General features: G+C 40.8%; 2 protein-coding genes across 3 annotated transcripts; both read left to right on the top strand.

The window, feature by feature from the left end:
- The first annotated feature begins 16285 nt into the window (after nucleotides 1-16285).
- IFNGR1 (interferon gamma receptor 1) lies at nucleotides 16286-40327 on the top strand. Of its 2 annotated transcripts, XM_012182970.4 has the most exons (8): nucleotides 16286-16478; nucleotides 28426-28540; nucleotides 29198-29361; nucleotides 30708-30880; nucleotides 32823-33009; nucleotides 36511-36582; nucleotides 37207-37334; nucleotides 39249-40327. In XM_012182970.4, the coding sequence occupies exons 1-8, from the start codon at nucleotides 16292-16294 to the stop codon at nucleotides 39795-39797; spliced, it is 1575 nt and encodes a 524-aa protein (XP_012038360.2). In that variant the 5' UTR covers nucleotides 16286-16291; the 3' UTR covers nucleotides 39798-40327. The 2 variants fall into 2 exon arrangements, with proteins under 2 accessions (XP_012038360.2, XP_004011420.3); XM_004011371.5 differs by lacking the exon at nucleotides 36511-36582.
- Nucleotides 40328-48649: 8322 nt separating this feature from the next.
- On the top strand, nucleotides 48650-67658 carry IL22RA2 (interleukin 22 receptor subunit alpha 2). Its single transcript, XM_004011522.5, has 5 exons — nucleotides 48650-48753; nucleotides 52873-53008; nucleotides 55948-56126; nucleotides 63921-64087; nucleotides 65330-67658. Exons 1-5 carry the CDS (start codon nucleotides 48693-48695, stop codon nucleotides 65477-65479), a joined length of 693 nt encoding a protein of 230 aa, XP_004011571.1. The 5' UTR covers nucleotides 48650-48692; the 3' UTR covers nucleotides 65480-67658.
- Nucleotides 67659-72089: the final 4431 nt, after the last annotated feature.

Genomic DNA, 72089 nt, shown 5'->3' with positions numbered 1-72089 from the left:
AGAGCTAGCAGCATAGTCTATAAATAACCAAATCAACTTGTGAAATGCTAAGCACCAATTGCCTAAGTAAGAGAGATTTATTTTAAGGAACTGGCTCGTATTATGGAGGCTGGCAAATCTGCAATCTGCAAGGTGGGACTGGAAGGCTGGAGACCCAGGTGCTGAGGTTGCAGTTCAAGTCTGAAGGCTGTCTGCTGGCAGAATTCCTTCTTAGAGGAGGAGGTCTGTCACTGATCTATTCAGATGTTCATCTTATCAAGTGAGGCCCTACTAATGTAGGGCCCTGTGGCCTATCATGGGTCCCCCTGCCAGCCTTCTCTCTCAGGATTTTCTCTCAGAGCCCTGCTCTCCACCTCGGTCCTTCATATCAGGGTCTATGTCCCTGAGCCCCAATTTCAGGCAGAGTCCAAGGTCATTGGAAGGAAAGCTATGACCAGCCTAGAGAGCATATTAAAAAGCAGAGACATTACTTTACCAACAAAGGTCCATATAGTCCAAGACATGGTTTTTCCAGTAGTCATGTATGGATGTAGAGAGTTGGACCATAAAGAAGGTTGAGTGCCAAAGAACTGATGATTTCAAACTGTAATACTGGAGAAGACTCCTGAGAGTCCCTTGGACAGCAAGGAGATCCAACCAGCCAATCCTAAAGGAAATCAGTCCTGAATATTCATTGGAAGGACTGATGCTGAAGCTAAAGCTCCAATACTTTGGCCACCTGATGTGAAGGGCCAGCTCAATAGAAAAGACCCTGATACTGGGAAAGAATGAAGGCAGGAGGAGAAAGGGATGACAGAGGATGAGATGGTTGGATAATATCACCAACTCAATGGACATGAGTTTGAGCAAGCTTCAGGAGATGGTAAAGAACAGGGAAGCCTGACATGCTGCAGTCCATGGGGTCACAGAGAGTTGGACATGACTGAGAAACTAAACAAAACAAAGTCATCTCAAGAGAGTCCCAGTTCCATTTAAATCAGAGGATGAGGCCTGTTGTTGTTATTGTTTACTTGCTCAGCCATGTTTGACTCTTTCGAGACCCAACTGACTGTATTGGAGTTGGTTGCTATTTCCTTCTCCAGAGGGTCTTCCTGACCCAGGGGTCAAACCAGGTCTCCTGTTTGGCAGGCTGATTCTTTACCACTGAGCCACCTGCAAAGTCTGGATGTGGCCTAGTAGCTGTTTCAGGCTCATGAACATTTCATGACAGTCAACAAGTCTTCAACAATCTGTGATAAACCTCAACTTGTTTGTTCCTGCAATCTGAGGAGTTGTAGCAGGGTTTTACCTGTTGATAGAAATAATAAACAATCTATAATAGGAATAGAAAAGAGTTTTATTTTAATCAGACTGAGGACTATATAGCCTGGGAGACACCGATTCAGGAAGCACTGGGAGAGTCTTCTAAAGGCAAAACCTGCAAAATTATGTAAGTTGTTTGTCACAAATTACCACTGGAGCTGGCAAGAAATAAGGGTGCTTGTTAGGCAAGGATTAGCTGGGATTCGAACTGGTTTCCTAGTTCCCTTGAGATCATAAGGCTGCAGCTGGCAACTGCTAGCACATACTGTTTTGAGGATGACTGGTGATGCCCTTGAATCTGATACAGTTCAAAAAACTCAAGTTCTCAGGAATGTAGGAACATGACTGAAACCACAGCCACAATGGCCACCCAGCTCCACTCAAGCTAAATCAAGTATAAGTCAGAAGGACTTCCACATACGTTAAATATTTGACAATTTCTTCCAACACACCTAACGCCACTAGCCAGGTTTAGCTTCAGTCCCACTAAATAACCAAAGTTAATATCAGAAATGTCAAAATGGACCAGACTTGTATTACAGAGTGTGCTGGCCTTTGGGGCTGGAGGAAAGATGATGAAACTGACCAGATAATGCTGAGAAAAGAGAAATACTGGCTATGATTTCTCAAGCACTTTCTGTGTGCCAGCCATTGCGCTAACACTCTTAACCCCATCCACTGAAGTCTTAGATCTGCCCTACTGAGGTGAGTATGACTCTTCTTCAGCATGTCAGAGACAAGAAAGGAGAGGCATGCAGAGTATAATAACGTACTCAAGTTACAGAGTTATTAAGTAATGCAGCTGGGATCTGAGCCCAGACAGTCTGGCTTCCCACACTCTTAATTAACCATAGTATTCTCTGGCAAAGGGACTACATGCATGCACAATCCGGAAATGACATCTCTTTTTCCCGACACTGCTGGTGACACCCTCCATGATTTTACCTACCTGAACTCTTCATTTTTTCTGTGTTTCCATCAAAACCATTCCTCCTTTTTTGATGTGGTTTTGAAAAATTATGCTAAATATCTTCACTTAGGTCAGGATTAAATTGTTCCTCCCTCTTTTGGCCTAAGAGATAGTGATAACTTCATTATATCTTGATTTTAATAAGCAAGTTCCTTCATAGACAGAGAACAAATTGAAGGGTTGCCAGAAACGGGAGGTGGAGGTGGGGGAAATAGCTAAAGAGTGTCAAAAGAGATAAATTTCCAGTTATAGAATAAATAAGTCATGAAAATGTAACATACAGCATGGTAACTCTAGCTAATAATACTGTATTGCATATTTGCAAGCTGCTAAGAGTTCAGTTCAGTTCAGTTCAGTCGCTCAGTTGTGTCAGACTGTTTGCAACCCTATGAACTGCAGCACAACAGGCCTCCTCATCCATCACCAACTCCCAGAGTTTACTCAAACTCATGTCCATTGAGTCGGTGATGCCATCCAACCATCTCATCCTCTGTCGTCCCCTTCTCCTCCCATCCTCAATCTTTCCCAGCATCAGGGTCTTTTCAAATGAGTCAGTTCTTCATATCAAGTGGCCTAAGTATTGGAGTTTCAGCTTCAACATCAGTTCTTCCAATGAATATTCAGAACTGGTTTCCTTTAGGATGGACTGATTGAATCTCTTCACAATCCAGGGGACTCTCAAGAGCCTTGTCCAACACCACAGTTCAAAAGAATCAATTCTTTGGCACTCAGCTTTCTTTATAGTCCAACTCTCAACATCCATACATAACTACTGGAAAAACCATAGCTTTGACTATATGGACCTTTATTGGCAAAATAATGTCTCTGCTTTTTAATATGCTGTCTAGGTTGGTTATAACTTTCCTTCCAAGGAGTAAGCATCTTTTAATTTCATGGTTGCAGTCACCATCTGCAGTGATTTTGGAGCCCAAGAAAATAAAGTCTGACACTGTTTCCACTGTTTCCCCATCTATTTCCCATGAAGTGATGGGACCAGATGCCATGATCTAAGTTTTCTGAATGTTGACTCTTAAGCCAACTTTTTCACTCTCCTCTTTCACTTTCATCAAGAGGCTCTTTAGTTCTTTGCTTTCTGCCATAAGGGTGGTGTCATCTGCATATCTGAGGTGATTGATATTTCTCCCGGCAATCTTGATTCCAGCTTGTGCTTCCTCCAGCCCAGCATTTCTCATGATGTACTCTGTGTATAAGTTAAATAAGCAGGATGACAATATACATCCTTGACGTACTCCTTCTCCTATTTGGAACCAGTCTGTTGTTTCATGTCCAGTTCTAACTGTTGCTTCCTGACCTGCATACAGATTTTTCAAGAGGCAGGTCAGGTGGTCTGGTATTCCCATCTCTTTCAGAATTTTCCACAGTTTATTGTGATCCACACAGTCAAAGGCTTTGGCATAGTCAATAAAGCAGAAATAGATGTTTTTCAGGAACTCTTTTGCTTTTTTGATGATCCAACAGATGTTGGCAATTATATCTCTGGTTCCTCTGCCTTTGCTAAATCCAGCTTGAACATCTGGAATTTCACAGTTCACATACGGTTGAAGCTTGTCTTGGAGAATTTTGAGCATTACTTTGCTAGCATGTGAGATGAGTACAATTGTGTGATAGTTTGAGCATTCTCTGGCATTGCCTTTCTTTGGTAGTAGCTCTTAAAAGTTCTGATCACAAGAAAAAATGTTGCAATTATATATGGTAATAGATGTAACTAGACATCGTGGTGATCATTTCACAATGTATAAAATATCAAATCATGTTGTACATTGAAACTAATAAAATTTTATAGGTCAATTATACCTCAATAAGACAAAAAGACCAACTTCTTATAGTCTTCTACCACACTGCCAATGTTCTTGAATCTGACATGAATGACTAATGAATTGGGTGTGGTAGAAGTGTAGAGTCCGTGGGTCTATAAGTTCAGGAGCCATGAAAGACGATAACAGGGGAAATGCAAGCAGAGAGTACTTGTATCATTGAAATCTGTAGCAGTAAGCTTTTTTTTTTTTTTTGTCAAAGATAGTCATTTAGGAAAATATGTACTATTAAAAATTTCGGTTTTACTTTCTCCACCAGTATTTGGTGGTTGCTAGGAGATCAAGATGGTGGGAAAAAACTGGTTTCAAGATTTAGTTCAAAGATCCCTGCATCTTGTAAAGAGCTTCCTGATTATTTTTTCCACCACTTTGAGTAGAACTGGCCACTCCCTGCTCTGTTCTCACTAGAGTTGGCACAAATTTTTATTGCAAGACAAATAAAGCTGTAGCGTCATTTTTAGTTTACAACTCTTCCCCCTCTGTTTCTCTCTCATAAAACAAGTTCCTTCAGAAAAGGAATGACAGCTTATTCTTATTTATATCACTGTGGTGGGGATATTGAACAAATAATAACATACAGCTAATATTTATCTACTTTCTTGTCAGGCCTGGGGCTAAGCCACGGACACAACTATCTCGTTTAACCTTCACAATGACCCTATGTGGTACACATTATTCTATCTCCCCTTACAGGTAATGAAACTGAGGAACAGAGAAGTTAAGTTATTCAGTGGTGATGAACCCAGGCAGACCAACTTCAGAGGCTTCATGTTTAATCAGTGCACTGTACTGATGAAATGTCTGATGGTAGACTGACTGAAGAAAAGACTGTCTTGCTCACTCCCAAGCAGCAGCCAGGATTCTCTAACAAAATTAACACACTTCTGTATGAAAATTTCCATGCAGATAAAATTGTTTGCTACATACTCTGGAGTAATATCTTAGCTTGTTCAGGCTTCTGTAGGACAGTATCTTAGACTGAGTGGCTTATAAGCAACAGAAGTTTATTTCTCACAGTTTTGGAGACTGGGAAGTCCAAGACCAAAGTTCAAGACCATTTCACCGAAGCAGAAGACCCTCCTCCTGGCTCACAGCCAGTCATTTGCTGGGTTCTCACATGAGGGAAGGGGCAAGTTCTCTGGGGTTTCTTTCTTTCTTCCTTTTTTTTTTGTAAATTAATTTATTTATTTTAATTGGAGGCTAATTACTTTACAATATTGTAGTGGTTTTTGCCATATATTGTCATGAATCAGCCATGGGTGTATATGTGTCCCCCCATCCTGAACCCCACTCCCACCTCCCTCCCCATCCCATCCCTCAGGGTCATCCCAGTGCACCAGCCCTGAGCACTCTCTCATTCATGGAACCTGGACTGGTGATCTATTTCACTTAGGGTAATATACATGTTTCAATGCTATTCTCTTATAAGGGCAGTAATGGCACTCATGAGGGCTCTACCTTGTGACTTAATCAACCCCACAAAAGGCCCACCTCCTAATACATCACACTAGGGTTAGGATTTAACATATGAATTGTGGGGTGGGGGAAACATTCTGTCTTTAGCAAGTAGTAAGAAATTTTCTTCTCATTTTGATTTTATTTCTAGTCCAAAAACTTATATTATAAATTCTTCTTTCACATAATGTATTTCAATTCTCCTTTTAGAGGTCTAGATGGTAGCACATATACATTTTTTGATCAAAGTACTGACTGTGTTAGCTTGGTGGAAAACTTACGTTAAAGGTTAATTTAAACCAAAGAATGAGGGATTCCCCTGGTGGTCTAGGGGCTAAGACCCTGCACTCCCAATGCAGGGGGCCCGGGTTAGATTCCTGGTCAGGGAACTAGATCCCACATGCTGCAACTGTTTGTATGCTGCAACTAAAGATCCCAGCACAGCCAACTAAATATTTTTAAAAACAAATTAAGTAAAGGATGATATGAAATAGGGGGTCCCAAACCCAAATTCCTGCAACAACTCAGAAGATAGAATAAATCAAGCAATGTGTGAAGTGACTGAGACAGTGAGACTATGGTTCAACTGGGACAGTAAACAGTAGAGAAAGTTTTCATGTTTTATATTTTTATGTCATGATTTTCTGAGCAAATTTTGAGGACCTTTGTAATCTGAGCTAAAAGAATAAGACTCAATGTGAATTTATGAGTGATTACTTATTGTGAATTCCATAGAGATTTACTTAGATCTGTGGGGTTTTTTTAATGTCAAAGAGAGATGCAATCCCCTCCCACCCCCCATCCCCATCATCCCCCCAACCCCCAACTCAGGGTCATGCATCACATCTTCTGTGATGTGAAGCTGGAAACTCTAGTCCTATCTTCCGTGTCAATAAATTTATTTACATCCCAAAGGGTAAAAATCCAGGATCCTGCTCCATTGTTCCTCAAGGAGAATTTGCTTGCAATATGAAGCAAAAGATTTTACTTTATCTCTCAGAATGGGAGAGATAAATAAATGTACAGGTTGATTCTGGGGAGTGAGTTGCTCACCTACAGTAGACACTGTTATGAGTAGGATGACATCTGGTTCTCACTGCATGGCCCAGAGATAAGAATTGGGACAGAGAGAAGATGGAACGATCATTTGCTGTAAGTAAATAATATTCTGCTTTGCTCTAGAAACCCAGTATTGGTGTACAGGATAATATTAATAAATGTAGATATTAAAAACTTAAAAGGAATCTCTACTCTACCTGGGCTTCCCCAATAGCGGGTAAAGAATCCATGTGCAATGCAGGAGACAGAGGAGATGTGGGTTTGATTCCTGGGTTGGGAAGATCCTCTCTAGGAGGGTATGGCAACCCTCTCCAGTATTCTTGCCTAGAGACTCCCATGGACAGAGGAGCCTGGTAGGCTACAGTGCATGGGATCACAAAGAGTCAGACACAACTAAAGTGACTTAGCACACATGCACGCATACTCTACCAGCCCTGCTGACCAAACAAAACACGTCTATCAGCTGACTTAAGTTCACGAGCTGTGAGTCTGCAGTAACTAGTATTAGCTGTGCCCTGTCTTTTGGAAAGTGGGTTGTCATAGCATCGTTTTAAAGGTACCTAAAAGATCCCTCTTTCAGAGCAAAGTATCTTACTCTTCTTGTCAAGACTTCCAATGTCACTGTTGTTACACTGTCACTGTAAATCCATTGTTTTGCTACTTAGAAACTGTCTATAATGCTAAAATATCTAGGAGTGTTAACCCAAAAATGGCTATCAAAATGCTGATATCTATAAACTAATCTGTTTACCCATCTTTACTCACAGCCAGCAAAGAACATCAGCCTGCAGATTAAAGAACCATTTACTGTACCTAAATGTTGATCAAAGATTGAGGTGGAGAGAAACCTTAAGCCGAAACCTTGTGAACCAAGGCAGTTCTAGTTATTCTCAAAGCAGAAGGACTCTTGTCTGAAAAGCAGTGAGAGGGCACCAGGCGTTGGTGAGACACAGGAAAGCACTTCAAGAGGAAGAAACTCTGAAAGAGGAAGTTCAAGGCACCCAAGACAAACTGCATGCTCCTTTACATTGCTTGATTCTTGCTCAGCAACAGTTTACCCAGACCAGTGTTTCATGGGATACTGAGAAATGTTTTCTAAAGAACATGGTAGCTGTTCTTTATGGAACTGACCACACACTGGCTAGAAATTATGACAAATGGGCTGTTTTAGTTGCAAGAGACAGAGACTCTGATTACCTTAAGTGACAAGGAATTTTGGTGCAAATGTATGGGAAAGTCAAAAGAGGAAACAGTCACCCTTCAGGGGGTCCTTAGAGATCACAGTGAGAGAGTACTGTTCAGGTACACAGCAGTGCTACAAAACCTTGGGTTACTGCTGCAGCTCCAAGGCTTGGGCCTCTTGTTTTCCTTCAACAAAGGTTCTTCTTTGCTTACTGTTCTAGTGCTCTATTTTCTCTCTCTGAGTTTCTTGCTGCTTCTTTTTTTATTTTCCCCTCGTTCCCACCCCCTCTGTCCAGCCATCTTTCCTTCCACTATGGTTTACATCTCAGCTCTCTGAAAGCACATTTATTCAGCTTGGTCTGACACTGTGTGAGAAAAACTAACAGAAAACTTAATTAACTTGATAAAAGCTTAATTAACAAAAAATCCAACTGGCAATGATTTAATCCATAGGATTTTATTTTTCCTCCTAAAAGAAGAACCCAGAGGTAGGTGGTACCAGATACTGGTTCACCTGCTCAATGCTAACACCCAAATCTCAGTCTTTGTATTTTTTCTAGCCTTCCATTTTTAGCTGTTGGTTTTTAATCCTTAATTGTGAAAAACCAGCCTTATGATAGCTGCTGCAGATCCAGTCACCATGTGCCAACATTTAAGGCAAAAAGATTAGAGAAGGGTCAAAGCCAGCACGCTCTCTTGTTGCATCTGTCTCACACACACAAACAAGCACGCACATACACATGCTCGCAGACTTCTGCTTATGTCTCATGAACCAGAACTATGTCATATGACTATGCTGCTGCCATGAAGGCTCTGAAAGTGACTACTGAGATTTTATAGCCTCTATGATGCTGCTACTGCTAAGTCGCTTCAGTCGTGTCCAACTCTGTGTGACCCCATAGACGGCAGCCCACCAGGCTCCCCCATCCTTGGGATTCTCTAGGCAAGAATACTGGAGTGGGTTGCCATTTCCTTCTCCAATACATGAAAGTGAAAAGTGGAAGTGAAGTCGCTCAGTCGTGTCCAACTCTTCATGACCCCATGGACTGCAGCCTACCAGGCTCCTCCATCCATGGGATTTTCCAGGCAAGAGTACTGGAGTGGGGTGCCATTGTGGGAAGGAAACAAGAGGAAAGGTTTTTAGCTGTTAGGCATTACTGACAAAATGGAGGCACGGCCCCAACCCCCTCTCCTCACAGGCACGGCTCCAGGATGAAGGAGTTAGGCCTTTGTGATTCTGACTTGTTCTTTCCTTTCTTCAGTTGAGTTGGCTGGAAAGCGTGTTAAGGTGCTTGAGAGAAGCATGAGAAAGCACAAAGACTTCTGCAGTTGTGCCCAGAAAATAATCTATAAAATAACCATTGACATTTGTTCAAGGATCTTTACAAAAATCGTCCCCAGGATCGGAAGGATTATTATCTGAGACCTGTTTGTGAGGGGAATGTTTATGGCAAAAGAAGTTTGCAGACTTTAGGGTTTAGGATTAATTAAGAATAGCTAGAAGTCTTTTTAGGAGATAATGATCTTAAGATGCTAGGGGCAAAGATATTTAGAAAGATAAGAAATAAACTGAGGAGTGTAGCATGAGTTACAATGTAATCACGTTAAGTACAGTAAATCTGGGTGGGGAAAACTAAAAACCTCTGACTTAATGCTTTTGTCAAAGTATAAAAGAGAACCTGAAGCTTGAAATAAACATGTAGCTCCCATACTATGAGTCAGAGGCTACATCATCTTCTGCCAACACCGCTCATCCCTTCAGGCTGATTCCCGGGCTGCTAGAGCTGAATTCCGGTAATTAGCAATCAGTCAATGAACAATGATTGCCACAGTCAGCATCTAGCATATGGCATTAATCTTAGTCAGTGCTCCAAAACAAGCCATCTCCTAGAAGACTGTAGTCTTTGGATAGCTGCCTTGGAGTCAGGGGTTCATCTGATACAATCAGACATCAGCATAAGGGCTTTCCTCAAAATGGGGCTGTGTGCAGGGCAAGAATGGATAGTACTTGGTTTGGTATGATATCCACACGTGTCTAAATTCCCACCAATGATCCAATTATAGCTGATCAACTGTAAGTTTACTACCTGCTACATTCCCACAAGCTTGCATTGTCTATTCATATATTTGTCCACTCATAATATTCAATATTAAAGGATTGATAGGCACTTGCCTAGGTGCAGGGACTACAACACGGAGGAAAACACTGAGCTTATTTTCTAGCGGAAGACAGAGAACAGTTAGGCTCCAATAATCCTGTTCTTCCCTTTGTAATGATCACCATAATTCCAGTGCTTACATGTCTGTGGACATATAATGACAAGAACACAGTTAAGTAAGGAGCAGTGTGGAGGGCATACTGGCTTTAATTTATAGAACAATCAGAATTCAGAACTGAATGTTTTAGCCACAGACTTTTCAGTCTGTCCCCTTTGCAGAGAGTCTCACAGACCTTTTGTGCTAGAGAAACAAGGAAGGAAATGCACACTGCCAGGAGCCAAAAGCATAGTTTTTGCTGCACACCCTGTCCCCGTTCTCATTAGAACATAGTTCTAACTTCTAAAATTACTTTATTTGGCCTTTATTTAACTTCCTCTATGGGGTCGCACAGAGTCAGACACAACTGAAGTGACTTAGCAGCAGCAGCAGCAGCAGCAGCAGCAGGATATGTTGAATGTGGCCTACAAAGTGTAGCTTTACTCCTGAGCAGCACTTCTCTATGCACTTGACCTGAGATTTAACCATCCCCCATACCACATTAGTTTTCTTGGTTTTAAAAACTCACCAGAGGATATAACGGGAACCAACATATACTTGGATATTCTCTGGCCATTAGGCATGAGACGTTTACCAAGAAAATGGGTACTGTTCATGTGACCTCTGTGTGACTATATAAGATTTATATATTGAATTTCTAAATTATTCTACTGATCTTCCTCTTACCTCTCTTACTAGCCTGTGATTCCCCCATCACCCAGCTTTATTCAGGCTAATACCCTTTCATCCTTCAGGTTCTAACAAAGCTGTAACCACCTAAAGAAAGAGTCCTTAAAAGTTAGATTAAGTTCCTGTTCATGCTCCTGTAAACCCATCACTCTCCTTGATAAAACTTACAATTTCAATACTTATAATAGCTTTATTGGGCTTCCCAGGTGGCTCAGTGGTAAAGAATCCACCTGCAATGCATGAGATATGGGTTCGGTCCCCGGGTCAGAAAGATCTTCTGGAGGAGGAACTGGCAGCCCATTCCAGTATTCTTGTCTGGGAAATCCCATGGACAGAAGAGCCTGGTGGCCTACAGTCCATGGGGTCACAAAAGAGTCAAGACTCATTAAGCAACTAAACGGCAACAACAATAGCTTGCTTAATACCTGCTCAATCTCTCACTAGACTGCAAGCTCCATGAACACAGAGGCCATCTCTGCCTTGTTTAAGTCTACACCTCAGTATGTAGCAGTGTTGGATACAAGCAGTGGCACTCAATCACATTTAATGAATTAATAAGTAACTTTAGTCTCCAAGTGACTAGCATAATGCTGCCAAAAAAATAGATACTGCAGCAGATGTTGACTGCGGAGCTCTGCCCAGGAATAGAAAATTTCGTACCATTCTCTCCCTACTGCTAAGAGTGCTACTGGCAGACACCCTCAGCTGCCAGCTCTCTTTGGAGAATGCCTTACTTTTTAATTTATTTTTAATTGGAGGATAATTACTTTACAATGTCACACTGGTTTCTGTTGTACAACAAAGTGAACGTGTACACATATATTCCCACCCTCTTGAACCTCACTCCCACCCCACCTGCATCCCACCCCTCTAGGTCATGACTAAGCACCAAGCTGAGCTCCCTGGGTTATGCAACGGCTTCCCACTAGCTTTCTATTTCACACATGGTAGTGTATACATGTCAATGCTACTCTCTCAATTCATCCCAAGCTATTTTTCTCCTGCTGTGTCCACAAGTTCATTTTCTATGTCTGCCTCTCCATTCTTGCCCTGCAAATAGGTTCATCTGTACCATTTTTCTAGATTCCATATATACGTGTTAATATATAACATTTGTTTTTCTCTTTCTGACTTACTTCACTTTGTATAATACCTTCTAGGTTTATCCACCTCACTATAACTGACTCAAATTCGTTTTATTTTATAATTAACATTCCATTCTATATATGTACCATAATTTCTTTATCCATTCATCTGTTGATGGGCAATATTGAAAAAGCAAGAGAGTTCCAGAAAAACATCTACTTCTGCTTTACTGACTATGCCAAAGCCTTTGACTGTGTGGATCACAATAAACTGTGGAAAATTCTGAAAGAGATGGGAATACCAGACCACCTGACTTGCCTCTTGAGAAACCTATATGCAGGTCAGGAAGCAACAGTCAGAACTGGACATGAAACAATAGACTGGTTCCAAATAGGAAAAGAAGTACATCAAGGCAGTATATTGTCACCCTGCTTATTTAACTTATACACAGAGTACATCATGAGAAATGCTGGGCTGGATGAAGCACAAGCTGGAATCAAGATTGCCAGGGGAAATATCAATAACCTCAGATATGCAGATGACACCACCCTTATGGCAGAAAGTGAAGAAGAACTAAAGAGCCTCTTGATGAAAGTGAAAGTGGAGAGTGAAGAAGTTGGCTTAAAGCTCAGCATTCAGAAAACTAAGATCATGGCATTTGGTCCCATCACTTCATGGGAAATAGATGGGGAAACAGTGGAAACAGTGTCAGACTTTATTTTCTTGGGCTCCAAAATCACTGCAGATGGTGATTGCAGCCATGAGATTAAAAGACACTTACTCCTTGGAAGAAAAGTTATGACAAACCTAGTGTGTGTGAAAGTGTAAAGTCGCTCAGTCGTGTCTGACTCTTTGCGACCCCATGGACTGTAGCCCATCAGGCTCCTCCCTCCATGGGATTCTCCAGGCAAGAATACCGGAGTGGGTTGCCATTTCCTTCTCCAGGGGATCTTCTCGACCCAGGGATCGAACCTGGGTCTCCTGCATTCCAGGCAGATGCTTTAACCTCTGAGCCACCAAAGCAGAGACATTCCTTTGCCAAAAAAGGTCTGTCTAGTCAAGGCTATAGTTTTCCAGTAGTCATGTATGGATGTGAGAGTTGGACTGTAAAGAAAGCTGAGTGCCGAAAAATTGATGCTTTTGAACTGCGGTGTTGGAGAAGACTCTTGAGAGTCTCTTGGACTGCAAGGAGATCCAATCAGTCCATCCTAATGGAAATCAGTCCTGAATGTTCATTTGAAGGACTGAGGTTGAAGGTGAAACTCCAATACTTTGACTACCTGATGTGAAGAGCTGATTTATTTGAAAAGACCCTGATGCTGGGAAAGATTGAAGGCGAGAGGAAAAGGGAGTGACAGAGGATGAGATGTTTGGATGGCATCACTGACTCAATAAACATGAGTTTGGGTAAACTCTGGGAGTTGTTGATGGACAGGGTGGCCTGGCGTGCTGCAGTTCAAGGGGGTCACAAAGAGTAGGACATGACTGAGTGACTGAACTGAACTGAGGCTGCTTCCATGTTCTCATTATTGTAAATAGTGCTGCAATAAACATTGCGGGTATAGGTATCTTTTTGAAGAGAATGCCCCACTGAAAGAAACAGGCAACCCCAAACATGTCCCTTTTCTGGGTGGTTGATATTCAATGACTAATCAATCTTGAGAGTTGAAGACCCAGCCACTCATACCAACTCAAAGATACCTCTAAAAGGCCTGGAAGGGATCAGCTGAAGTCTTTGTTAGGATGGCATCATAGCTCATCTCCCTCTGCTCAATCCTGTTTCCTCTACCTCCCTTTCACAGGAGTCAATCCCAAGAGCACACAAGAGCATGTCTGTACACTAATCTCCCCTAAGAGTCTACTCCATGGGTAACTCAACGTTTGATGGCTACTACAAAAATATGTACTGAACTGAATTGAATATTATGTTCAATTGAATTGAACGTTATACTCCATAAACTCCTATACAACAAAGTGAAGTGAAGTCACTCAGTGGGTCCGACTCTGCGACTCCATGAACTGTAGCCTACAAGGCTCCTCTGTCCCTGGAATTTTCCAGGCAAAAGTACTGGAGTGGGTTGCCATTTCCTTCTCCAGGGGATCTTCCTAGCCCAGGGATTGAACCCAGGTCTCCCACATTGCAGGCGGATGCTTTACTGTCCTAGCCACCAGGAAACTTATTTATCCTTGTATCCTTGCACTGATTAGAAGGTGACTTTTATAAAGGGAGTGCTATGGTCTGATTGTTTATATACCACCAAAATTCACATGTTGAAATTCTAACCCTCAAAGGTGATAATATTAGGTGGCGTGACCTTTGGGAGGTGCTGGAGTCATGAGGGTGGAGCCCTCAGGAATGGAATTAACACCTTATAAAAGAGAGATCCCTCCCTCTTCTGTCAAGTGAGTAAACAGTTAGAAGCCTGCCACTTAGAAGAGTGAAGTGAAGTCGCTCAGTCGTGTCCGACTCTTTGTGACCCCATGGACTGTAGCCCACCGGGCTCCCCCATCCATGGGTTTTCCAGGTAAGAGTACTGGAGTGGGGTGCCATTTCCTTCTCCAGGGGAAATTCCTGACCCAGGGGTTGAACTCAGGTCTCCTGCATTGTAGTTAGACGCTTTACCATCTGAGCCACCAGGGAAGCCCAACTTAGAAGAGTATTGCAGCCCTAACCTGCCCATGCTGGCATTCTTATCTTGGACTTGTAGCCTCAAGACTAGGAGAAATATAATCCTGTGGTTTACAAACTACTGAGTTTGTGGTATACTGTTATAACCACCCAAGCAGACTAAGACAGTGAACACCATAAACTCAACAAACAAAATATTACCCCAAACAATTTACTTGTGTTAAACTCTTCCTATTCAAAGTATGATCTTAGAGCTATGGCCATTGGCATTCTTTGTGTATTTTGTTACAAATACAGACTCTCAAGACCCAACCTGAATCTGAACAACTGAATCCAAATCTGCATTTTAACAAGATCCCAGGTCGTTCATACTGATTTTCAGAAATACTGAGCTAAGGGGTTTATTATTATAAATTAAGTGATCTTGCTAATATTTCCTCTCTATGTTGTACATCTTCATAATGTTTTTCTTAAAAAATTAATTTTAATGTGATCATGCCTTCTTTCATCCAACAAATATTGAGTCCCAAAGATTTCAACCCTATAGTGCTTACATTCTACAAAGATGAGAAAATAAACATCAAAATACATATTGTAGAGCATGAGGGAAGGTGATAAATGCCCCTCTCTCTCTCTCACACACACACACACACACACACACACACACAACAAAAAACCAGTAGGGCAAGGTAAACAGGATGGGAAGATGGGTTGCAATCTCAAAATTTTGCAGAAAGCCATAAGCAGACACTTGAAGCAAGCTAGGTAGTTAGCCATATGCATATCTAAGCATGATCCAAGAAGGGTAGACGCCAATGTGGCTGAAGTAGAATAGGTGAGGCAATGCAGAGTAATAGATGTGGTCATAGAGGTAAAAAGGCAGATGTTAATGATGACAGGCTGCTATTTAATAGCTGAAAAGGTAATACAAATTCTTTTTCCTCCAAGAATAAAGTAGTTCTTGCCCGAGCCAATTAGATTTGGGCTGTGACACTTTGCACAAACCATTTCCCGGCAAAGCTTCTGGTTCCTCAACTACAAATGCAGGGATTCCAGAAGCCATGTAAGGACTCTTTCTGCCCTAAACTCTCAAATTCCCAGAGGCATTGATGGCAAAGGCTAATACGTGGTAAAGGAAGAATTATGGCTAGGTTGTGGCGTTGAACAAAGTTCTGCAATCCTCAATTCAGTTCAGTGGCTCAGTCGTGTCCTACTCTTTGCGACCCCATGGACGGCAGCACGCCAGGCCTCCCTGTCCATCACCAACTCCCGGAGTTTACTCAAACTCATGTCCATTGAGTTGGTGATGCCATCCAACCATCTCATCCTCTGTCGTCCCCTTCTCCTCCCACCTTCAACCTTTCCCAGCATCAGGGTCTTTTCAAATGAGTCAGTTCTTCGCATCAGGTGGCCAAAGTATTGGAGTTTCTAGCAATCCTAGAAAAAGGATTGCAAAAAAGAGGAAGATGAATTACGGCAAGTAGTGCCAAGCTTAAAGAACATAACCTTTGGACCCAAGGTGCTCACAAACGGGTGAGCCAAGATCGCCACCACAGACTGCCGTGCCCCTAACGCTGAGCTTCCACAGAGGCGACCTCTCTTTGACTTCCCTCTGTATTCCAGCTCGCCTACCCGATTCAACCTTCTCGGCCACCTCAGCCTCCCCTCAGGGGCCCTAATTACCCCCACGCAGGCCGCCCTCCCCGCCCAGGCCCCGCCTCCCGGCCCTGGCCCCGCCTCCTGGGCCAAGCTGGCCCCCCAGTCCTGGTCTCGGCCTCCAGGTCCGCGCCCTTCTTTCCCGTCCACGCCCCGCCTCCCCCTGGAGGGATGGTCGGCGGCGGAGGAAGTGACGCAAGACCTAAGCCCGAGGTTCGCGCGGGTGTATACCCGCGGTGGTGCTGGGCAGCACCGGCGTTAGCCTGGAGCAGCATGGCTCTCCTCTTTTTCCTCGTCCCTGTCTTGCTGACCGGAAGCTGGGTTGAGATGAGCGCCGCGAATCCGGGACTCTCTTCGGGTACTGTCGCTCGCGGCAGGGCCGCAGGCGGGTGGGGACGGGAAAGGAGGGAGCCCCACCGGCCAGGAAGCCCCGCCCGGGGTCGGGGCCGCTCCAGCGTCGGTCTTCGACGCCCGGCGGCGGCTTCGGGTCCTAAGGGGGCGGCCGTGGGAAGGTGACGCCGAGTGTCCGCGGTTTGCAGCCTTCAGTTCCCTTTTTCTGGCCTCTTCCGCGGTTGCCGAAACAAAACGCGTTCTCTTAATTCGTTTTTAAATAAGTGAGTTACCTGGTGAGCAGTTGCACACTGTGGCCACAGCTCATGATTTAAATATTCGTAAGGTTGGCCCCGAATTCTTAGACGTTCTTTCGCCAGCTGAGAATTATTAAAAGGCAGTTAAGTGGCCGTCTTACGTGCGAGTCTGGAAGTGGTTCAGGGCATGTACTCTCGAGTCCGTTTGTCAGGCAGTAGGTCTCTTGGCAGACCTCAGTTCCTCCTTTATCTCCACCTGCTTAAAGAGATTTCCCAGGAAACATGTTTTTCTAAAGCTCAGTGTAGTGATAATTAGGCGCTCCGGTGAAATCTGTAAACTCTTTCTGCAAAAGAGGCAAACCTAGATTATCGGAAAGCGGGGCATTCTGGAGCGTTTCCTCTGTGTACGCTGTTAGCAGCTGCCTAGAAGGGGTCAGGGCGACCCCGCCTCCTTTACTCTTGGCAAACGCGGGGTCTGCACCTGTGTTATGACTTCCTCTGTGACCCTTGTTAGATGCAGTCCCTTTATATCCCGCTCTCCTTTGGCTTGCTCTTTAGAAGTCAAGTAAACAAATAGTTAAGTCATTCCTTGGAAGAGACATTGCACCATTTGTGTTGGAAATACAAAAATAACTTCAGTTTTTGCCTTAAAGGATCTTGATGGTTTAACTGTTATTGGGCACTGTTGTAAGTTCTTATCACATCATTTCCCAAACGTCCTATAAAGTAGACGCTGTTCTAGCTCTTATTTATGGATGAGAAGTTGAGGCATGGAATCTACTAAATTGCTGCTATTCACTGGGAAGCTTGGCAGTTGGGTTCCTGAATCCGAAGTACTTAACTCTATTCTCTGCCATTACTAGGGCGAGTTGGTCACCCATAAGAGCAGTTTCAGTCCATTGTGATAAGAGCTAGAACTTACACATAGTTTACTGGAAAGCAACACATGGGTGCCTGACTCAGAAGGGGAATCAAGGAAGACTTCACTGAGAAGGTGACCCCAGAGTTGGAGCTGGAGGTGCAAAGAGACTTGTGTGTGTAGAGGAAGGGCTCTGAAACAGCAAGTTTAATTTGTGGAATAATTTAAGCATTTTGGGTTGGATCCCTAGGTCATGAAGATCCCCTAGAGAAGGGACTGGCAACCCATTCCAGTATTCTTACCTGAAGAATTCCATGGCCAGAGGAGCCTGGCGGGCTACAGTCCGTGGGGTCTCAAAAGAGTTAGACACAGCTGAGCGACTAAACAACAGCAAAATTGTTTAGGAACCAGTTGGTTGGTAGGAACCAATTAATGAAGTACCTTGTCATGTGTAACAGCAAAGGACAGAAACACAGCTTCAGCTCACTTGGACAAAAAGAGGAGTTTATTGGCTTGGAGAATCCAAACCAGAGTTAAAACAGAAATGTAGAGATGTCGGCTGAACCAGAAACTCAAAGTGCCAAGACCCTCCATTTTTTATTACTTACTTTGGCTATTGGCAGCCTTCTCTACTTGGCAGGAATTATGGATGTTGACAGGCTTTTGGATTTTGACATCTTGCAGTTTCCTCCACCCTGGCAAAATCCCAGAAGAATGCTCCTGACCAGCTTCAGTCAGGTGCCCGCTATGGGAAGGATACCGTTGCAGGTGGTAACAGTAGGAGAATGCCAGGAGGGAGAGCCATAATATTCCTGAAAGAAGTACAGGTGCTGAGCCAACAAAATAATAGGCTCACTCTTGCTCAAATCAGTGGGTAGCCATGGGATTATTTTCAGGAGATCAGTGATTTTATACAGGATCAGATACGCCATTTAGAAAGGCCATTCATCTTAGAGGATAGTTTTGAGATAGATTCGAAGGAGGGAGGCCACATAGGAGGCTGCTACTTAAGCCTGGGAGAAGACAGTGGTAAGTTTAAATGGAAAAGAAGAAATTAGAATAGAGAGTCAGCATAACTTGGGGATAACTGGATGTGGGAAGAGAGGAAGAGAGTGACTGAGGTGCCTGGCTAGGGCAGAGCAGTAAACCAAGTACAAGTCCCTTCCTTCTGAGCCCGGAGCCCTCCTGACCACGGGCCCCTCGTGACTGCACAATTCCTGCGTTCTTGATACCAGCCCTGGGAGGAGGATTGCCTGCCTTTCTCCACAGGAAGATCTGTGGCCTTCTGTACTTTAGCATTGTATAACCACAGGTGTCAGCTACCTTTTTCCAGTTTGTTCTTCCACTCTGGGTATTATCTGAAGAGCAGACTGCTTTAAAACAGGAGTGGGGCTCTTAACTCACCTTCTCCACTTGATTATTAGCTGTTCATTCTCTGACTTTAGGTAATGCTCTGGGTGTGCTGAGAATTTTCATTACTTTAGATTCGATATGTATTTCAGAGATTCAGAATACTTAAGTCAGTGCATTTCAATTATATTTATTGAAGAGGGTATTAATAATTTGTTTTCATTTTATTCTGATTCATGATTTATATGGGTTTTTGAAAGATCCACATTTTGGTTCTATATAAAGGAAAACCTAAAGAACTCAAGAGAGAAATAACCCCTTTAAAGACTGAGCTAAATGGATAATTAATGGCTCCATCTTAACTGGACAAAGAAAATGAAAGATGAGCCAGAATTAAATAAGTTCCTAACAAAAAGGAATCAGTTACTTGTAATTTTCTTATTAAGGGAGTGTCTTTGTTTCAGATTATCCCAATACTAGATATCCATTTCAATCATGTCCATGCTAAATAAATAATTTAGTATACTGTTCAGATTTTTGGTGACTGTCTTGTAATTATGATAGTATAATAAATTAGGCAAAATTACTTGAAGCAAATGCTTATGAAGTCATCAGAAAACAATTATCTCCAGTTTCTATTTATATTTTTTCCCCACTTTTAGTAAACTATCACAAAGATGATGCTTACACAGCTTTTATTAATTAAAACCGACAAAACTTTGCACACTGTCAAGTCTTTGAGTAACTTCTCTAAGCTTTTTTTTTTCCCCTCTCTTTTCAGTAAAAAGATGTAAATACTACCTCCCTTCTAGGACGGTTGTGGTGTTTAACTGAGATAATGCATAACAAAGTTGAGCTCATAGCTTGTCCAGTAAATATTTCATTTATGTTGGTGACTGTCATTCGGTTATTTGCATCATTTTCACAAATACATGTTTTAAATATTGCATTGTTTTAGTTATGAATGAGAAATTGTGTCAGCTTTAAAAACAAACTCATCCAGATCAATATGAAAAATTTAAAATAAGCTCCGTGACCAACTCCTTCTTCCAACTTTTTCCCATTCTTCCTAAGATTGAAAAGTCCTGTTTCATTTTTTCTGTTCCTACACTATTTCTGAACTTAGAGTGAATCAGTCCAAAAGAGAATTAGTCTTGAGAAATGAGTTCTCTCAGGGACTAGGTGGACCTCGTTCAATTAGAATTTTATTGGCATGCCAAGCAAACCCAACTAGATGAAATTGAATAAACAGGAACAATAATACAGCACTGCATTTCAGATCGGAAAAGTGGCTGGGAAGAAGTTTATTGGATAAGCCCTAATTTGCTTGTGGTTTCTGCGAAAGACCTGGGGAGCTTTAGTTCATTACAAATTCAGCGTAAGCCACGATTTGATAGAACTATCTCTTCAGAAGAGTATTTCATTCACATCAGTTACATTACTTTTTTTTTTTTTAGAATCTCAGATTAATTTTATTTATTTTTTTAATTTTTATTTTTACTTTATTTTGCTATACAATACTGTATTGGTTTTGCCGTACATTGACATGAATCCGCCACAGGTGTACATGAGTTCCCAATCCTGAACCCCCCTTCCACCTCCCACCCCATATCATCTCTCTGGATCATCCCTGTGCACCAGCTCCAAGCATCCTGTATCCTGTATCGAACATAGACTGGCAATTTGTTTCTTACATGATAGTGTACATGTTTCAATGCCATGGGCCTTACATTTTAAGGGAGAGAGAGTGAGTGATAAAACCTGCAGACAGGAGGAAGAGAAGACTTCAGGGACAATAGAGGTCTTGAAATAGCTAAGGAACTCTGGAAGGTGAAACAGACCTGAAATATTTTAATGAACTCACTTGAACCCTTAGTTCCAACACCCTTTTTATGAAGGTACAAGGAAATAATAAAGGAATTTTCAATAGGATCATTTTTCCTTTCATTTCACAAAGTGATAGATAGGATTCCTTTCGAAGCCCCCCAATATTTAAATGTTTAGGTTTTAAAACTTTTATGAATGCTTGAAACACCGTGTGCAAGAATTCTTAAATGTCTTTATTCAGCTTAAATTTAGAGGATGGTGCTATCAATATTTGCTAAGACAAGTTGGAAAGCACTAAGAAAAAAGTTATTTTATCAGCATCGTAAAACCAGTAGATAGATCATAATCATAAATATATTCTGAAAATAATGCAGAAGTCTTGATGTTTTTCCCTTTTTCTGCCTGGATTTCTCATGCCATTTTTTAATTTGCTGTGTAAGAAGAAACCTTTGTGAAAATGCCCATAACCCCGCATCTTTAACATGAGGAAGTTGTTAGATATTTTGAGAGTTGCTCACTCAAAAAAGGGTCTGGATGCTTCAAGTTAGAGAGTTTGTTTTTGAGTTGTAGTGTCAGATGACTTTGAATCCTCCAAAACAATTTACTTACTGGCCACTGTCTCCTTAACCTCTTTATGCTTCTCAGTTTGTCCTTTCCCTAGAGAGGTTGTGAGCAGATAGTTGAATGGTGTCTATGCAGTGCAGAGCTCTGTTTTGCGTTTAGATGGACACAACTTTGGGGGCTTTCCAGATGACTCAGTGGTAAAGAATCCGCCTGCAGTGCAGGAGATGCCAGTTTGATCCCTGGGTTGGAAAGATCCCCGAAGGAGGAAATGGCAACCACTCCAATATTCTTGCCTGGAAGATCCTATGGACAGAGGAGCCTGGTGAACCACAGTCCATGGGGTCGCAGAGTCAAATATGATTGACCACGCTCACATGCACTCACATAATTTTTTTGTCTTTGAATGCTATTATGTAAAAATTGGTGAACTGCTGTGACTGTCCATCTTTCGGTCGAGGCACAGATGCTTTCAGATGCTACGGGATGGCGCATAGGAGGCTGCCTGCACCCCTGTCCCCGTCCCTGCAGAGGAAATCTGGAGGTGTCTGTAATGGTGTGCTTCCCCCCTGCTGCCTTTCCCAGCGAGGATCATAGAGCTGTCCAGCTACTGGTTTAGGGGCTTCGGTGACACATCCATTGCCCCATCTAGCGGCAGGGCTTCACCACATGCTGAACTTCATTTGTCTTTTCTGTCCTTTCCCTTGCTGTTTCTTCATATCCTTGCTCTTTTTTTCATATCTTATCACCAGGAAACAGTCCGCTGTAACCAGATCTCTCCTTTTTATCTGCGTTGTAATTAGAATGTTATGAAAAGTGATTCTTCTCTCCTTTGTTTGATTTTGTTTAACCTTCAGCTGCTAGCTCTAAAGGAGTTTGGGGAAACAGATCTTAAGAAAGAGCTGAACTTGACTCTGGGTTGTATGAAGATAGAATGCTACAAGGACTCTGAACCCATTTCCAAAAACAACATGTGTTGCAGAAAACTTCTGGGCATTTTTAAGAGATGAGGACATCTGTAAGATGATCCTACTTCATGAGATACTCCTTTAACTCCATTCTCTTGCTATTTCTACACATTTTTATTGACATAGAGTGTGTTTATTATGAATAGAAGTTAGCTGTAAGCCTCAATTATTTTAAGCTGATTATGTAGCCATTTAAACTTTAGGTTACAAAATTCTGAAACTTTAGGAGAAAACTGCTCATGTCTACTTTATCATGTGATTTTGGCAAGGATGACAAAAGCAGATGTCTGATCACCACATGGTTTCTCTTCTGGTAGCATTAAAACCACAGATTACATCCTTTGATGTAAATATTCAAAAGTCTCTTCTATAATCTAGCAGTAATTTCTGTGTTTTAGAATCCATTGAAACCTCTTTTCCTACTACCTGTCTTGATTGCTTTGAAAGCTGTGATTTAAGTCCTTGTCCTAGTCTAATCATGCCAAGCTTTTACTTAAATTTTGGGAAATATTTGATTCACTCTAAAGATGAATGCAACGCAAGTCTACTGCTGTTTGTATTTCATAATGTATGATTCAGTAACCTCTTCTTAAATATAAATGCACTTTATTTTATATTCTAGTACATAGGTTTATTTCTATATGCCTTTCTCTCAAATGCAGAAACTAATTTCAGATTGGGTACATACACATTCCTACTGGGAATAATTTTTTAAAAGGGACTTAAAAGGAAGTGAAGAACTTGTCTTTACTGGAAACTGAGGATCCTTGTTACATAGTGGCAGGAAACTTAACACCCATCACCTTTAATAGCAGGGAAAGCAGGAAATGTGCCTGGTGAGCCCAGTGACCTAGCAAAGGTTTCCAGGCAGATTGAAGGTGCCATGTGATGTCTTTTTATTTCTTACTGTAAAATACAAGGTTAGAGTAATCAAGGGAAGGGCTGTTAAACAAAAGAAACCAGGACCTGATGGTTTGTAAATTTCTCCGCTACTAACTGCAGTCATGAAATTAAAAGACACTTGCTCCTTGGAAGAAAAGCTATGACAAACCTAAACAGTGTATTAAAAAGCAGAGGCATCACTTTGCCGACAACGGTCAATATAGTTAAAGCTATGGTTTTTCTAGCAGTCATGTATGGATGTGAGAGTTGGACCATAAAGAAGGCCGAGCGCCAAAGAATTGATGCTTTTGAAATGTGATGTTGGAGAAGACTCTTGAGAGTCCCTTGGACTGAAAGGAGATCAAACCAGTCAATCCTAAAGGAAATTAACCCTGAATTTTCATTGAAAGGACTGATGCTGAAGCTGAAGCTCCAATACTTTGGCCACCTGATGCAAGGAGCTGACTCATTAGAAAAGACCCTGATGCTGGGAAAGACTGAAGGTGGAGGAGAGAAGATGACAGGATGAGATGGTTGGATGGCATCACCAACTCAATGGACCTGAGTTTGAGCAAACTCAGGAAGATAGTGAAGGACAGGAAAGCCTGGAGTGCTGCAGTCCATGGAGTCGCAAAAAGTTGGACACAACTTTTGAGACTGAACAACAAGAACAGCAAAAGATGCTAAAATTAAGAAATGGCATCTGAGGGACGTTCTGATTTATTATGAGTTTTCTTAACATTAGGTATCAAAGTTGCAAAATTATATTTATATGTGATTGATATTTGATATTAATGTTGAATTGACCCTAGAGGGGGATGCCTTTAATTTCCTTCTCAACCATAGAATGTAAACTGTTTGAGACAGGTTGCTTCATGAAGTTGAGGTGTGACCACACCTTAGAAGGAGCCCTGTTAAGGAAGCTCAGTCCACCCTGCTGTGTATGGCCACGGGAACTCGACTAACACCGGGGCGAAATCTGGCAAGTCCAGTGCTTCCCGACTACCTGCAAGAAAATTGCTTAGAGAACTAGCGATGATAGATACCAAAAGCCATCAACATTATTCCAGAAAGGGAAAGTAGAAAAATGCTGACTGATCACTGGCTACAGGTCAAAGGGCATATTGAGTATTTGAACATGAGACATCCTTCCAACTTCATAATCTCAATCTTTAGGTACAAATTGTTCTACTACTTTGGTCAATGATATGGAGATTAGATTTCATGAGACACCAAGGCTATTTGCTGAGCAGGAAGTGTAAAACATATTAGTTTATCCAAAAATTCTGTTTGTCTTTTATTTTTTATTGAAGTGTAGTTAATTTTCAGTGTTAGTTTCAGGTATATAATAGTGACTCAATATTTTTAAATTATACCCCATTTAAACTTATTAATCAACTATATTCCTTGTGCTGTACAGTGTACTCTTATAGCTTATTTATTTTAGACATAGTAGTTTGTGCCTCTTAATTCCCTACTCCTCTCTTACTCCTGCCACACCATTGGTAACCACTGGTTTGTTCTCTGTATTTGTGAGCCTGTTTCTTTTTTGATGCAGTCATCCATTTGTTTTTAGGTTGCACATGTGTTTGACTTTTTTCACGAACCGTAATACAGTCTGGGTCCAAACATGTTGCTGCAAATGGCAAAACGTCATTCATTTTCTGTGACTGAGTAGTATTCCATTATATGTGTATGTATATATGCGTATATGTGTATTATGTATACATACACAAACACCATATCTTCTTTATCCATTCATCCACTGATGGGCACTTGAGTTGCTTCCATATATTGGCTTTTGTAAATAATGATGCTATGAACATGGGAGAACATGTATCTTTTCAAGTTAGTGTTTTTGTTTTCCTCAGATATGTGTATATATCCAGGAGTGTGATTGTTGGATCGTATGGTAGTTCTATTTTTAGTGTTTTGAGGAACCTTCATACGGTTCTCCATAGAAGCTACACTGATTGACATTCCCACCAACAGTGTGTATTAGGGTTTCCTTTTCTCCACATGCTTACCAACATTTGTTATTTATAGACTTTGATGATAGCCATTCTGACAGGTGTGGGGTGATTTTGAATTCCATTCTCTCTTCAATTTTTCTTCCTAGATAAAAATGATTCCTAAAATTATGATAAGGCAGGGTTTCTCAGTGTTCGGCACTGATAGTGTTTTGGACTGCCAAAATGTCGAGGGCTGTCTTGTGTATTGCAGGATATCAGCAGCATCCCCAGCCTTTGTCCCTTAGATGCGAGTAGAACCCCACCAGTACCATGCCGTTAGGAGAACCAGACTGTCTCTCGACAGTGCTGCATATCCCTGGGGGACACAGCACCTCTTGTGGAAAACCACTGAAATAAAGGGAAAAATAATGAAAGAAGGGGTGGGGGATGACAGTAGAATCCCACTGTCCTTGAGGACTTCCCAGGTGACTCAGCGGAAAAGACTCTGCCTGCCAGTACCGGAGACACAGGTTTGACCCCTGGGTTGGGAAGATCCTCTGGAGGAGGAAATGACAGCCGACTCCAGTATTCTTGCCTGGAAGATCCCATAGACAGAGGAGCCTGATGGGCTACAGTCCAGGTGGTTGCAAAAAGCCAGACATGACTTTGTGACTAAGCATGCAGGCATACACTGTGTTTTTTACCTAAGTAACTCTTGATCCGTGTTCTGCTTTGAAACAATAATGCAGTTGCTAAATAATTGTAAATTAAGACAGTGTACCAGTTTGGCTTCAAATATTGGAATTTTTGTTTTGGGAAAAAATATAAGTAGGTGTTTTCTTCAGCAGTAAGCAAATATCCTATGTATGTGAAATTAACACCTCACTTGACAGGTGAGAGATTCTGAAACAACTCTTTAGTAATATAGCAAAGAAAGAATCCGGATTTCTTAAGGTCCAACCCAGGGAATATATTTCTTATTAGAACAGTCTACTAGGTATAAGGCTACTGGGTATAGGGCTTCCCTAGTGGCTCAGTGGTAACGAATCCTCTGGCAGTGCAGAAGATGCAGGTTTGATCCCTGGGTCAGGACAATCCCCTGGGGGAGGAAATGGCAACCCACTCCAGTATTCCCTAAAAAATCCCATGGACAGAGGAGCCTGGGGGACTGTAGTCTATGGGGTCACAAAGAGCCAGACACAACTTAGTGAATAAACAACAAATAATTCGGTATAAATCTAAGTGATTATCATTATTATCTGGAATACATTTTTTAAAAGTATAAACTTTTGGCTCTCTTTGAGGTTTTTAGGATGACAGGTTATGTTTGGAAGCCACTGCACCTGACCACAGTGCTATTCATTCATTTATTTTAGCTGTACAAGCAAATCATGTTTGATGGAGTTTTCTAGATAGGTAGGATTGAATGCTCTTACATTTCAGGTCATATTGCTAACTCTGTACCTTCATGTTTGTTCACGGAGAAGGGCAAGAAAGGAGAGGGAGATAGAGCAAGAGAGAAAAGGAGGAAGGGAGGTGTGTGTTCAGTTTTCTATTGGGTGGTGGACAATAACCATTTACACCCAGCAGGGGAACAAATGGCAGCTTTTAGTAACTAGATAATGATGTGGTAGAGTTTGATTATAAGACGTTAAAGTGACTTCTGCCCTATTTTCTTGTGTAACACTTGCACATCTTATCAACAGACATTTTCTAAAATGGTTTAAAAGAGCAAAGGCAGGAGGAATACAAGGTATGTTTTGAAAAAAGCCCTGTACACCTCAGAAAGCAAAATGCTGATGAAACTGGACTGCTTGATGGCTCTATCAGGCAGTCGTTGGGTATCAATTGCTGTGCTGGAGAAAAGGCAGTAAAGGTGTAACAGTGCTGAGTGGAGGGTTGAGAGCCCAGGTAGCACTTGAGAGTGAAATTGACCATCCCACTTGTGGCCAGTTCTTCCCTAGACATTGAATATAGTCTTTGGTACCAAATAGAGAAAATTCTAGTGATTAAATGATTTGAAGATTATTATTGCAGTGCAATTATTGATAAAAACTCCTAAGACATTCTAGGAATGTGTTGCTCATACTATATTAGTATTTTTTAAGTCAATTGTGTTTTATGTTTACTGTGGTAAAATATATATAATGTAAAATTTACCGTTTTTCTTATTGTAACTGTGCAGTCCAGTAGCATTAAGTATATTAACGTTGTACAGCCAGCACTCCATCTCTGGAACTTTTCATGATCCCATATTGAAACTCTGTACCCATTAAACGTTAACTCCCCTTTGTCTCCTACCCCCGCACCTGCCCCTGATAACCACCGTACTAGTCTCTGTCTCAATGTATTTGATTATTTTGTATGCTTCATATTAGTGGAATCATACAGTATTTGTCCTTTTGTATCTGACTTATTCCAATTAGCATAATGTCTTCAAGGATCATCCATGTTGCAACAGGTATCAGAATCATCATATTCATTTGTAAGTCTGAGTAACATTCCATTATATGTATATGCCACATTTTTTGTTGTGGTACAAACACTCAAATGAGATCTACACTCATAAAAAACATTTTAAATACAGCAATTGTTGTTGTTGTTGTTCAGTCACCAAGTCATGTACAACTTTTCAACCCCATGGACTGCATACAGCGCACCAAGATTAGCTGTCTTTCACTACCTTCTGGAGTTTGTGCAAACTCATGTCCATTGAGTCAGTGATGCCATCCAACCATCTCATCCTCTGCCACTCCCTTCTCCTGCCTTCAGTCTTTCCCAGCATCAGAGTGTTTTCCAGTGAGTCAGCTCTTCACATCATATGGCCAAAGTATTGGAGCCTCAGCTTTAGCATCAGTCCTTCAGTGAATATTCAGAACTGATTTCCTTTAGGTTTGACTGGTTAGATCTTCCTGCTGTCTGAGGACTCTCAAGAGTCTTCCTATAAGTAAACAATACAGTTTTGTTAGTCATAGGCACGGGGTATACAGCAGATACTGAGAACTTACTAATCTTGTACGCCTACTTTTATACCCATTGGACACAATCCCACATTCCCCCGTCCCTCCACCCCCTGGTAACCACCATTGTTCATACTGTATTTGTGTGTCCCTTATATCACAATGTTGTTTCAGTAATTTAAAATGAATTAGAATGCTTCTGTACATTGTTTAATAAAATTAATTTTTAGAAATTCTGAATTTAAATAAATTTACTATCCTGGTGAATTCTTTAAGTGTATGTTTGGCTTCTTACATTAAGGTTTTGTAATGTTAGTGTTGCTCACTATGATCCTTTTTACTTTTTGCATCTCTTGTAGTTCCACCACCAGCCAATGTTACAATACAAGCCTACAACTTGAACACTGTTATATTTTGGGATTACCCCATTATGCTACAGAATCCTATGTTTACCGTACAAGTGATGAACTATGAGTGAGTGTCACTTTTATCTTTTTATCCTGTTTTTGCCAAGGCCTTTGCACATCTCATAACTGATTCTTCCATCTTCCTTCCTTCCCATGTGGCAGAACTGCCTGAACTGCTTAACGACATCCAGATGTAATAAGGATGCAAGTTAATTCTTTTCAGAATATTTCCTGCCTCTTGGTTCATCTTGTGTCAGATTTAGGGTAGAGGAGTATCACTGACTTCTGACATGTTAAGGCATGACGAATAAAGCTTACAGTTCTGTGTTAAAACAGCCAAGTCGTCTTACTTCGTATAGTGTATATATGAAGTAGAAAGAAAAATTTCAACAGAATTTTTGGCACGTGTCAGGGGTTACTATATGTTGGATTCTATAAGTTATGACTGTTAATGGACTCTAGATTTGTTTAAAGCACAGATTTTTTAAAAATTGCATGTGGAATGTGGTTTTTACAGGTCTTATACTGAATTGAGCCTCTTTATTGTAAATGATTTTATAGATCTTCTAACCAAAGAGTAAAAGTTTCCCACTCTATCTAGCTTCTTCATCCTGTTCTTATTCATCTCTTTCTATCAGCTCCATGCTGTGAATGAACAGCACAGCACGGACAGAAATGGTTTATGTATTAACAGTAAAAGTTACCTTTGTGTTCTTTATTTTAGGGATGGGAAATGGATGGATGCCTGCAATACCTCCGAACATTATTGTAATATCTTTTCTGTAATTAATGATCCATCGAGTTCTGTCTGGGGTAGAGTTAAGGTCAGGCTTGGACAAGAAGAATCTGTCTATGCACAGTCCAAAGAATTTATTTTATGCAAAGAAGGTGAGTAGAATATATACATGTCTGAATTTTAATTTCATTCGTGTCTTCTATATATATTTGCTTTTATAAGCAGTTGCTAAAAATTATCACAATGCCCTCAGGAGCATTTGGAGGAATTTAGGGAGTTCCTGTCTTCTCTTCGCCCAAGCCCCACAAAATAGAGCTAAGAGGTGCCCGTCACTTTGCCCTTCTAAACCTGAGAACTGCTCTCAGTCTTCACCTCAAGGCCTCTGGCAATTTAACACATTAAATTTAACATTTTTAACACATGACAATTTTACAGCTCTGTAATCTCTTCAATCACAGTGATTTTTCAGTTCTTCATGCTGCCGACATCCCATTCCCATGATCTGCCTGAGCTTCGTTGTCACCTCAAGCTCCAGACTCTTCAGGGCCCATTCTTTTTTGGCTAACACCCTACCTTGTAGCTTTCATACCGTCACTCATGGGTAAGAGAAGTCTGTAGTCACATGGTTCCTTCCCAGTCTTGTAGCTCTTTAATGCCTTGCCTTCTGGCTTCTCTTCCATCCTTGTTCAACTTCCATGCCTTATGACTTCAACCACTGCCTGGATTCTGCTCCTTCCTTTTGGTTTGTGCCTACTTCGTCTCTTCTAAAAGCCCTGCCTCTACCCGCCCTTGAAGTAGTTTCATTCCCCAGAGTCCACGCTTCTGTCACCTGATAATTATACTATCTGTTATGTCAGATTTTTCCCACACAGATTTATCGAGGTCATACTGTGTGCCAGAAAGTATGCTAGGCCCTAGGGTATAGTGGTGAATAAAAACAGATCTGTCAGGCACATAGGAGGCATGCAATAAATATGTGAAGACTAGATAAATGGTTCACCTACAAAGTTCCAGACATCAAAGACATAATAATAAATATTATGGAATCAGTGAATAGCTAGTTCTGATTTTCGTAGTAAAAATTGAATGTATTTTGCAAACTTTCATGACATCTTCGTGCCATGTGTCCATAGGCACTGGAAATATAAAGAGTTTTGATGCGAATTCAAAGATAATTACAATGCCTTTTCTGACATGTGTTTTAAAAAGCATGTTCTGTTTTCTGTTTAATGATTTTCAATCTACAGAATCAAAGATAAAGGAAAGATAACTTCATAAAGCTTCTTTTATGTCAAGGCTTTTTACCAAGATTCATTAAGGACAGTTAAAATGTTTTCTGGATGTTTGTGGAATGATTTAAATGCAGTCCTGCTTTAGAACAACAGCAACAAAAAGAGGAGATTGATGGATTGAGTTTGGTAATGTTATATAATATGCTGTGGATCACAGTTCCAAGGCTGATACAAATTGTACTTCTTTTTTGTTCCCCACCCCCCAGGGAAAGTTGGACCACCTAAACTGGGTATCAGAAAGAAGGAAAACCAAATCATTGTTGATATATTTCACCCTTTAATTACTGTAAATGGAAAAGAGCCAGAACCTATGTATGATGATGAAAATACTTGTTATACATTCACATACCATGTATTTGTGAGCGTCAATAGAAGTGAGGTATGTGTTTCTATCTCATCTTTTTCTACATTGAAATTTTCCTGTTGTTTGCATAAGTTGTTTTATATGTGGTAAAATGAAAGTAGAATGTTTATGAATATTCAGTCAAGACTCATGGCTCATCAGTTTTAGTAAGAAAAAAAGAAATATATGTTGAAGGGAATCAGTACTGGAGTTAATCTTTAACACTGGCCACGTGAATACATTTTAAGTTTTTTCTTTGCCAACAGTGTGGTTCTAATCTAGACTCTTACCCTGTGTATCTCCATTTCTCCACTGGTAAGATGAGGATAGCTTTAATCCTTTCTTCCTCATTGGTAGTGATGTGAAGTAATACGAAGTTCTAATTGGAATCGCTGTCTTTGAAAGAAGAAGCTACCAGTACTTCTGTAGGACATGATTGCACCCTGGCAGTGACGTGCAGCCCACACTTTGCCTAGAATTCTTCTGTTGCATCCACTCTCCACAGCACTGCCATTCCTTAACTTAACAGCATTTGTCAAGCACATGCCTGGTGCCTTTTAGGCCCTAGGAGTAGCCGTGAGCAGTGCAGACAAAGCTCCAGTGATAAGTATTGTGGGAGAAGCGCAGAGCAGGGAGGAGGGCCGGGCGCAGGGTGGGGCCGTTGTGATTTCCAGCAGGGTGGCCAGGCCTCGCTGGGAAGTGTTACTGGAGCCAGGGCTGGGGGAGGTGAGGAGGTGAGCTCCTGGACGTACCTGGGGAAAGTTTCCGGCAGAGCCTGGCAGAGGCACCCAGGCACGCGAAGGGAGCAGCAGGGCGCTGGGCAGCTGACATTGCAGGGTTCACTGGGGACCACTTCTCTTGAGGCATTGGAGAGAGCTGCCTCTTCTCACTGAGTCGTTGTGCCTTATGGAAGGGTGTTAGGAGAAGAAGGACATCTGATTTAGGTTGTGAAACATCACTTTGGTCGCCAGCTGAGTTGTCTTTCTGAAGTGCGTATCTGACCACGTTACTTCATTGCTTAAAACCCTTTAACAAGTCCCCATTAAGTACAGAATCATTTCTAAATTCTCCTCTGTGGCATGCCCCCTTGGCCTTCATAATTTGGCCTCTTGCATCCTTTCCAGCTACATGTCTCCAGCCTTCCAGCTTCATCTTCATTTGTGCTCTGGTGAACTGCTTACTGTTCTTGGTCTCCTGCAGGTACCCTGCTCTTTTGCAGAATGCCCTTCTCCACCTTGTCTACTCTGGAGAATTTCTGTTTATTCTTCAGTATTCAGCTGGCAAATCAGCTCTCCTTTGAAGTCTTTTCTGACCCCATGGACTGTTTCCTCCTCTGTGGTCCGGTTATTCCTCATTTCACAGAGTGGGGCTTTCTCTTACAGTCCTCGTCACTCACTTGCATTTCTTTCTTGTGTCTCTTGTACTATCATAAGTTACTGGAGGTCAGGCACCACTTCTTACCTTTGTGTCCTTAGGCCCTAGCACAGTGATCCATGCACTGTGGCTGGTTGAATGAATAATAAGCTCCCAGAGATTGCTTCAGTCCCTTCCATGTATTATTGCCAAGAGATGCTCCGGCAAGATGCCTGAGTTATTCTTTGTATGAGATGCTCGTCTCTCTCACCAGCTAAGTTTCAGGCACTGCAAAAATAGGACCAGTGAGCATTTGTTGGTTTGACAGCTAACACTGAATTTTTCTTCTATTTGAGTTTTTATATTCATAATCTATATTTTAATTTTTAAATTTATAATCTCTATAAAGAACATTTTAATTGATTTATAGCATCATGCATCATGCTGTGTTGAAGTAACAGGTTGACTTACTGTTTGAATATCAACACTATGTTCAGACATGTTCAGCACTCATCATGTCTGTGTTTTTCTTCAAATGTTCGACCAGGATAAGTATGGTGATTTTTTTTTTTTTCCCCAAATTAAAAGGTGCCGTGCATTTTCTTTGTTTTCTTCTTCTGTCCAGACCACGGATAAAATGTACACAAAGGAAGAGGATTGTAATGAGACTCAGTGCTTCTTAAATATTCCTATGTCCTCGCTGAATTCTCAGTACTGTGTTTCAGCAGAAGGAGTCTCAGAATTATGGGCTGTTACAACTGAAAAGTCTGATGAACTCTGTATTACCTTTTCTGATGATAACAACACAGAAGGTAAGTTGTTACAATTTTTTCCTAAATGTAGGGCTGTGGTTTAGTCCCTACGTAGTGTTTGATTCCTTTGGGACCCTGTGGACTGTAGCCCAGCAGGCTCCTCTGTCCATGGGATTTCCCAGGCAAGAACACTGAAGTGGCTATTCTCCAGGGGATATTCCCGACCCTGGGACCTAACACACATCTCCTGCATTGGCAGGTGCATTCTTTACCACTGAATCACCAGGGAAACCCAGTATAAGCAGTGATCAATCACTAAAATGGTAATGTGAAAAGAGTTGATTTTTAATTTCAGTGCATCTCTGCTCTTTACAAAAAATATTCAGTAGTTCCATTCTTCAGAAGTTTAAAATTAAAAATAAGGCCGTTTTTCAGTCTTAAAAGATACAAAACAACCAATTTAGAAAGCCATGTGATGACCTTTGACCCAGCAAAGAAAAATTGTAACACATAAAGTTGTGTGCATAAATTTCTGCATTTCAGGATTATGAGTAAGGACATACATCAGTTTGTTACTCTAATATAGCAAGATGTTATATATCCATTAAAATATTCTTCCTGGGGACAGTAAGTTTATAAACTAAAAAGTAGGGATGTGCACTGACTAAAATTGTGTTACCTGGGAACTGGACAAGCACTGGAAATTAACATTCAAAAATAGATAAAGATTGGTTTAAATCATAGATTATAGGTCATTTTTATAACACATTCTTAAAATAAATGTTTTCATTTTATTATTATTTTCTTTAACAGGCATTCTCATTTGGCAGGTACCTTAACAAAACTTCGGGCTTATTTTTGATGTTATGAAATTTAAATGTTCATTATAGATACTTTTTAAAATATAAAAAGCCAGAAGGAAACAAAAGCTGTAGTTCTGCCATCCAAATGAATACTCAGTTATTCACAGTTTGGTGGGGCTTTTTCCATCCTGTTTTTTCTTTTGCTTTGTAGCCATGATCATACTGTAGTACAAATATAACTTAGTATATAGGGCTTCCCAGGTGACTCAGTGTTAAAGAATCTGCCTGCTAGTGCAGAAGACACAGAAGACGTGGGTTGGTCCTGGGTCAGGGAGATCTCCTAGAGTAGGAAATGGCAACCCACTCCAGTATTCTTGCCTGGAAAATCACATGGACAGAGGAGCTTGTCGGACTATATATAGTCCGTGGGGTCACAAAGAGTTGGACACAACTGAACACATACACACACGCTAAGCATATGCTGTAAATATTTTTTATTTTACATACTTTATTAATAGTATTTTTGATGTCTCTAAAATATTTTATTATGAAGATCGTAAGTGAAGTGAAAGTCGCTCAGTCGTGTCTGACTCTTTGCAACCCCATGGACTATACTGTCTGTGGAATTCTCCAGGCCAGAATACTGAAGTGGGTAGCCTTTCCCTTCTCCAGGGGATCTTCCCAACCCAGGAATTGAACCCAGGTCTCTCCCGCATTGCAGGCAGATTCTTTACCAGATGAGCCACAAGGGAAGCCCAAAGATCATATTTAATGTTTCTCAATTTTTGGATTAACTGGTCGATTTAGCTTTATAAATCATACTACTTTGGTGACTGTCTTTGGGTGTGTGCATCTGTGTATGTGTATATATATTATGTTGTTCAAGTATTTTAGAATATATTTCCTAGGTTAAAAATGTACAAAAAATTTTGTAAATTTCTTTTCGAAGAATGAAAATCTAGCCTGAAGAATCAGACCAAACACTTTAATGAATACTGAAAACTTTTTAGGCCATTATGTTAGGATTCCAAATAGATAACTTAAAATGATGCAGTGCATTTAATATCCTTTTGTGTTATGCTATTTTGAGTAAGAAAATGCATAAAATTTGAAATAATGCAAATACCCCAGATTTATTTTTAAAAAAAAAGAAATCCTGAGTTACAAACCAGACTGACAGGTGGCTGCACAATGGTACCTCTGTGGCTTATATGCAGGCAGCATTCTCTACCTGTCCACTCCAGTGCTTTTGAGCAGAGTGCTGTGTTGCTTATATGGTTATTTTATCTTTTCCTATTATAAAAATTTTTTTCATGTCCTCTAACAGGTGTGATATAGGCATTTATTTTAGTAACTTCCAGAGTTATTCTGTTTTTTTGTTGGAGTACGATTGCTGTTAGTTTCTGCTATACAGCATGATGAATCAACTGTGTGTGTGTATATATCCCCACCCACCCCCATCCCACCCGGTTAGGTGATCACCAAGCACCGAGCTGAGCTTCCTGTGCCTTATAGCAGGTTCCCACTGGCTATCTGTTTGACACATGGTGGTCTGTGTATGTCAGGCTGATCTCCCAGTTTGTCCCACCCTCTCCCCTCCATGTCTGCATGTCTGTTCTCTACGTCTTGATCTCTATTCCTACTGTGGAAATAGGTTCATCTGTACCATTTTCCTAGATTACATATATATGCATTAACGTACCATCCTTGTTTTTCTGATTACACTCTATATGACACATTCTAGGTCCATCCACATCTCTACAAATTACCCAATTTCATTCCCTTTTTTACGACTGAGTAATATTCCATTGTAAGTGCTTACCACATCTTTATCCATTCCTCTGTTGATGGACATTTAGATTGTTTCTATGTCCTGACTATTGTAAATAGTGCTGCAGTCAGCATTGGGGTACACATGTCCTTTTTTAAAATATATTTATTTTTTAATTGAAGGATAATTGCTTATAGAATTTTGTTGTTTTCTTTCAAACCTCAACATGAATCAGCCATAGGTATACATAAGTCCCCTCCCTCTTGAACCTTCCTCCAATCTCCCTTCCCATCCCACCCCTCTACATTGATACAGAGTCCCTGTTTGAGTTCCCTGAGACATACAGCAAATACCCATTGGCTGTCTGTTTTACATATGGCAATATAAGTTTCCATGTTACTGTCTCCATACATCTCACTTTTGAATTACGGTTTTTCAGGGTATTTGCCCAGTAGTGGAATTGCTGGGTTGTATGGTAGTTCTATTTTTAAGAAACCTCCATACTGTTTGCCACAGTAACTGTATCAGTTTACATTCCCACCAACAGTGCAAGAGGGTTTCCTTTTCTCCACACCCTCCCCAACATTTATTGTTTGAAAATTTTTGATGATGGCCATTCTCACTGGTGTGAGGTGATAACTTCATTGTAGTTTTGATTTACATTTCTCTTATAATTAGTGATGTTGAGTATCTTTTCTTGTGCTCTTGACCATCTGTATGTCTTCTTTGGAGAAATGTCTGTTTAGGTCTTCCACCCATTTTTCAATTGGTCTGGTTTTGGGGGTTTGTTTGTTTGTTTGTTTTTTAGATTCTGAGTTCCAGGAGCTGTTTCTGTATTTTAGAGATTAATCCTCTTTCCTTTACTTTGCAAATATTTTGTCCCTTTCTATCTTTTTGTCTTGTTTATGGTTTCCTTTGCCATACAAAAGCTTTTCAGTTTCATTAGGTCCCATGTGTTTATTTTTGTTTCTATTTTCATTACTCTAGGAAATGGGTCAAAAAAGATCTTGCTGTCAGAGTTATTATTTCAAAGAAGTAACTTTGGAATAGAAATTAAAGGTAATAAAATGCTGTGAAGGATGGCAAACACCACCACAGCATGTAGAGCACTGTTAATTTGAAGAGAAGACTGGGAAAAAAAATTGAAGATTGTGCTGTGAAAATAAAAAGCAGCATTAGAGAAAAATATACAGTCGTATAATATACAGAAAATATACAGAAAAATATATTCTTTATATCTGGTTTACCTTCAAAGGGACTTTGTTCCTGTGCAGCTTGCCTATATGTGTGTATTTGTGTACATCTGTGTATTTTATTAAGTTTTGTAATCTTTAAATAACAAAATGTAACAATTCAGAAGGGTGGGACTAAAGACATACAGTATTGGGGTGTGTAAGGAAATTATTATGAAAAAGTCATTTTAGGCACACTGTATGACAGTATAGTTGCATAAAGTTTAGAATCTGAAAGCTGGGAGGAATCGCATGTTGATTTCTTGGACAGGTACCTAATTTTTTACTCATGTCTTCTGACTTCTGTGTCAGTGTTGTTTGAAACTCTGACCATATTAATTGCCGGATATGTAAATCCATTAAAGAATAGCACTGAGACTGTGTAACTGTTTGATGGATCCAGCACTGTTCACTTGCAATTCTGATTTGCGATTTGTTTCCTTTCTCGTAGATCCTGTTTGGATTCCTATCGTTGCTGCTTTACTCCTCTTTCTTGTATTTGCTGCGGTAGTCGTATGTTGCATCATTAAGAAGTTGTATCCAATTAAGCGAGAAGGCACCAAGTTACCCAAATCCTTGGTAATATATTTAGATTTTTTTTTCTATATCTATTTATAGTTGGCTCTTGAACAACATGGATTTGCACAGCACAGGGCCACTTCAGTATTTTTTTAGTGAATATATTGGAAAGTTTTTTGGAGATTTGTGACAGTTTGAAGAAAAACTCACCATATAGCTTAGAAGTATTGAAAACATTAAGTGAAGTTAGGTATATCATAAATGTATAAAATGCATGTAAGTATTATACACAGGGTATATGTTAATCAGCTATTTATGTTATTGGTAGGTTCTGGCCAACAGCAGACTCTTATTAGTTAAGTTTTTAGAGAGTCAAAAGTCATACATAGATTTTTTGACTGCAAGAGAGGCTCAGTGTGCCTAACCCTTGTATTGCTCAAGGGTGAGCTGGACACTAAAATGTTAATTTAAACCTTTTTGATAATTCTTCGAATTTTGTTTTTAAGTAGAATGATGCTCAGCTGCATGTCACCTATCATAAATCGCTCAATCTCCCACATACCCAAAACCACTTTTTTGTTTTATTACTGTGCAGCGGGTACCTTTTTATATGAGGGCCAGAGGCATAGTTAGGCCTCAGTGCTCAGGAGCTTAAAGTCAAGTGGGAAAATGATAAGGACTCAGTGGTTGTCCAGTGCAATCTGAGGGTTGAAGATCGAGGTTTATATACATGCCAGTGAGGACTTGGTCCATCTTTGTGGGGTTGGGTTAGTTATGGTTTCTCCAGGGGCAGTGATAGCTAAACAGTCGTGAGAGGCAGAGGAGTTCATCCAGGTACCGAGGGACAGTGTGTGCTAAGGCCCACTGTCAATAAGGTGTGGCTTTCGAAAACCTGCGAATACAGAAATGCTTCATGGTAGTTGAAGACTAGAAGGAAAGATGACCAGCAGTGAGTCTAAACTAGAAGGTTGACATTTTAATGCCTGACATTTTAAAGTATGATGAAAAGAACATTTAAAGGTGCCAGAATGATAACTAGTTAAGTCAGATATGACAGGAATCGCACCTGTGATATGTAAAGGGCACGTTTAAATTTGTTATGGAAACACTGTCTTTAAGTAGAGGGGATAAGAACTGTCAACAGTTAGCAGACAATTCACATATGAATTATTAACTACTAGTGGTATGGCAACCCACTCCAGTGTTCTTGCCTGGAGAATCCCAGGGACGGGGGAGCCTGGTGGGCTGCCGTCTCTGGGGTCGCACAGAGTCAGACACGACTGAAGCAACTTAGCAGCAGTGGTTAAGCACAAACGAAGCGCGCAGTGTGCTATTTTACACCTACTAGAGAAGGAAAAATAAACCTGAATATCCACTAGTACCTTGTAATAAAAGTAGTGTATGCTGGCAAAAAAGAAATTTTAATCCTGAGGAGTTGATAAGTATGCAGTGGGTGTACAAAGTAGCAGCATCTTAAGCATGCCACACTCTAAAAAATTAATCCTTAAAAAGGTAGTTTCATAAATAAAAAGAAGTATAAAAATATTAACTTCAGCATGTTCTATAAATGGTAAAAATTAGAACACCTTAACACTTAGATAAATGATTTCATCATCAGTATAAAATTATTGAGCCTATGAGAATCAGACTATAAAGACAAATGGTGAAACATTACCTAGAATAAGTAACTGTACTCCTATTACAAATGAAACGTGCGTGGTTGTTGAAGGTAGCGCACAAAAAGCAACATATGTTGGTGAGATAGTGACTTTCAAAAAACTTGTTTTTAATCTTAATGGTGTTTCCATTAAAAAGAAAGGCAATTAGCAGACTATTCCACTGTTATCCTAAATATGCCAATGAGTGATACATTTAGTTACCCTCTACGCTTTTAGACCTTTTTTTTTTTTTTTGAGGTTAAGCACTTAAGTGTAATAATTTATTATGTTTAATCACTGATTTCTCTTCCCTTAGCTGTCTGTGGTGAAAAATGCCTCTTCAGAGGCAAAATTTGATTCAAAAATGATATCACCCATCACCTACCAGCCAATTGCCGTAGAAAATGAACAGCTGTCCCCAGGGACCATTTCAAGCCTACACACTGAGGACAATCCAGAAAAAGTGGAACACGGAGATCTTTCTAGTGAAATGGAAGTGGTGACCATTGAAGAAAATACTTCTGACTTGGCCCCGTGTAGTCCTCTGACCCCAGAGAGAGAGGATTCTATCCACGCAAGCAGCAATCAGTCTGAATCCTGCAGCATCACTTTGAATGCGTATCACTCCAGAGATGGCTCTGATAGTGGCCTGGTGGTGTTAGACAACTGCTCCAGCTCAGAATTTCCCCCAAGTAATAAAACTGAAGTAAAGACTGAAGGACAGGACTTCACAACGCTGAGAAACACCACCACCTCTTTTGGTTACGATAAACCGCACGTGTTAGTGGATCTGCTTGTGGATGAAGGTGGTAAAGAGTCCTTAATTGGTTACAGACTTACAGCAGACTCCAGAGAGTTGTCATGAGATGAACCAAGATCACAAACTGGGAAGGAGCTGTTTTCCTGAAGAGTTTTTCCACTTTGATTCCGTGAATAGATCCATGATTTCAGAAATGGCGTCATCTTCATAGAAATCAGATGGAGTGTCATGGTTTAGATAAAAGTGTAAAGAGCTTGTTTGGCCTTGTCGCTTGTCGTCTGAAAACTGCAATCTCTTTTAAAAAAAAAAGCCATTGTCACATGTGAACCTTGCGTCTACAGGTTAATGGTGAACATAACCCTGCTTCCTGTAGGTGTTAACTCCAGGGTCCTTTCTAACCACTTTAAGAGATAATAAAGATTGTTTTCCTTTTTGTGCCTCAGCATGGTATTTGTTTTTGGAAGTCTGTGTATATATACTTTCAGGAGAAATCCTGAATGCTTTTCAAAACTGCACTTAAAATTGCCTTGAAATCCATAGTATTAAATAGAATGTGTAAGTAAAAGCATGTATGTATATTTTTATGAAATGTTACCATTAAGGGATATTTTTTAATAAAGTAACTTTAAAATTCATTTTTGTTTTCATTTATTCATTTAACTGGGACTTTTTTATTCATTCACTTGTTTCTATCCATTAATATCATAGAATCATTTTCTAATTATTCATATCTTTAAAACCATCCTAAAAATCACCTAATCTTTAAAAATGGTCTTTTTGTATGTATATCTTAATATTTAGCAATCAGTGTGCAGAACACACACAAGGAAAACCAAAAGTTTATGTTACACAGAAGTTTGGAGAATTACTAAGAGGATAGGAATTTTAAGACAATTAACTGACCCCCAAAAATGTTAAATGCAAATTACATGAGTAAATTAACAAGCCATGAGAAAAACATATTTCTTCTCACCTATAAGTGCAAATTAGGTTGTGGAGGGCTCCCTGCCTCGCCCAACTCAGGCCTCTGCTCACCTCCATTGGCAACAGCACCTTGCTGACAAGCTCTCCCCCTGCCCCCTGCTTCATCTTTACGGCACTGATCTTTGCCTGAGGAAGCAGTCATGTGTCTGCCTCCACATGTAGATGCTAGGATATCAGCTCTCTGAGAGGAAGAACTTTTCTAATCCCCTGTAATATTTCCAGACTTTAGGACAGTGCCTGGCAAGTGTTCCTGAACACAGCAAGTGTTCAGTAAATACTTACTGATGAATGAATTGTCTACACAGTCACTTCTGTTTGGCTTATGATTATGTCCATGTCAGTTTTACTCCTTTTGCCACAAAGTGTGTATGTGTGTGTGTGTGTAGAGAGAATTGGTCTGTTTTTGTGATTCCAGAAAAATCTGAAAACTTTTGCAGAACCACAAATTCTTGCAAGCAAGAACTGAGTTAAAATCTGGAATAAAGGTGTGGGATTAAAGTCAGATGATAAGCTAGACATGTTACAAAACAACTCTTCTTTTTTATATAATTTTTATTTATTTTTTGCTGTGCTGCATCTTTTCTGCTGTACTCCAGCTTTATCTGCTTGAGGCGAGCAGGGGCTACTCTCGATTGCAGTGCTTCTCATTGCTGTGGCTTCTCTCGTGGAGCTTGGGCTCTAGGCATGCAGGCCTCAGTATTTGTGGCATATAGGCACAGTAGTTGCAGCTCTCAAGCTCTAGAGCTTGGGCTCGATGGTTGCGGTGCATCAGCTTTATTACTCCATAGCAAGTGGGCTCTTACCAGACCAGGGATCGAACCCATGTACCCTGCATTAGCAGTCAGATTCTTATCCACTGCACCACCAGGGAAGTCTCTTATATTATTTTAAGAGCACCAATTTCCATGTTTTGTAACAGGGAATCAAACTCAGTGAACTGATTTTACCTCAACATTTCCACCTGTGTTGTGCCATCTATAGAACTGTTCTTTTCCATCATTCCCAGTGTCTTGCAGGGTTACATGGAACAGATATGACTCAGTCTCTAGATCTGTAGGGATCCTTTGTTTCACACAGCAGGAATCCCCCTTGACTCCTGCCGGAATGTTTGGAAAACTGCAACAGCTGTCTTTCAGACTCCCCCAGCCTGCAGGAAGGGCTGATATTTATCAAGTCTCTGCTCTAAGCAGATGTCTGGCAAATTTCTTACTGATCCCCAAGTGACCTGATGTGAAAAGTATTCTACGTTTCTTCCAAGTAAAGAAACGGGCACAGGGAAGTTGCTAAAAGTTGTTAGGTAAACTAGAAATCACAGAGGTGTATCTCGGGGACACAGCACAGTAGGCACTCAGAAGCCAATAAAACCTGGAGGACAGCAGCCCTGGGACCAGTGCAGCTGGGAGTGGGGGTGGGTTGCAGCTTGGAGGTGAAGGAGTCAGGAAGCCAGGAGCCCAGCCTGACCCTGGGCAGGAACCTCTGCAGGAGCCTCTTAGGCTGAGGAAAGGACAAGATGTCGGGGGAAGGCAGGTCACCTCTGCAGTATAAAGTGGGACCCTGACTGGGAAATTTAGGATGCCTAAAAGTCCAGAGACTCCAGAAATCAAAAATTAGTGCTCTGGGTTTTTCTGAGCATTTGGTGGAGGGGGATAAAAAATGGCATCCTCCAGGCCTTTGAGCACCTGGCTGGGGACTACGCTGGTGAATGAAACTCAGAGAAACTCATTTTGAGAGACTCAAACTCAAGTGTCACTTGGCTCCAAAGTCCAGGATTTTTCTGTTGTGGTCTGATGTTTCTAGCTTCCTATTATTCAAAACCAAAGGGGTAGGGGGGACACTAACCCTTCCACTTGTCTTTGAATATGTGTTATTGTTTGACAACTGGCACCTACCCCCAGAAACAGCCTTCGATGAAGCTGGGAATATACTGGCATACGTTACGTACGGTGGTTACTCACAATGCTATCATAAAATAGTACATGAAGTCATTATTTTAAAATGGGAAAGGTCCTTTGCTTACTCTGAGGTTCGTGAGGATTTTTAAATTTTGTTAAGAAACTCAATGTCCTTCTTGTTGGATTGTCTGGCCATGTTGTGTCTTTGTTCATGAATAATAATACTGATCTGCTGCTCTGCTCTTCCACTCCTCCCAGAAAGCAAAGCAATAATAAAGGGGGTTTCCAAGTTGCAAATGGTTGCCAAAATCAGCATCTTTTTCTTCCCTGGGAATCACGAAAAAGCAGCAATGAGAACTGAAATCAAAAAATTTTCCCACTTGGAAAGTTTATTTTTAATTCTCTTTAAAAACGCTTGGATCAGAAAAAGTAATCCAAGTTACAGAACTGTTAATAATAGAGGGGGAAAAAAATCACATTTCAGAAACAAAGGGAGAACCTGTGGGATACAGTCCAGAATAAATTCCTAGTGCAAATATTTGTATTGTTATCAAATAAAGAACAAAGCAAATGCAATAAACATCTGACACAAAGAATTTTTTTTCTTAAAAAGAATATATAGAAGAAAAGAACTTTAAAAGGTAAAAGAGGAGATATGAATGAGACATGAAATTTTCAAAAAGCAGAATATATATAACTAATCACAAAGTCTGGTTCCTTGCAGAGTGGTAAAGATAAATAACTAGCTTACCTAACTAAAAATAACAAAACAAGGGAGAAAATATCACTACTCAGAATAGGAAATTATAAAAGGGAAGCTGCAGAAACAGGCAAAATTGCATGTACCATAAGGGAATAATTGGCTCAACTGTCTGCAAATACATTTAAAAGCATGAATGAAGTAGAGACTGACTGTTCTAAAGAAATACAATTTGTAGAAACTAAACCTAGGAGACATAGAAAATCTAAGCAGACTAATGATCATGCGAGAATTATAAGAAAATTGCTAAAGAAATGCCACCCCCAAGTTCCCCCATGTCCCACCCAGGAAAGCACCCAGATGATTTCTCAGGGAAATCGCTCCAACCTTCAGGAAGCAAATAGTTCTCAGGTCACATAGATTAATCTGTCCAGCTTCATAGCCACATAATACAGTGAAGGTCATTGTTTCCTCTGTGTGTCTGACAACTATAGTGATCCCAGGCATCAGAGAATCTCAGCCCTCTCCCACCAGGACTCCAAAACTCAGACCATAAAAAGCAAAGTGTTAGTCGTTCAGTCGTGTCTGACTCGTTGCAACCCCATGGACTGTAGCCCACCAGGCTTCTCTGTCCATGGAATTTTTTCAGGCAAGAATACTGGAGTGGGTTGCCATTCCCTTCTCCAGGGGAACTTCTCCACCCAGGGATCTAATCCAGGACTTCCGCATTGCAGGCAGATTCTTTATTGTCTGAGCCACCAGGGAAGCCCCCCAAAACAGAGAAGCATCTTCTTATTCCTTTAACTTCAATCTTGCAAATTCATGAAAACTGCTTTATCACTTCCTTTCACTGATTCACTAGATACGTATTCTGTGTTTACTCTATGCCAAACATCCTTCCCAAGGGAAGCAGCAAATAAAACATACAATGTTCCTGACCTCATGGAGTTTGTACTTTAGTGGAGGAGACAGACAGCAAGAATAAAATAACACAGTCCATTAAATGAAAGCGTGATGGAGAAAAATGAAGCAGATGAAGTACTGCCGTGGTAGGTGGTCACAGAGGGATTCACTGATAAGATAATATCCAAGTTAAGATATGAAGGATATGAGTGAGTGAGCCTGGACATCTCAGGAAGAGCATTCAGGCAGAAGGGACAGCTAATAAAAATAAGTCTCAGTGGAGGATGTGCTTGATGTATTTGACAAACAGCAGAAAAGGCCACCAGGGCCAGAGCGTTTGGAGTTAGGAAGAGAGTTATGCTGCTGCTAAGTCACGTCAGTCGTGTCCGACTCTGTGTGACCCCATAGACGGCAGCCCACCAGGCTCCCCCGTCCCGGGGATTCTCCAGGCAAGAACACTGGGGTGGGTTGCCATTTCCTTCTCCAATGCATGAAAGTGAAAAGTGAAAGTGAAGTCGCTCAGTCGTGTCCGACTGTTCGAGACCCCATGGACCGCAGCCTACCAGGCTCTCCCGTCCATGGGATTTTCCAGGCAAGAGGACTGGAGTGGGGTGCCATTGCCTTCTCCATAGGAGAGTTATAGCAGATGAATTTAGAATCTAGCAGGGCTAGATTACACAGAGCTTCAGAGGTGAGCATCAAAAGTTTTATTTTTATTCTGAGAGGCATGGGAAGACATGGGAGGATTCTGAGCAATGGCTCTGATCTGGCATTTCAGAGAAACAATCTGCCTGAGGCAGAGGACAGCGGCAGAGGCAGGGAGAATGGCAAGGAGACAGCCTCAACCCAGGAAGGAGATGATGGCAGCAGAGACCTACATGGTTGCGATCAAGGGGGTGACCTGGCTATGCCAAGAATCCTTTCAGAGTTGCAACAAGGTACAGGCATATGCTAGCGCTTAAGTGTCATGACTGATGACACCCAACCTCGGTCGAGAACAATCGAAGCAAAATCAGTAGCATCTTTTATCCAAACAATATGAGAGAAGAGCAGAAAAAGTTATCTTAATAAAGCCCTAAATCCTATTAGGGCTCCTAATGGAGATTGAGAATAATCTATTAGTGTACAAAGTCCAAAAATAAAATTAAACTTGATCAAATTGGTCATTGTGCTTATTGCCTGTATTTGAACAATGCAGTTCCTTTTTTTCTGAATTCAAGCCCATAAACTATTTTAAAACTCATGCCAGCTATTTCCAGAATGCAGAAGTCCTTAAAGGTCATGGTTATTACTCAGTGGAGTTATTGAGGGCCCAGTGGATAAGAAAGAACAAATAGTTTCCCAGTTAAGGGTACTAGAGGCATGTGGTTCTCTGTAGGTTGAGAAGAGTGGTGTTTGAGATGTAATTCATGATTGAAGTTTGAAAGATGTCCTGCTGCTTACCAAGTCATAGAATGAGGGATAGGACATGAAGCAGAAACCCAATCCATCTGACTCCCTTGGATAAGCCCACTGAAATAGTGCAGAACATCAGTTTTTAAACACCTTTCTGAAGATAGTAAGAAACATATAACCCTTCATTACCAAGATGCACTGAAGACAATGACACTGGCCCCCTGTGGACTGGCCCTGCTGGCTTGTTCAATACCACACGCCTAGTCGGGTGCCTGGCACACAGCACATACTCAGTAAAGATTTGTTTGAGTGAATAAACAAAGGAATAAATAGCTGAATCTTCTTTGACATCATTCAATCCCTTTATGGAATCAACATTATAAGAAAAAAAGCAACTCCGATTCTTATAAGCCTCAGACCCTGAAGGCAGGCAGACCTGGCTTCACTGCTCACTGTGTTACTGCATGCTATCGAGCCTGGTCAGCTTCTCTTGCCCCTCAGCTTCTGTTTCCTCATCTGCAAAATCAGGATAATAATACCAAACTCCTGGTCTTGTCGTGAGGATTAACTAAAGTAATGTTCAAAAAGGATACAACATACTGCCTCATAGTTATTAGATACTATTATCATCAATAAAATGGCATTAAAATTACTATAAGAAATTTCACAGAGATGACACCTTGTAGATAAACTTAAAATTTTTTTCTTTTGTTACAAAATGTTTCAAATATATACAAAAGTACAGAGTGTAATGAACTGCCTCATACCCAGTACCCAGTTTCAATAGTTATCAGCTCATCGCTGGTCATCCCCCTTCCCCAACTGCTTGGATTATTTTGAAGCAAATCCCAGACATTATGTCATGTCATCTGTGATACTTCAATATGTATTTCTAAAATAATAACTAAAATCTCATATCACTCTTAAAAATAATGAATAAAGATTCCTTAATTTGATGAATTGTTGGTCAGCTGGAAGCCACAGGAGAAGAGAATCAGGTCTGTCCAAGGCAAGGCTTTAGGCAAGCTCTCTCCAGATCCAACACGGTAGAGGCATCCGTGGTCACTGTCCAGGTGGCCTCTTCCTGCTAAGGGGTTGCTGGCTGGGACTGGGGGATTTGGGAGGTGAGGGAACAAATTCGCAGATAGCATTTCATGCCTGAAGCCGAGTAAAGCAGGGGTCTCCCGTTGTCTGTAAGTTTCTTACTTCCCAAAGCAATCTCATTTGATTTGAAATAATTCTGTACAAATTCCTCTGCTTTCCAATTGGTGGTATTTTAATTGTATCTTTTCATTAACTTGAGGCATGGTTGGCAGTGCCGGCTTTTATGCAGACTGTGATCTCAGAAAATCAGACAGCTCATCTGAGGGTGACAAGATGAGCTCAGTTTCTGAAATTTAACATAGCACAGACATTCACACATATTTGAGCAAATTTGGTTCTTAGTATATTCTCTGCCCTCTCCCAACCTTCTCCCCCCCCCCATTTTCCCCTTATTTGTTCCTACAAAAAGTCACTACATTGGAAACCCCAATTTCCCTCTCTGCTTCTCTACTTATTAAACCTTGAATTCATTTCTTTTTTTTTCTTAACTGGAAGTTGGAGCAATTTGGTTCCTCTAATACATGAGTTATTGGCATTAAAGATATTGAACATCAGTGGTTCAAACCTAAATGACTATTCCCCACTTGAAACCAAGGTGAGTAAAAAGTCTAGCGTTCAGTGGTGAATCATGAGCAAGGAAATGAAGGATGATGCTGAAAATGCTAAGGGACAAAGATCCCTCAGAAAGTATTCATACAAAGGGCACCTGAGATAGGCTGCTGTTTCTTCTTTGAAAGCCTAAGTCATCTTAGAAGCAGTGGAAACTTCACCTGGAGGAGGTAAGGAGTTTGGATTCAAAAGTCTGACCCTGCCAGAAAGTGCTGGAAAACCCAGCATTGTTTCCACAAAGCCCCCCATCCTGCTTAGGGAATGTGCCTACTTCCCCCATTAAAACTCATCTTCGGGTGAGTAGGGACAATGTCTATATTATTTGCTTCTTCATCCTTGATGCTGAGAACAATGCCTATCTCATGGTAGGGCAGAAACTATGTTATTGAGTCAAGTATTTACTTACTTATTACTTAAATAATTATTAATTAATGGATACTGCTCAGCAGCCATCACTATTCCCGACTGAAGGGGTTATGCTACCAAGAGCTTGAAAGTTCAACTTCCCAAGAGGAAAAAGAAACCAGCATGTATTTCTTCTTTTACCCCAAAAGCCTCTTTAGAAAAAAAAATCTTTGAGTTTCTTGTGCTTTAATGTATAATCTTAGTGTTGCTAAAAACATGCAGTAAAAAAAAAAAAAAAGTTTGGTAAGAAAACTGATATAGCGAATCATGGGCAAAGAACAGATGACCTAGTTTGATTAGATTTCCAAGAAGATATGACGAAGATTTAACGTAGTTCAAAATGATTGTCCTTGGTCTTCCTCCTTTTAAGGGTTTACTTGGTTTGTTGGGCTCAAAATCTTGATCAGCTAGGTTGCTGGAAATGGAGAGTGCAGATGGAAAAGGAAGAAGCATGAGCTGCGTGGGGCCCAGGGCGCTACGGACTGGGATGGCCGCAGAGGTGGGAGGGAGTCCTGCAGAGAGGCCAGGCGGACAGAGGGTATGAGGTCTACACCCAGGAGGTTACTCGAGGAGCTCCCATGAAGGGAGGAAAAGGAAAAACTAGCCAGAGACCCCACCTGCTTGAACCACTGCCAGGGGCCCTGATCACTGCAACTGCCAAGCCCGTTACTCAGAGTCACTGGCAGCCCCTCTGCCCCCTCTGCCAGATGCCGTTTAGGCCTCCTCCACTCACCTGCAAGAATCTTGCATAATTCTTCACCCTGCCTGCCCCCGGCCCACCAACCCAACATTAAAGTGACTTAACTGACAATATTTTTGAAATGATTCTTAATACTTATTCCTCTCAAATGATAATACACGAACAGGATGAAATTGTATTTACTTCAAGAAGCATGGTTAAAACCAAAAGGGGATCTTTGAGCGAGAGGATTCTGGTTCCCTCTCTTGTCCAGCGCTGTCGTCTCATTGAGGTGAACGCTGGCCACCCGACCAGTCACACTCGCAACCATGACGCTGAAGTGTTGCTTTCTAGGCTTCCTCCTCAGTGTCCTCCTGCCTGGTGTGGTAGGTAAGTGCTTCCTTTCTTCCTAATTTCTCAGTGTTGTCATCAGAGCCTGCTCCAGGGCACTATTGGACATGGCAGTCTCGCCCTTCTGGGCTTTGTAAAGATTTCAGCTCTCTCCTGTCACAAATTGGTCAGAACAGACATGGGGTCCGTTTCTCAGTGAGCTAAGTCGCTCCAGTTGTGTTTGACTCTTTGTGATCCTATGGACTGTAGCCCCCCAGGCTCCTCTGTCCATGGGGATTCTCCAGGCAAGAATATTGGAGTGGGTTGCCATGCCCTCCTCCAGGGCATCTTCCTGACCCAGGGAGCAAGCCCATGTCTCTTGAGTCTCCTGCGTTCGCAGGCAGGTTCTTTGCCTGCCACCTGGGAAGCCCAGTTTCCCTCTATAGCCTGGATAAATACATGCAGACTTCATGAGTAGCTACTAAAGAGGAGGCACTCTAGTGGGTTCAAAAAACTCCACACAGGACAAATACACACCCTTCTCTGTCTCCTTAGCATTTCTTTCAACTTCAAGGGACAAGCAGAGTTCCTAGCCCAGACTGCCTGAACCTGGATTTCAACTCTATCTCTTTATTATCTAGAAAAACTGGGCTGATTGGCTTAAACCGCCTCTGCCTTGATTACTCCATCTGTAGAATGGGGATTGCAGGTCACTGTGAGGATTAAATGAGTTAATAATATATGCCAAGTGCTTAGCACCGTGCCTAGCATAGAATAGATCATAAACAACATGTGAGAATTTGCTATTGGCATTCATGGAGAAGTCTTCAAGAACAGAGAGCATCTTGTCACCCCAGCTTACCTCTGAGCAAAACCATGGGGGGCCCCAGTTAACAGATGTGTACCTTTCAGTGTCAGTGGCTCAAGTAGCTTTCCCAGCATTCTACAGTTGCCCAGTGACTGATCATTTAAACACAACTCAAGCCTCCATTTCCCAGAAATGTGTGGATTTGGGTAGACTATGCCTTTGGTCTTTGGTCATACCAAGGATTCAATTAAAAGAATATGACAGGAATTAAGTGTCACCAAAATGACTTAGGTGCTGCATCTTACCGACCCTAGGCAAATCACACAACTTCTTTAGACCTCAGTTTTCCCATCTGTAAAACGTGCTAATAAAAGTACTCTACCTTATTGGGTGGTTGTAAGAATGAAAAAAGAGATGAAGCTCTGAGCACAGTGCCTGATAGATGGTTAATGTTCAAAATGTGTTTTCTTAATGCCAGCCAGGAAGAGGAGGAAGAGGGCAAAAGGGAGGACTATCTTTGACTCCTCACTGTTCTGCCTCCTCCATTGGCTCCTGTCCCCCCAGGCTTTGCTCTTGTTTTGCTGTAGCCGCTGAGAGGCAGGCTCTGGAGCCAGACAGCATTGGTATAAAATCAGCTTCACTGTCTGCCACTTTGCCAGCTCTTTTACCTCCCCAAGGCTTGGATTTTGGTCTGCAAGAGAAAGGCCATAATATTATCCTTTTCATAGGTGAGCTGGGCAAATTCAATGAGTTCTTGCAGGTAAAAGACCTGCGGTGTTTTGCACAGAGGGCTTGTTATTTTCTTTGATGGTGCTTACCAACAGTGTTACAAAAATGAGAGAAGCCTGAAGACAGATGAGATAAAGGACACTGGACCATTTGTTTTCAGGATAGCAGATCAACTGTAGGCAGGGTCTTTAAGAAACTGTGCCTATCACTTCCTATCAACTCCTGAAAACTTTCAAAGTTTTTATGTGCTAAATATGATTGATCCAATAGTGACTTGTGTGAGCAAAACCAATCATGGCATTTGACTCTTTCCAAGAGATATGTTCTTGTACTTTGGATGAAAGGAAGTCCAAAAAAGTAAAAAATAAACAAAAACCAAATAACAGCATTGACACTATTAGGTTGGTAAAAATAAATACCTAAGGAAGCAGCCTTACTCATTAGAGAATAACACATGTCTTATTTATTTACTTATGTTTGGCTGTGCTGGGTCTTCCTCACTGCTTGCAGGCTTTCTCTAGCTGCAGTGAGCAGGGGCTGCTGTCTAGCTGTAGTACATGGCCTTCTCATTGTGATGGCTTCTCTTGTTGTGGGGCGTGGGCTCTAGGGTATGTGGGCTCAGTAATTGTGCACGGGCTTAGTTGCCTCACAACACGTGGCATCTTCCCAGGCCAGGGATCAAACCTGTGTCCCCTGCATTGGCTGGGGGATTCTTAACCACTGGACCACCGGGGAAGCCCCGAGAATAACAAATTTCGAAAGTTCAGAGCGGAGATCATAGGCATCAAAATATTCACTTCCCTTTGAATGATATTTGAGCAAAGACTTGAAGGGGGTGAAGAAATGAGGCTTGTGGAAATCCAGAGAAGAGTATTCAAGGAAAAGGAAAGGGCCAATACAGAGACCTCAGATGGGGCCACGCCCAGCATGGTAGAGCAGGAGAAAGGAGGACACTCTGGAGAAGCCAGGGGGCAAGTGATAGAAGATGAGGAAGAGACAGGCGGGGGAGACATGCTTCCTGACTCCTGCTTCTGCCTATCTCCTATCCTTCAGCAGAAACGCTGGGCCTGTCGGGAAGGCAAAGCTTTAATTCTGCCTCTTTTACGTTTTCATCTGGTACTCTCTTCTTTCTTTTTTTTTTCGCTTACACGTTACATGACAAATTTATTCAGTAAAAAAGTCAACTAGGACTCTAGCAAAAAGATTAATAAAAGAAAAACTGTTTATGAGTGCATACACAGCACGTCACTAGTGAGGAACTTAAACAAAGATGAACTCAAAATGGCGTCTGAAAGTCCCAGCTTCTGTAGCATCTTCAACAAGGAATGATATACCTGTGCAAATATGACAGGACAAAGGAGAGCAGTTCTAGGCTTCCAAAGGTGGCAATCTGCGGGAAAGTCAATACATGGGGGGAAACTAATGGAGAAGTTTCATTTGCAGATTCTTCTAGTGTTTTCTTTGGGCCGGTAAGAGTCTGTCTCCAGTAAAAGTAAAAGAAGAATGTATATGCCGGCTTCCCTGGTGGCTCGGAGGGTAAAGAATTCGCCTGTAATGCAGGAGACCTGGGTTCAGTCGCTGGGTTGGGAAGATCCCCTGGAGGAGGGCACAGCAACCCACTCCAGTATTCTCGCCTGGAGAATTCCATGGACCAAGGAGCTTGGCAGCCTACAGTCAGGGGTCACAAAGAGTTGGACATGACTGAGCAACAGCATAGCATAGCATTTAGGCAGAAAAGGAGGGGATCAAGAAAGCTTTTACTGCATTTGCTGCTTCTCAATTGCCTTCAGCTCAAAATAATTTTTATGTCAAAGAGACATTTCTGGGGGTGATATATTCTGGTTTCCTTCAGACTCCAGAAAAAAATTGTCAAAGATCTTTTATCTCCAGCAGACTAAAGGCTGGTGAGACTGAGCTCTCACATCCCATTAATTGAGCAAGAAAGCACAAACTGTGCCAGTGTGAAATTATGCCCATTCCCGTCATGACCCCTGATGAGATGCCTCTCAGGGAAGTTCCTGGCATGGGCAGTCTCCCTCCATAGCTTAGACCAGTCACCTGAGCAATTATGCTTGGGCACTTGGAACCAGGATGCAGGCAGGTAAGAGGATCTACTCAGGAGTAGATGCAACCTACATGGAATAAAGCCAGGTCAACTAGACAGGCAGAAGACAATGAGGCAGGACCTGGAGATGGAGGGAAAACCAGAGAAGGGAGGAATGAGTGCTATGGTGAGGTCCTGGAGGCCGAGCTGATCCCAGGCGAAACCTTGAGTGGTGGTAATACAAGGCCTCCTAGGAAGATGGGCATCTCAGTCATTATATCTCATCACCACCAGGGACAGATCAAAAGACAGTATCTTCTCACTACTGTTACTTCCTCTCCCGTTTAGGAGTGATGTGGGAGATTAGCACATATGTTTTTACAGTCTGGATCACAACTGTTTTGAGACTTTAGCATGCATCAAAATCCATCACATCAAAGATCCAAAATGTTGATTTCTGGGCTCCACGTCTACCACCTGCTCTTCTAGCAGCTCTTCCAAAGAATCCCAGTGGAGATATTACTACCCTGCCAGTTATGGCTAATGACAATGGTGCTTGTATCAATGTTCAGTTTTGTCTCTCTTCTTGTTGTTTTAGAAACTCAGCCCGCCAACGAGTCTCTGAAACCTCAACGAGTCCATTTTCAATCCCGAAATTTTCACAACATTTTGCACTGGCAGCCTGGGCGGGCTTGTCTTGGGAACAACAGTATCTATTTCGTGCAGTATAAAGTGTAAGTCGTCTGAGTTTCCTCCAGCTAGTAGATGGCTGCTGAGATTCCGTGCCCTAGAACGCGATGGTGTGCCAGGATCTGAGCTTTTGTCAGTTTCAAAAGGGTTGAGAAGAAGCAGAGATAGGGGCAGGAGAGTGTCTCCCCTGAAGGTGACACAAAATGCATGATGACGTGAAGTCTGTGGAGGGAGGTACTTCATCCCTAGGAGACCTCACTGAGGCCTCACAGGCTCAGCCTTCAGCTTCACAATTGACTCTTCCTATACATTTGTCCACTGAGTGCTAGAAGCGACTTGTTTAGCATATAATAAGTACTCAATCTCAATTAAACTGATGCTATTGATAGTTGAAAAAGAAGTTGTGGGACACGTGGAAGTGAGTGTGTAAAGTACATTTTCAATTAAAAGTCTTTTTAAATTTAGGGTGAGTTTGCCATTTAGCAAAGTCCTTTTATTTTTTTAATTCTTCTTATTTTTTAAAATTAATTAATTAATTTTTTAAATTTTACTTTACAATACTGTATTGGTTTTGCCATACATCAACATGAATCCTCCACGGGTGTACACGTGTTCCCAGTCCTGAAATCCCCTCCCACCTCCCTCCCCATACCATCTCTCTGGGTCATCCCAGTGCACCAGCCCCAAGCATCCTGTATCCTGCGTAGAACCTAGACGGGCAATTCGTTTCTTATATGATATTATACATGTTTCAATGCCATTCTCCCAAATCATCCCACCCTTTCCCTCACCCAGAGAGTCCAAAAAACTGTTCTATACATCTGTGTCTCTTTTGCTATCTCGCATTCAGGGTTATCGTTACCATCTTTCTAAATTCCATATATATGTGTTAGTATACTGTATTGGTGTTTTTCTTTCTGGCTTACTTCACTCTGTATAATCGGCTCCAGTTTCACCTACCTCATTAGAACTGATTCAAATGTATTCTTTTTAATGGCTGAGTAATACTCCATTGTGTATATGTATCACAGCTTTCTGAAAAGTCCTTTTAAAACGGAATGCCTCCTGTAAGCATGAACGCAAATTGGAACACACCACAACATGTTCCTCTTGCATGATCTTCAGGCTAATTCTGATGGATCCATGCAAAAACTCAGATATAATCTACTCCTTTCCTGGATCGAGGCCTGGGAACAGAAGTTTCTGATTTGCAGATAGCAGATGTTCCACTTCACACATCTTTTTCTGGACATGGTGGGGCGGTGGAGTACAAGGTGGGAATTGAGGCTCTTCCTTCTCTTTCATAGATTGAGATGCTAGTTGAACATGAGGCAGGCAATATTACTGTTTAGCTTTTATGGTTTTCTATTAGAAATTCAGAAGATCAGATGCAGCTATGGACCAAAATGGCAGTTTTTATGCCATAAATTCATTCTTGTCTCTCTAGCATGGGATAGATTCAAGGTCAAATTTTTCCATTAATCAATCTCTGTAACTTCAGAAGGACTATCTCCAAAAGTTTCTCAGTCTTGGTGGCTTTTTTCAACATGTTTTGTGCAGCAATTATAAACTTTATGAATCTTTATCATAAAAATTTCTCCACTTCTAAAAGAGACTTGTGCATCTATTTTGAAAACGCTCCTTGCATATAGGAAGTGGGGATTGATGATCTTTTTATGCTTCCCCTTTAGGCAGTATAAAAATGTCCAAAATGAGCCTATTTGTGGTTCAATATAAACAGTGGATTAGAAGTTGTTTTACCGTGAAATTAATGAAGATTAGACTTTAGGGCCCCATAGAAGAATTTCATAGTTCTAATTCTTTTGCTTAAATAGAGCTCCCAGACTTGTATAAAATTCAGAATATCTGGATCCCATCTTACCTACGTGGTATTTTCAGTAGCAACGATGCAGATTTATATTTTTGAAGTTTTTGCTTTGGGTCTATCCAGTTCTCATGGATATACTGTTAGATATCTCATAAATATACTCATGGATATATCCCTGTTAGACATAGATATACTCATGGATTTGTCCCTCTGGAATAGGACAAAAGATGAGGTATTACACCAAAAAAATAAGCCAGTCATTACAGCTAAATTTAGCTAGCAAAGACAATGTCTCATCAATAAATGTTAGAAAACATTAAATTGTTTTTGATATATGTTATTGGTTCTGCCCATATGGTATCTTTTGATATAATGAAACTATTGTCAACATATAGTTTGCAGAGTACAAATACCATCAATGTTCCTCCTTATATGACTATAGAATTATATTTCAAGTCCTTCAGCAAATATTTTGGGGGCTTTTCTCCCCAGCATCTAATCCCTCCTCTGTTCCCACCTTATTGCGTTTTCTCTGATCTGTGACTAATAATCTTCCCTTTTCCTCTTACACCATCCCAGAGTGTTAGGCTGAATTACTGTATCTGACTCTTTGACACATTATGTTCTTGGGTTCTCCTCCCTCTCTCCCACCCTCTAATTGCAAAACTCAGCTAACCCTCACTACCACCTCTGATCAGTTGTCAAAAAAAGAGATTGGCCTTAGGTGTTGAGTAAACATCACCTGAGATGAAAAGTGGTAGCAACTTCTCAGAACCAGGCGTATTACTCAACAGCAGGCTGATGAGAAGTGAGGAAAACCACAAAGCACTGAAACCCCAGGAGGCTGAAGGACGTAGTCAAAAATGGAAGTTGGTTCAGACACCAGAAGAAAAGCTTGCCTAAGTACTAAAAACCCAAAAACCCTTATGCTAGGGACAGAAGCTTATCAGGCTTGAATTTATCTTTCAACAAGATAGCACTTTTATTAACAAAAAGAAAAAAACATTTAAAGAGACTTAGGAGCAACTGTCAGCTTTCACAGGGGTGCTGATGATATTGGAGGACAAATGCCAACCAGTCTGAAAACTGAATAGACTGAAAAACACTTCTCCAGTGGAATAAAGGAACTCAGATTTTGTCTTCTTCTGTCTCTAGGTATGGAGAGAAACAGTGGAAAAATAAAGAGAACTGCTGGGGGATTCGAGAGTTCTTCTGTGACCTTACCAATGAAACATCAGATATATGGGAACCTTATTACGGGAGAGTGAAGACAACTCTGGCTGGGATCCACTCAGGCTGGACCATGACACAGCGGTTCACTCCATGGTGGGAAAGTGAGTTCCATGGCATTTCTTTGCATTTGCTTTCCCTGACCTTCAATAGCCCTCACGGAGCCTGGCTAGCTGGCTACCAGGCCCTGGGCTTTGCTGAGGTGCACACCATCATCTCATTTGATCTCATTTTCAGAACAACCTTAGCAGATGGATTTTACTGTTCTTGTTTACTGTCCAGAAAATCAAGGGACAGACTCTTTGGAAATAGCCCATGTCTCACAGCCTATATAAGCCAAGTTGGGGTTCAAAATGGGCTGCCTCTGATTACGAAGCTGACACTCCATCCTACTGCCTGGATGTTGCCATCTAGAAAAGAAAGTATTTTTATATAGCAGAAAGGATTCACATTGCCCTTCCTAAGCATGAGGGTTACGTTCTTGAAAATATACTTTAGACAATTTTTCTATTGAGAAAATTAAGGCTTTTAGTTACCTCTCCAAAACAGGAGATCCAACATACTCTCTTGTATCCAATTCTCAATAATGTTTGTTCTCCTTCTAATTTAGTCATAATCTCAGAATAATGTATTATAACTTCTGAGGAAAATTATTTTTAAAAAACTAATGGACTTCATATAAAATAGGAGACAAAATATATGAGAAAAATGTGTCTAAAGTGTATGTACAAAGACATGCATAACAAAACAAGAACAAAAATACAGATATTATAGTCCTCACAATGCAACTAGTCATGAAGCTGTAGTTAATATTCATAACTTCTCCTCTCATGATTAACTCAACATCTGCTTTCTTTTCAGCCAGTACCTCAGCCTTTCATTTTTCAGGAGTTTGTGTCCTTTTGATCTTCCTTCTATTAGTTTAACATAGCCTACATTAATTTTTATCTCTGAAAATAGAAGTTCTAAGAAGCACTTCTGAGGATACCTAGCATATTTGACCCCAATGTATTTATAACAGCTCTGTTTCACTTTGATAATTGGAACCAGTCACCCTAGACAACGCAAGGACCTCTTTTCCTCCTTGTTGGTTAAATGGCGTAAAAATCTCCCAACCATCAGGAGGCAGCCTTAACTTCCAATTCTTAGAAACTGTTGTTGTTATAACCCAGAAGAAGGAAAGGATCAAGTGTATGGGAAACAAACCATTTGATGAATCATTCACTGTGTTTAAAAGTGAGAACTGCCCCTCCATTTTTTACTTCCTGTATCCTAGACCAGTGAATTCTGTCCATGGAAGAAATAGCACCATTTATTGGTCATATTTCATGTGAATAGAATCACATAATATGTGATCTTTTGTGACTGGCTTTTTTCATTTAGCATGTAATGTTTTGAAGATTCATTAGTGTTGTGATGTATATCAGTACTTCATTTCTTCTTGCTGCTGAAAAACACTGCAGTACCTGAATACACTGCATTTTGTTTATACTTTCCTGAGTTGGTGCATGGTTGTTTGAGTTATTTCCACCTTTATGCTACTATGAATAGAGTACCTGTGAACACTCATATGCAAGTTTTTGGGTTGACATGTTTTAATTCTCCTGGGTATATACCTGGAAGTGGAATCACTTGGTCACCTTATAACTCTGTTTAATCATTTGAGGAAATGCTGCCTTGTTTTCCAAAGCAGATGCACCATTTTCCATTCCAGTCAGCAGAGTATGAGGATTCCTATTTCTCTACATCCTCAGCACCACTATCTGACTCTTTGATTATAGCAGTCCTAGTGGATATGAAGTGGTCTCTCGTGTGATTTTGAGTTGCATTTCCCTGATGATTAGTGATATTGAGCATCTTTTCATGTGTTTATTGGCCTTTGGCATATCTCCCTTGGAGAACTGTCTATTCAGACCCTTTGCCCATTTTGAAATTGAATGCTTTGTTTTTAATCACTGAGTTTGAAGTTTTTTATGTATTATGGACAACAGTATCTTATCAGATATGTGATTTTCAAGTATGTTCTCCCATTCTGTGTTTTCTTTTTGAGCTTTCTAGATGGCATCATTTGAAACCCCAAGTATTTAACTTTGATGAAATCCAGTCCACTTATTTTTTCTCTTGTTGCTCATGCTTTTGGCATTATATCTCAGAATCCTTTGCCAAATCTAAGGCTATGAAGACTTATCCTAAGTTTTCTTCTAAGAGTTTTATAGTTTAGCTCTTACATTTTAATCTTTGATCCATTTTGTGTTCACAAGTAGTATTCTGAGTCCCCAAGGATTACCAAGTTATGACCAATCTAGACAGCATATTAGAAAGCAGAGACATTACTTTGCCAACAAAGGTCCTTATAGTCAAGGCTATGGTTTTTCCAGTAGTCATGTATGGATGTGAGAGTTGGACTATAAAGAAAGCTGAGCGCCAAAGAATGGATGCTTTTGAACTGTGGTGTTGGAGAAGACTCTTGAAAGTCCCTTGGACTGAAAGGAGACCCAACCAGTCAATCCTAAAGAAAGGGAGGATAAATCTTAAAAGGAGACTGAAAAGAAACAGCCAAAGACGTAGGACGAAATCAAGGGACGGCATTATTTGTGACTATCTCAAGGAGAGAGAAGTCAATGAATAAAACAGTGCTGTGAGGTCAAGTAATCTTAAATTGGCCACTGTAACACAATCGCAGTCCAGTGAAAAAGCTGATAATGGTCTCTGAGTCACAGATTCCTCCATCATAGATCACAGATCAGGAGCCCTTAGGAAGTCTGTAAGTCAGGTTCTCTGGTGTTCCTAGGTCAGTGCTTGACATTATGTGCTTCATCTGTATGTAGGATCAAATAACACATCAAACAACCAGAATCTAAAATAATAAGTCAATACATTCAAAGGACGAGGTCTGTATGCACATGATTCAAGGAAAACTCTTCAACAGTCATAACTTAGGCCAGAAAGAACAAATGTTACTAGGAGAAAATCAGCTATGCATATCGTGCTATGCTGTGCTTAGTCACTCAGTCATGTCTGACTCTTTGTGACCACATGTACTGTAGCCCCCCAGGCTCCTCTGCCATGGGGATTCTCTAGGCAAGAATACTGGAGTGGGTTGCCATGCCCTCCTCCAGGGGATCCTCCCAAACTAGGGATCAAGCCCAGATCTCCCACATTGCAAGCAGATTCTTTACAGTCTGAGCCACAAGGGAAGCCCATGAATACTAGAGTAGGTAGTCTATCCCTTGTCCAGGGGATCTTCCCAACCTAGGAATTGAACCGGGGTCTCTTGCATTACAGGCGGATTCCTTACCAGCTGAGCTACCAGGAAGCCCTATACATATCATACTGGCCTACAAAACTGACTCATGCTTCTCATCTTTCAAGTGATAGGCAGGAGGTCTATGGTCACCAGAATTTGGAGCATGAAAACCATAAACAGAATTAAATATCAACCACTTTGCATGATTAAATCATAAACAAATAAGAATTCCTTCTTCAGGCAATTGGGCAAAGTTTCCAACATAGTTGAAAAGTGAATTAACAATTTTTTTGGTTACAAATTAAAATGAATCCCCCTTTTCTAAGAGGCTTAGAAATTCTGAATATAATATACCACATTCTCTTAACTCTATAGAGGAACATGAAAGAAAAGGAAGGAAATCCCCAGGTGCCAAAACAGAGCAGCTAGAAACCAGAGAAGAAACCAAGTGAAGTCCCCCTGCCCTGAGGACATTTGCCCAATTTAGTAACTAGTAGTAACTAGACCCTGGGAGGGGAAACAGCCATTCCCTGAACAGAAGACAATGTCATAGCCAGCGCAGCGTGGGGAGTGCACTCCCAGAAATTCTTGCCCCCACATAGGGCTCTACTCTCAATAAAAGTGCAGACTAGGGAAAAGCCCTTTAGAGAAACAAAGAAAGGTGTACGTTTCAGTCTTGACTGTTAAGAATCAAATGTTTCCTAAATACAGAAAGTTTTGAGATTCAAATGCATACAACCTTATGTTCCAGAAAACACCACTTTGAGGCTGTACCAGGCTGACGGTGCCATGGGATACCTTGCAGAAGCAAATGCTCAGACCCAAGTTCAGAAGCAGCACTACCCAGATGAGGTCGTGTGATCCATGTCCATGGTGCCATTCAGTAAAGTAACCACTGTCCTTTTTAATGAAGGAGACTGGATCAGTTGGAAAAACAAGAAATCTTGGTCCCCTACATCCCTCATTTTCAAAATCAAGTATGGCGAAATGAAAACAGTAAAACTTGGCAACTACAGACTGTGGGCCAAACTTGACCTACTTCTGTTTCTATAAAATCACATTTTATTGGAGCAAAGCCACCCCCATTCATTTACACTTTGTTTGTGACTGCTTTCACTCACCAATGGTAAAGTCAAGCAGTTACAACGAGACATATATGGCTCACGTATGCGTGTGCGTGCCCAGCCACTTCCGTCATGTCTGACTCTTTGGGACCTTATGGACTGTAGCCTGCCAGACTCCTCTGTCTATAGGTTTCTCGAGGCAAGAATACTGGAGTGGGTTGCCAAGCCCTCCTCCAGGGCATCTTCCCAAGCCAGAGGTTGACCCCACATCTCTTATGTCTCCTGCATTGGCAGGCAGGTTCTTTACGTACTGAGGCAGCTGGGAAGCCCCATACATGGCCCACAAAGCCTAAATATCTATTATCTGGCCCTTTACAGAAAACTTTTGCTGACCTCTATAAAATAACATGGGAATCCCTGATGGCTCAGGGAAATCCCATGGACAGAGGAGCCTGGTGGGCTACAGTCCATGGGCTTGCAAGAGTTGGACACAACTTCAGCAACTAAACCACCACTGTAAAATAACATGGAAGAATATTTTTATGATTTGGAGATAGGTAGACCCCCAAAAGTACTAATGAAGAAGGAAATGACTGATAAATTGGACTACACTAAAATTATGAACTTCTGACTATTAAAATATAACATTAAAATGATGAAAATGCAAGCCACAGAGAAAAAATATTCACAGTGCATGTTTTTGAAAAAGGACTGTGTCCGGAATGTACAAAGAACTCTTACACATCAATAATAAGGGGCAAAAGACTTGAACAGTCTTTTCACAAAAGGGAACATTCAAATGGCCAATAAACATGAAATTCCACTAGTCAGCAGGAAATGCAACTTTAAAACACAATTAACTGGCACTACACACTTACTAGAATGACCAAAATTAAACTTTTTAAAATATAATAATGTCAAGTGAAAAACAGAATCTTTCATATACTGCTGATGGGAATAAAAATGGTGTCTTTACTGTGGAAAAAATTTAAGTATTTATAAAAGTTAAACATATATCAACTCTATCACCCAGAAATTTCACCCTTAGTTATAGTCCCAACAAAATGCTTGTTTCCCAAACTACACACAAAAGAATGTTCATTAAACTTTACCCAGAATATCCAAAAACTAAAAACAAACTAAGAGTCTATGAATAACACAATGGATGAACTGTGTTATTCATACAGTTAAATACCACACAGCAATCAAAAAAACAAATTCTTGATACATGCATCATGGATGGATATGTATGTGTTAGACATAGCCAACTACCACAGGCTAGGGGGCTCAAACAACAAAAGTTTATTTTCCTACAGTTCTGGAGGCTAGATATCCAAGATCAAGGTATTCACAGGTTTGGTTTCTTCTGAAGCCATGCTCCTTGACCACCTCACTCACTGTGTCCTTGCAAGGTCATCCCTCTGTATTCAGTCTTATAAAGATTCCAGTCACTGGATTAGGGATCACCCATATGACTTCAGTTTATCTTAACTGTGTTTTTTTAAGATCCTGTCTCCAAACACAGTCATATCCTGAGGTACTAAGGATAGGACTTCAACCTCTGAGTCTGAGGTGGGGCATAATTCAGGCCATAATTATATATGTACAAATAAAAGTGAAAGAGTGAAACAAGCCAGACAGACAAAAAAAGTGTATATTGCATGATTCCAAAAACAAATGTACATGGAAATAAAAGCTAGGACAATTGTGGTTTTTCTCTGGGGTTAGGTAATTGGAGAAAACATGGAGTTTTCTGGAGTGCTGGTAATGTCCTTGTTCTTGTCTGGGTGGTAGCTGTACAGGGGTGTTCATCTGTAAAGATTTGTTTAGCTATATTGTCATGATTTATTTGTCTGCATCTATTTTATAGGTTGATTTTTTTTAAGTTTATTTAAAGTTTAAAACTTCAAACCAAAGCAACAAAAATGAGTACCAACTTTCGACATGTGTTCACAATAAAAACACAAGGAAGTAGATCAACACGAGCAAGTTTGTAAGAAACAAGCACTTGGCTGGAGCAATGCTTTAAGGATTCGTATTATTGAAAGCAGATAATAAAATAAATAAGTTTAAAGAAATAATAGAGGAGAATAAAAACATAATCAAAGGACAAAATATTACTAAGATCAAATAGACTGGAAAGTACTCAAATTGAACTCATAGAAACAAAAATATATAATCAATTAAATTAAAATTTCGATTTTAAGAGGAGTGACAGATCAGTTTTGGAGAAGGAAATGTCAACCCACTCCACTATTCTTGCCTGGAGAATCCCATGGAGAGAGGAGCCTCGTGGGCTCCAGTCTATGGGGTCACAAAGAGTCAGACATGACTGAAGTGACTTAGCATGCACACACGCAAAGATCAGTTTAGAAATGCTGTTCTTGTCCAGTTGCTATCTGGTCTCCAACTCTTAAATCAATGGAGTAGAAGACAGCTCTGAAGAAACCATTCAAAATATTGAGAAAGAAAGATGGAAAAATAAAAAAGAAATTAAGACATGGAAAAATCAAATAAGAAATAGTGACAGATATTGAACTGAAATTCTAGAATAAAAGCGTATGTATCCAGATCTCTATATCAATTTATCTCTCTATAAATTTATTGATCATGGCTTATTTTCAAGAATTATAAAAGATAGAAATCTACAAACTAAAACACATGATGAATGCCAAACAAGAAAACAACAACAAAATCAATTAATGAATTAATTCATTTAGAATTACTAAATGAATTTAACTTGCTAAATTAAATTAAACAGACCTTAAACCCTGCCCCCAAATAGTTAACCTGGGGGAAATTAAAGTGACAGTTTATTTGGTTTTCTTTCCTAGTTAATGATCATCTGATTATTGACACCAAAATTCAAGAAACAAAAATTCTCTCTCAATCCTTCTCCAGCTACTCTATAGTATATAATATAGTTCCATTGAAATAATCTTATACAAACAAGTCTTCGAATGATTTTAATGCTGCTTTGAAATTTTACCTCTTTAAGGGCCTACAAAATATTTGCCTTACACCAAGAATATTCACCCAAATAACTCTTTATAGTTCATTTTCTGAAACAATCACTGCAGGCTATGGAAGTGGTTGATTAATATCCTCTTAAAGCTGATTCAGAATACATCAGTCTTTGCAAATAAAAAATCATCTTCAAAGAAACTTCTCAGATATCTATATTTTGAGTGTCACCAGTATCCCTCCAGGAGAAGGCAATGGTACCCCACTTCAGTACTCTTGCCTGGAAAATCCCATGGACCGAGGAGCCTGGTAGGCTGCAGTCCATGGGGTGGAAAAGAGTCAGACACGACTGAGCAACTTCACTTTCACTTTTCACTTTCATACATTGGAGAAGGAAATGGCAACCCACTCCAGTGTTCTTGCCTGGAGAACCCCAGGGACGACGGAGCCTGGTGGGCTGCAGTCTATGGGGTTACACAGAGTCGGACACGACTGAAGCGACTTAGCAGTATCCCTCCATGATAACTTTTGCCTGATCCCTGAATTTAATAATGATTTGTTATTATGTGTTCATGTGAAATATTACATTTTTAGTGATTTGTCAAAATGTCCTATTCTTTCAGCAAAAATAGATCCTCCAGTCATGAATATAACCCACATTAATGGATCTTTGTTGGTAAATCTCCATGCTCCCAACTTACCATACAGAGACCAAAAAGGGGAAAATGTGTCAATGGAATACTATGAGCTAGTATATCGAGTCTTCATAGTTAACAATTCACTGGAAAAGGTAAGTTCAGACAGATAAATTTAGTATATTTTCTTGGTATTTTTCTTTTGTTTAAGCAAAATTCTAGCCATGGAACAGGTCCTGTCTTTTGCTACTCTACCCCCTCTCATTTTTCCTCATCTTTTTTCAGTTCCTTCTCCCTTTCACCCTCATTGATAAGCAGTTGATGGTTACCATCACCATCAGAATTGTGTGCACGCTTGCACCTTTTTAATCTCTCAGTTGGTTTCCATTTGATCTTCCCTGTATATCTAAAGATTGATATTGACAATATTGAATTCCATTTGATGGTGACAAATATTCATTTTTATGGAATCTTTATACACCTTTTAAAGTGGCTTTTGGATCAGAGCATTACATATTTGTGCCAATTTTGCTATGATATTATAATCTCCCATTGGTGCCTTTATTTTGGTCTGGTGGTTAACTGAATGTTCCCCTTTTGGATATCCATCTAAGACAGGGTTCCTTTGGCTATAAAAACAACAGAAATCCATTCAAACTGGTTCAAATGGGAAAGTGGAGGGGAGAGGAGGATTTTTACTAGGAGGTAAAGATCAGTCTTCGGAGAAGGCAATGGCACCCCACTCCAGTACTCTTGCCTGGAGAATCCCATGGACCGAGGAGCCTGGTGGGCTGCAGTCCATGGGGTTGCTAAGAGCGACCCCACGACTGAACAACTTCACTTTCACTTTTCACTTTTATGCACTGGAGAAGGAAATGGCAACCCACTCCAGTGTTCTTGCCTGGAGAACCCCAGGGACGACGGAGCCTGGTGGGCTGCAGTCTATGGGGTTGCACAGAGTTGGACACGACTGAAGCGACTTAGCAGCAGCACCAAAGATCAATCTTAAGATAGCTGGAAGCAAGAAATAAAGTGCTGCCAGGTTTTATAGTGACTGGGAAGGAGAACTGGAGAAATAAGTCACACGTCTACAGTTGTCTCCAAGTCTACTCCATTCTCCTCACTGCACAGTTCAAATTCTTTAAAAAGAGACTCTGACCACTGGGGCAATCAATGGACATCACTCAGGAAGGAGTCGTGTGGTTCCTCCGCAGCCATGTGACCTGTCCCTTTCTCAGTCTGGGAACTAGGACTCGGGAGATGGAGGATGTGTCTGGGAGATAGCTCTACAGCCCACTACTACTGTGGTCATGAACAACTTAGCTTTATCAAAAACAGAGCAAGCCAATGACTTACTGAAAACTGTTTATCATCTCATTTTTTCCCCTTGTGTGCAGGAGCAAAAGGTGTATGAAGGAGCTCACAGAGTTGTTGAAATTAAAGTTACCTCACCTCACACTGGTTACTGTGTAGTGGCTGAGATATACCAGCCCATGTTAGACAGAAAAAGTCAGAGAAGCCGAGAGAGATGCGTGGAAAGTCCTTGAAATACTCTGCAGAGTGCAATTCAAAGCTATCTGAGAATGAGACGACTTGTTTTGAAGAATCTTATTGAAAGCCATTCTTATATTTTCTTTTTTTTTAATTGAAGTATAGGTGATTTACATGTTACAATGTTAGTTTTTATATTTTCTTAACACAGTGTTCACCATTATACTTCAGGGACTTTATTTAATAGTTCTTTCTTCTTTTATATTTTATTTGTAAATTAAATTTAAGCAGTACCTCTCCCCACCCCACCCCCCAAATCATCAGAATTTAAACAGTTACAAAATAAGGACTCTCTGAAATACAGAACTCTGCTTCTGTCTCTAACATCTCTAACATAATCTCCATTCTTCCAAGTCTGCTAAATAAAAACTATAGAACCAAAGAGGTGTAGGCATTTTTTAAAAATATTCTTGAATAAATCTTTAAAAATAGTTTTACAAACAAGTGATCCAGATATAATTCTTTTTCAGTCTCTACTGACAGTTAACGTGACATAGGTAATTCAACTTTCACATAAGTGGAATTTTTATGCGAAGAAGTATTTTCCCATATGTTTCTATTTTATATGAATATACTTCAAAGACATTCATTTTCCATTATATAATATTCCTACTTAATGAACCAATATTTTATTGTAAGTTATAAGCTTCTCACAATCTCTGGATTAATATCTAAATAGTTTATCAACAATAACATCTAAACACCAAAGAACACCTACTCAATATAAGTTCCCTCATTTAGCACATACTCACATTAATATTTGGAGAAGGCAATGGCAACCTACTCCAGTACTCTTGCCTGGAAAATCCCATTGATGGAGTGGCCTGGTAGGCTGCAGTCCATGGGGTCGCTAGGAGTCAGACACAACTGAAGTGACTTAGCAGCAGAAGCAGCAGCACATTAGTATTTTTTTTCTGGTTTTGTTTTTATTTTTAATACTGCCTGAGAAGACTATATCCTTATTCTCAAAATCAGGTATAATAATTTTCAGCAACAAGTTAAAAAATAATGCCTAACTCTAAATTACACCACATTCATTACCCAGCCCTTCCAGTGAAGGGTCTCCTGCCAGTGGGATCTTTATTATCTCTGCATACAAGAATCTTTTGAATGACAGTTTGATTGGGGACATGAGGGATGGTTGGGGACCCGGTAGCAGCTGAAAGCATAGCATGGGTGGCGGGTTTATTGGGAAAAGGAGCTGGTGCTGATAGAGACTGTAGGGCCATTAAAGCCCCTCAACAATCTTCTAACAGCTCCATGTCCCCAGTGAGTAAAGGTCTATGACCTTGGGCTCAAGTGGCCTTCCTCACTTTGGGCTCAGCCTTGCCTATGTGTTTAAGGTTGTCTTTCTTGTGAAACAATATGAATTGGAGAACCTTTATACAGTTTCTCATAAACATTGTTCAAAATGTGACAAAAGAATAGAGTTTCTGGTTTTACACAGTTACATGTATGCATGCACGCTCAGTTATTCAGTTGTGTCCGACTCTTTGCAACCCCACCGGACTGTAGCCCTCCAGGCTCCCCTCTCCATGGAATTTTACAGGCAAGAATACTGGATTGGGTTGCCATTTCCTACTCCAGGGGATCTTCCTGACCCAGGGATCGAACCTGTGTCTCCTGAGTCTCCTACATTGGCAGGCAGAGTCTTTACCACTGAGCCACCTAGACAATAATAAATATTAAAAAGTATTCAGAAATGCAAGGAGGGAGATAGTAAGAGAGAAAGAGCTAGAGAATTAGCCTTACTGCTTTTCTATATAGTTATAAAAAGTGAATTTGAGCATACATCTCAAAATTAAAGTTACTTTAATCTGTGTTTTTGAATTATGCTTTTTTGGGGGGCTTACTGTCCTCTTGAGGGGCAACTAACAGCAATAGGATGGGTTGGGAGTAAGGATTATACATGGCCAACAGCATTTAAGTATTTGAAGTTCAATAGTCCCAACGTCTGGCTTTAAAACGTTATGGTTGCCTCGTGAAAGTTATTAGGTAGAACCAAGTTTTGTTTCGTGTTTGCTATACGTCATTTTTGCTTTCATGCTTAGGCCTATGGCTTGGGCATTCTTAACCAACTATAAAATACCTTGTAACAAAGATATGTCGTATTCTTCATTGTATTAGGAATATATTATCACACTATTTCAATCAATAAAGTTTTTTATAATCTTGTCTCTGTATTAATTCCTTCACAGTTATAAAAAACATATGCATACACAAAAAGAATGTAGGTAGTCTTAACATTGAACATTGTCTACAAACTAACTTCATTTCTTTTGCTCAGCGCTCAGTTGCTCAATCGTGTCTGACTCTGTGACGCCCTGGAGTGTAGCCCTCCAGGCTCCTCTGTCCATGGAATTGTCCAGGCAAGAATACTGGAGTGAGTTGCTATTTCCTGCTCCAGGGGGATCTACCTGACCCAGGGATTGAACCCACACCTCTTGCGTCTTCTGCACTGGCAGGTGGATTCTTTACCACTGAGCCACCCTCCTTTTAATTCCATGGGCCTGTCCAAGACACTCATTGTGATGCCAACTTAGCAGAGTCAGAACTGCTATCCTCCTCCACCTGGAGTGGCCATTCTTTGCCCTGGAAGGAGGCATTACACCAACTCATAGCATTTCCCAGTCTGGGGATCAAAGTAACAGTTCAGACACACGTCATACAACAGTCAGCACTTCCTTGTCCTCTTCCACACTTATGTCTTCTTTACACGGAGCACTCAAGCTTCCAGAAGAATCCTGATGCTGCTCTGCTGGCTGTTGACTGGGAGGAGCAATCAGTGGGCTCAGCATACTTAACCAGCCCCTGTTATGTTGGAGGGTCTCCTGTGGAGACATGGGTCAGCAGCGACTCACCTCGGGGACAGCGGCACCAGTAGCAGCAGTCCTGGGAGGTGGCCCTGGCCACGAGCCCTCCCAGAGATCGCCAACAATCCCACTATAGAGCCTGTAGACTTCAGGGCTGAATAAATCTATATTTTTTAATTAATTTTTATTGGAGTATAGTTACTTTACCAAGTGTGTTAGTTTCTACTTATAGCAAAATGAGTCAACTATTATATATACATATATCCCTTTCCATAAATCGTTCAATTTTTTTGCTTTGCATTTTGAAATATCTATTATTTGGGTTTTTGAAGGATAGACTTGTGAAGCCTGTCAGATGAAATCCTAATTAGACTTGTTAGACCCACACTAAGTTGCAGCCAGAATGGAGCAAACAGAGTTGAGCAGGACTTGAGGCATTCATTGATCTTGAAAAAGAAAAGTGAAAGTGTTAGTTGCTCAGTCATGTCCGACTCTTTGAAAATCCATGCACTGTAGCCTGCCAGACTCCCCTATCCATGGAATTCTCCAGGCAAGAATATTGGAGTGGGTTGCCATTTCCTTCTCCAGGGGATATTTCCAACCCAGGATCGAATCCCAGTCTCCTGCATTGGAGGCAGATTCTTTATCATCTGAGCCACTAGGGAAGCTCATCATTGATCTTGCCCTACGATCAAATGGCAATTCCACACTTACAGGTTCTCAGGCCAAAAACTCTGGGGCCATCTTTGTTTCCCCCATTTCAGTCACATCCCATATTTGATCTGTCAGTAAATTCTCTTGGATCTAAACTCCAAAATACAACATTTCTCACAACTACCTTATTCCAGGCCAACAGCCTTTCTCATCTGGATGATTTCTAGAGCCACCTGGCTAGTCTTCCTCTTTGGTCTTGCCTCGCTCTCGTCTGGTCTCAGCAGGGTAGCAGGGTGATCTTCTAAATGTAAATGAGATCATGTCACTCTTCTGCTCCTAATCCTCCAGTGTCTCCCCATCTCATAAAGGTTAAAAAAACCCCAAAGTTCTTCTCATGGTCCCCCAAGACCCTGGATGATTTAATTCCTTAGCTCGTAATCTCTCAGACCTCATTTCCTGATCTCAGCTATTCTCATTCTGCTCCAGTACACTGACTCCGCTGCTTGGCCCTCGAATGAAAATGCTCTTTCCCCATGGCCTCTATACCAGCTGCTTCCTGGAGAGCTGTCCTAGAAATCCATAGGCTCATGCCCTCACCTCTAGCAAGTATTTACTGGAAGGTTGCCTTACCCCTCAGGTTTCCCTCATCATTCAATCTAAAGTTGCAGACTACCCATTACAATTCTCTCTACTCCTCATTTTCCCCCACAGCACTTAAACCACCTGATGCACTGTAGTTTACTTATTTATCTTGTTGAGTGTTTGTCTTTCCCTCCTCCACTAGGGCTGTCATTTTGTTTGGCTTGGTTTTGCTCCCACAGCTGTCTGTTCATTCTCTAGAACAAAACCAATGCACAGCAGATGTTCAATTCATATTAGTCAGATAATTTAGTGAAACAAGAGTAGAACCACTGAGATCATGGGAGAAGTGGTGAGGAGGACAGAAGCGGGAGCTTTTCTTATCATTCTGTACAAGCTGCTGCCTATCCTTCTCCATAAGCTAGCATGAGAGAGCAAGCCACTCTTGACAAAGTTGCAATGATGGAGATAAGCAGAGAGCAGCTTGTGGGCAGCTCTGAGCAGAGAGCTCTCCTAGAGTAATTGTTTCTTCTTCCAACTGAGTGTCATTTCCTAGGCATTGTTTGTTCTCCTTGGATAGTGGTCAAGCCCAGAAGTCCCATCCCAGATTTTCTTTAAAAGGATGGAGAGAGAGACACTGGGAATGTGAAAGGGGTATGCCCACTTTGATGAGGAGGAATTTTAGAGAGTATTCTCAAAATAGGGTTGAGGTAAGAGTTCATGACATAAATTCATCTCTAGGATGGGTTCTCATAGGACAGAAACCCAAGATCAAGCTTGGGATTATTTGTATGAGTCTATGGAGCTTCCCAGGTGGCATTAGTGGTAAAGAATCTGCCTGTAAAGCAGGAAATGCAGAAGATACTGGTTCTATCCCTGGGTCCAGAAGATTCTCTAGAGTAGAAAATGGCAATCCACCCCAGTATTCTTGCCTGGAAAATTTCATGGACAGGGAAGCCTGGCAGGCTACAGTCCATGGGGCCTCAGAGTTGAACATGACTGAGTGACTAAGCCCACACATGAGTTTTATGATATAAAACATGAGTTTTATGACATCCTTAGCAACGGCTTTTTTGCCAGAAAAAAAATTATTCAGAGGATATTGGGATTATTTTCAATTAATGCTTGATTTATGAGAATGACAAATTCAAATCCCTTATTATTCTTGGTTTCTCAGTTCAACTTATAAACCCTATTACTCTGTTTATAAATCTGGCAACCTTTAAACAATCACTTTTAAGAGGGCTTTTACAATTTAAGTGAATTATTCTCGATATCTCTAAATTTAATATATTCCATATTCTTTTGAATATCTCAATTGTATAACACCAAGTTTTCAAAAACTGTAAGAGATCTGATAGTTTACCCCAATTAGAAGCTAACAAATTAGCCTATCAATATTTTTTCAATGCTGACAGCGGACATGAGACTCCTGGGTCAGAGACATAGAGCTTTAACACCCATGGCAATAACATGACACAGAGTATCATCATTTTGCATCAGTTCACTGTTCAATAGGTCTGGGTTAAAACCCAAATATAATATGACAACTAAATTTAATGTGATATCCTAAATGGGATCAAGAAACAGAAAAACAGGACATTAAGTTAAAATTAAGGATTTCTGAAGAAAGCATGGACTTTAATAATAAGGTATCATGATTGGGTCATTCATTATGACAAGTGTATATTACCAACATCAGATAATGATAAGGGAAATTAAGTGTAGGTATATGGGGAACCTCTGTACTATCTTCATAAATTCTTTATAAATTCAAAACTATTTTTAAAGAGTTTCTAAATTTCAGTAAATAAAAAGTATTAAATAATAGAACATATTGTCCTTGAATATTGAAAACACTGTGAAAATTGTAGTCAATGGCTAAAGCTCAGAACACTGGTTTTGCGCTTACCAAGGATGTGTGGACTAGCTGCTGAACACTCACTCTTCCTCACCGCTGTGATGTAAGAAGATGTGTGATCTAACCGCATTAGTGTCCACCCATAGGTTACAATTCCAGATGACTCTTAGGCAGCACTAATTAGAATTCATTCATCAACCATCCTGAGAATGAGCAGACACTAACCACCAAAAGCAGAGCTGAAACTTCTCCAAGGGTGAAGCATGTCTTTCTCTGGAGGGAACTGGGGCTCCTTGGTTTCTGGGTTCTCAGGGGATTTCTTAGGTGGAGAGTCACTGGTAACACCAGGCTCTGGTTTACCACAGGGACATGGCTCTCCAGAAGCTTGTGTCTTTCAGCAATATCCTTGGTAAACATGGTTCCTTATTTGCACAGGCAAGACCTCACTCTGGAGGGAGAAAGAGAGAGAGTTAAGGACCACACTCACTGATGCCCCATCCTCAGTGGCTCCCTACCTTCTGTCATTCCACCCTGTTCACAATCTTTTTAGGGATTGTGGTACTGTCCTTCTATCAACACTCAAGGTCCCAAAGTGAGAGAAGAGAGTATCAACATTTCTCATCTGTAAAATCAAGAACAGGAGAGGGCTGCCCTAAGCCGGTGGTCTGGAACTTTAGCCTATGTGAGAATCTCTGGAGG

The sequence above is a fragment of the Ovis aries genome, chromosome 8 (assembly GCF_016772045.2).
Source record: "Ovis aries strain OAR_USU_Benz2616 breed Rambouillet chromosome 8, ARS-UI_Ramb_v3.0, whole genome shotgun sequence".
NCBI lineage: Eukaryota > Metazoa > Chordata > Mammalia > Artiodactyla > Bovidae > Ovis > Ovis aries.
Note: the sequence above shows the minus strand (reverse complement) of the source record. Positions and strands in the feature narration are given on the sequence as shown.

Excerpts from the sequence above, each read along its gene's own strand:
- IFNGR1 (XM_012182970.4), top strand. The coding sequence starts at position 16,292 with ATGGTCGGCGGCGGAGGAAGTGACGCAAGACCTAAGCCCGAGGTTCGC. Across the intron at positions 28,541-29,197 it reads GTACAAGTGATGAACTATGA|GGATGGGAAATGGATGGATG; the intron begins GTGAGTGTCACT and ends TCTTTATTTTAG. Across the intron at positions 33,010-36,510 it reads TGATGATAACAACACAGAAG|GAAATGGGTCAAAAAAGATC; the intron begins GTAAGTTGTTAC and ends TCATTACTCTAG.
- IL22RA2 (XM_004011522.5), top strand. The coding sequence starts at position 48,693 with ATGACGCTGAAGTGTTGCTTTCTAGGCTTCCTCCTCAGTGTCCTCCTG. Across the intron at positions 53,009-55,947 it reads TATTTCGTGCAGTATAAAGT|GTATGGAGAGAAACAGTGGA; the intron begins GTAAGTCGTCTG and ends TTCTGTCTCTAG. Across the intron at positions 64,088-65,329 it reads TTAACAATTCACTGGAAAAG|GAGCAAAAGGTGTATGAAGG; the intron begins GTAAGTTCAGAC and ends CCTTGTGTGCAG.